Below are 72,089 nucleotides of genomic sequence, written 5' to 3' on the forward strand. Positions count from 1 at the left end.
CCAGAAGAATTAAGGATTATATATATATATTTTTAAGATTTTTTATTTATTTATTTGAGAGAGAGAGACAGTGAGAGAGAGCATGAGTGAGGAGAAGGTCAGAGAGCGAAGCAGACTCCCCATGGAGCTGGGAGCCTGATGTGGGACTCGATCCCGGGACTCCAGGATCACGCCCTGAGCCGAAGGCAGTCGTCCAACCAACTGAGCCACCCAGGCGTCCCTTAAGGATTATATTTGTAGCATACAGTGGATGGCATGTATGGTAAAATTCCAGAATGTATTCCTAGACCAAATACTTGAGCATAAACTGTGTTATATTCATTCATCTCACAGAAATCTTTCTTCCTGTGGGTGTGTATACTTGTTTATTGGCTGAGTATCCCTCTGAGGACCACGGGGGCAGAGGGCATGTCTCTTTTGTTCATTACCATATATCAGGCACCTGGCACAGTCCCTGGCATGTAAAAGGAACTCTGTAAATATTTGTTCAATGACTGAATGGATAAAGATGAATTATACATTGTCTGGGTGCCCTACTTCTTTCTATTTCTCCCTAAGAAGAAAAATTGTAGGCCAGTTTCAGCACATCTAACCCTTCAGCCATTTGATTTAAAATTTAGGCTGGCTTGTCCCTTGTGTAGGTCCCAGAAAAACTTAAAATCTACTGAGTGAGTTTTGTACATAAATTACTTGATGTAAGATATAAGAGCAATATCAGTAGAGCAATCAAGAAAAGGAAAAATGGAAGGAGAGGGTAACAGATTCTGATAAAGTCTGTAAAATTTCATTAGGACTATTTTAACATGGTCTTAATGAGTGGCTTGTTTTATAATCTGACTGAATGCATGCAATGCTACCATCACTCACTTACATTTACTGCCTTGTTATCTAGGAGTAAACAAAGATGCATCAGCATAAAAAGACACTAAATTCTTCTATCTAACATTGATTCATTTTCATTTTTAATTTTATACTTAACATATACTACAGTTTTCAAAATCAGTTTACCTCAACTTATCAGATGAATTATCTGATATAAACTTTATAAAATTAGAATTATCTGATTTAATACAAATTATAAAAGGAGAAAGACAATGTAGACCAAACCCAGAACTAGAATTTAGGCAACCTGTACTAAAAACCTTTTCAGTTTGTGTGGTCTGAGTCAATTTATCTTCCCTGGCTTTTTCCATTTTTAAAATGGGGCTATGAGAGTATTTAGTAAACTGAAAGATATATCTGAGTGCAATTATACTTATTAGTCACATGAACAGATTACAGTAGATTTTTTTTATTTAAACTGATTAATATATATCTCATTTATTGTAAAATATACATTTTCTACATGAAGAGGTGGGGTGGCAAAACAGAGAATAACATATTAAAAATCCATCTTACACATTTTATGCTCATAAAAAGCCGGATTTGAATAAGGCAGTGAAAAGGTATAATATTTGGTGGTGATGTTCTCTTCTTTACCTGGAATGCAAATAACGTAGCACTGCCAGTGTCATATGCTAGATTACAAAACACTGACCAGCACATACAGCAGTGCAGGGACGACGTAATGTAATGGATGGAATAAGTCACACTCCTTTCTGTACATTCTCACAGAGCACTGTATAGCTCTCTAATTGCTCTTAAAATATGAATCCCCCCCATTTTTATAGCAACTATTATATGAACTAATGTTTTACTATGTATCAGTAGTGGGAGTTAGGCAAGTGTCTGGGCATATGCAGAAAAGCATGTTATATCTTTGGAGATAACCAGAAAAGAGAAGCAGTTATCCTTATCCAAACTTCAATCAAGAAGCATTATGTCCCTAGCACATTATATCTCCCATGCACAAAATAACAACAGTTGTTCCTTAGTGCCCACACATAATTAGTTATTTCCCTTCCGATATGCCAAGCAAGGTGACTTAGCTTCAAGGGTCACCTTCCATTCAAAAACCATCTTGGCTACATGTTTGCTAAAGCTATTAACTCATAGCAAACAAAGCCTGTGCTTTGTATAAATGTACAAAGCTTTGAAAAAGCTTTCAGTTTTGGACAGTCACAATTGAGTTATTTGTATAGGTATAAACATCCATCAAAGACCACCCATCTCTCTCCATAGCACAATGCCAACCAGTTTAATGGTTGTTAAAGCTGAGTAACAAGAATGTTATTAGCAGCTCTTCTGATTGTACTTTTGTATTGTTTGCCAAAATGTGCTCAGAATTAAACAGGACGATAATTTAGATATGAGATTCTGATATACAGAATGTGAGGTGTTTCTAATAGTAAAAAGCATAGAGACATTTGGTAAAGGCTAAAGGACTTTTTTTTTTTGTCTGATCTCACACATTGCTACTCTATATATCCACTGACCTTTAATTCTGCCTTGAATATGAAAGCTATTGATATGGAATCATTTACCTTTCTACAATCAAAGCAACAAATCCACCTATATTTACTAGTTCTTTTTCTCATGATAGTTACATTAGAACAGTGTCCTTTCCTCTATGAAAGGCCAGAGTTTCCACCAGAGCTCAGGATCACATCTCCCTGAGCTGTCCCAAGATTAGTCATCCTAAACTATATTACCTAAAGCATACCTCTCATTATTATTAGTGTAACAGCACTTAGCAAATCTGGCAATACTTTACTTACAATATTATCTTTTTCTCCTTACCTAGTATTAAGCATCGTGAGGGCAGGGACTCAGTAGTATAACCTCTGGTACATAGTGGCTACTTGGTTCATTGTAGGTGCTCAATTTGTATTGAAAACATGAATGATTAAATAAAATGGTTACTGCACTTGAAAGTGGGCTTACCAACAGATTCTGGGGTTGTTGCCAGGATTAGAGAAGTTAACAGATGTAAAACATTTAAAACAATGCTCATCAATATTAGCTATTACTAGTTAATATTAATGCTATTTTCATGAAATAATGGGAACTGGATATGAAGCAGAGTTTGGGGAATTAGTTTAGAAACAATAAAACTTAAGACCAATTGTTATCTCATTATAGATTTTGCAATGTCTTAGCCATAAATGGGTTAGGCCCAAAGGGTATCTCCGTTTCTTTCCAGTTATAAAATTCATCAGCTTTGTAATCTGAGTCATTACAAAAGCAGTAAGATTACTGTCACTAGATTTAATGACAAAGCTTCCAAGAGAGTCCATGATATGAAACAGGTTTTTTAAAACAACAAAAATTAGATAGAACTTTCCAGATCTAAACCGTAGCATATAACGCACAGATGGGTGTGATTCCCCTTTCCACTTTCTTGGAGCTCAGAGACTGATGGACCTGGTATTTAAACAAATGATGGGGGAGGAGGGCGGCCTGGGTGGCTCAGAGGGTTAAAGCCACTGCCTTCGGCTCAGGTTATGATCCCAGGGTCCTGGGATGGAGCCCCGCAACGGGTTCTCTCCTTGGCGGGGAGCCTGCTTCCTCCTCTCTCTCTGCCTGCCTCTCTGCCTACTTGTGATCTCTCTCTGTCGAATAAATATATAAAATCTTTTAAATAAATAAATAAACAAACAAACAAATAATTAGAACTCCGAGCGATCAGTGCTAGCTTATGCGAGCTATATGCAGGAGCTGTCACTGATATCTAAGGGAAGGACTAACTGGTTTTGTCTGAAAGGTCTAGGAAGGCATTATCGATAAACCTGGAAAAGAGAGTCTAATTTTCCTATGCAAGTAAAGAGTGAATGTTATTCAGAAGGAATAGAATACATAGATACACGTAACTATTTGGATCGTTTGAGAAATGGCAGTTGTCTAGAGTTTATATTGTTTGAGAGAAAGAAAGGAGGAAGGGCAATTGTAGGTAATTGGGCAGGAAAGTGAGATTGGGAACAGTTTGTGAAAGTTCGTATTATGTGAATCAATCAGGGGCTTGTCGTGGGAAGGAAAACAAAACAAAAACAGCAACAAGTACCTTCGATCTTATAAGTAGATTTAAGAGTTTACAAAATTCAATGGAACAGATCATACGCGATTTCCAGAAATGAGTCCCAAATATGTATCAACACAGCTTCAATAAAGGGCTCAGAAAGCCACTGTTGAGCCACCATGATGGTCTCTCAGCACTCACAAAAATTGTGACACCACTAAAGAAAACCTGCTTGTGTTTATTTCCATGCATGACATAGAAAATACACCATGACAACAGAAATATGAGTAATCAGAAATGACTGTCTTCAATTCCTCAACTGCTGCTTGCTCTTTAGTCCAATTTATCTTCCAAGCACTACTGTGCCCTCATTCCAAAACTCATGCAAGTGTTTCTAACTGGAGAAACCTAATATGCATCCAGAGGCCTAGCCACAAGGAAACCAGAAGACAAAGTTTTTAATTCCAGCCTCTACAGGACAGGAGTTACAGTAGAAGGAGACTGAAATAAATGTGGGTTCAATCCAGCAGATTTACTGAAATGATAAATACTAAATGTGAACTTCATCTTGCAGAGTACGGGTGGCGACAAAGATTTAAACCCATGGGGTTTCTGGGACACACTTGAGAAAAGACTGGAGATACATTGGTGGTATAAGGAGAAAGAAGCATATGCAGGAAAATGAGAATACCGGAATGGATTAAACGAAGTTAAAGACTATGAAATAGAGAAAGGGACCCACCAAATTTGAGAAGGTCTTAAAATATAGGTAGAATACATGGGATCTGATATAAATGATAAATAAGAAAGCTCTTATCTATTCTTGATTGAAGAAGAAGATGGTAAGAATTTTTTTTTTTTTTTAAGAAAAAAATGCTGCTAAGTTAGTATATGCTTTGAAGAAAGAAACACTTGGAATTGGTTCGAATAAGCTATACCTGCCAAGTAAGGGAATGCCAGGGAAAGGTCAGCCTCGTGGTATATGCGCGTGTGTGTATGTGTGTGTATCTAGTATGTGGTGGTTAGTGCAATCTTTGGTTCATTCAATACAAATTTAGAATGCTAAGTTCTGCATTCAACAAATAAATACCCATTATTATTCCCAATTTACAAATGAAGAAACTGAGGCACTGAGAACTTAAGTAACTTGCCCAAGGCCACAGAAGAACTGAGTCAATAAAGATAAATAAGGTCATCTTCTACAGCAATGTGCCAGTGCTCCTTCAAATACATTTCACACATAGAAACACACGCAAACATATAATATTCATCATGATATATTTAAACAGGATTAATTCATTCCTGCTTTTGACCTGCAAAAATGGATGTTTTTATATTCAGGGAAAATGCTTGTTTCTCAGACCCTAGCAACAGTGAGGGGATGTTTTAGAATTAGATTTAAAAGCACTCAAGAGTGGCTATTCATGGTTTTTAATCATGATTTGAGGTTCCCCATAAATTCCCTCTATGCCTGTAAACATCATTTTGACAGGAGCCAATACATGGATCTTCCTGCTGCCTGAAGACACTCAAGCAGCTGGCTTCACTATCTCCTTCTTTCCTGCTAACTTATTGGAGGAATAATTTTATCACAATCTTCAAATGACGAATGAGTAAGGGGCTAAGGCCATTATGTCAGTTCTCTAAAATTATAAAACAGGTCCCCCAAAATACAGCTTTTATAAAAACAATAAAGCAGGCCAAAACAAACAGAAATAAGCAAAGTTGCCAGGACCAAAGATTACAGATCTGAATATCATTTCATCATCAAACCATCAGCTTTGAAGTTCCACCTCTTAGCTGCATTCCAAGGTCCAGGAACTGGTCCCTGACATTTAAAAGGCAACTAAGGAATCATTGAGCATTATATCAAAAACTAATGATGTACTATACATGGCTAATTGAATTTAAACAAAAAAAAAGGGGGGGGAACCATTAAATTTTTTTTTTAAAAAATACAAGACTGTGAATAAAAAGGTAGGCAACAAAGATTCTTAATAGTCAGCCAAAACCAACAAAATCAAGTGTATGAGCTCTGGAGTAATATACTGGCTATATTTGAATTTTAGCTCTGTCACCTAGCAAATGATCTTGGACAAATTACCTGAATACTCACTGCCTCAATTTTGTTTGTAAAATGGAAACAATAGCATATCTATTTAAGAGCGTTGAAGTAAGGATGAAATGAGTTAACACATGTAAACAAAATGAGAGCAACACCTAAACAGGGTCATGCTTTATAAATGTTGGCTGCTGCTGTCACTGTTATTCCCTCACGTCAATCCCTTTAAGAATCTTGAAAGATTGAATGAATGATCAGTAATGATTGTCTTTATTTCCTTTTCTCTGTTTTATCCCCAACCCAGCTTGTTTTGGTTTCTTTAATATCAAACCACTGGAACTGCATTTGTCAATCACGAATGACTACCATGTTGCTAAAGCCAAAAGCCATTTGTAATTATTATATTACTAATAGTTAACACTTTTATTTTCTTTCTTTTTAAAAAATTTTATTTATTTGAGAGAGGGAGATAGTGAGAGAGTGCATGAGCCGGGAAGGGGCAGAGGCAGAGGGAGAAGCAGACTTCCCACCAAAAACAGGGAGCCCAACGTGGGACTCGATTCCAGGGCCCCGGATCACGGCCTGAGCCAAAGGCAGTCGCTTAACCAACTGAGCCATCCAGGTGCCCCTAACAATTAACACTTCTAATTACTGACATCCCATCAAAACATTTGATTTTCTTTACTTCCAAGAGATCGTATTTCCAGGGTTCCACCTTGCTCACGGACCCTTCCCTCTCAGTCCCTTCTGACTCCTTCTTCCCAGCAAATAGATATTTGCTGCAGCACTCATTCCTAGACTTCCTTCTCTAAATACACACAGCTTCATACTAGGTCATCTCATACAACTTTATGACTTCAAATAGCATCTTCATGTGATGACTCTAAATTTCTAATCCCAGCTCTGATTTCAGCTCAAACTCCTCTGTTGGTCTCCAGACTCGCACTAGAATCACTTACATGCTTTGTTGATATCACCACTTGCAAATAAAATAGAAATCACAAAGTTAAAATGTTCAAAATTCACTCACTGTCATTTTCTGGTCCCTTATCCAAGAAAAAAACTATGTTCTTAGGAAATAATTATTATAGATTTTGTTTGCAGCTCCTTTGGGATAAAACATCACAGGAAGATGTGATATGTGTGTTTAGGTTGTTCTTATGGTCCAAGTTTCTGAGATAAGAACCCATACGTTACTCCCCCCTGCATCCACTGAGCACCCATGATGGTCCATAGCACTCAGTGACTATTTTGCAAACAATTAAGTGAATGAAAGAACCTAGGGAAGACATATACTGATGTCTCTTATCCTTGGCCTCCACAGATAAAAAAGGAAACCATGAAAATCATTGCTAACCCTTCTTTCAATTATCTTATTGTATTTTAGTATCTAATTTCCAGAGGACTGAAATTTTTGTCTTATTGTCCCTGAAATCTTTGTCACATTTCTGTGATAGTTCTTATTCTTTATATCCACTGAAAGACAGAGAGCTCCATGTTTATAACAGCAGTGCCCAACACTGAGTAAGTTTAATGATCAGGATACAAGTTAAGCTAGAAACCTAAAAACAGGACTCAACATTGTGGAAACAGTTGACAGTTCTTCAAAAATTAAGTACAGAATTATCATACAATTCAGCAACTCCACGGCTAGGTATATACCAAAAATATTTCAAAGTACATATTTGGAAAATACATTAAAAGATCATTGTAAAAGGATGTTCATAGCAGCATTGTTAATAGCCAAAAGTTGAAACCAACTGAAATGTTCAGCAACACACGAATGGGTAAACAAAAAATAGTACATATGCACGCCCACACCTACGCACATGCAAATATTGGGTCAAAAAGGAATCATACATACTAAAATGTGGACAAACCTCAATATATTATGCTTAGTGAAAGAAGTCAGACACAAAAGGTAATACAGTGTATGATTCCATTTGTATGAGAAATGCAGAATAGATAAATAACCAGAAAGCAGACTGGTGCTTGCCAGGAGATGGTGAGAGGTGGAAATAGGGAATGGCTGCTTATTGGGACTCACTTGTTGGGGTTATAAAAATGTTTTAAAACTAGATAGAGGTAGTGTGAATACGCTAAAAGCTACTGAATTTACACTTTAAAATAGTTCATTTCCTGTGACTTTCACCTAAAAAAATATGGCTCAAGATATTTCTGTCACTGAACACTCCTGAGTAGGCAAGTGGTTTGGGGCAGGTAAGTGAAGCTCTGTGAGGTGTTCCAGGAGTATTCCAGACCTGCCCTTCTCTGCGGTCTTCATGACATGGTTTAGCTTACATAGTTGAAGTTGGCTGATCAGCATTATTTCTCTGTCCGAGCTTCAGGAAGGTGAAAATGAGGAACTAAGTTCTTTAAAGAACATAACCAAGGCAGTTCATGGACACATCACTCTTGTTCACAACTCAATGCCTAGAACTTGGTCACATGGCCATAGTTTACTAAAGAGACCAGGAAAAATAATATAGGTCAGGCACCCATGTAGCCCTTTAAAATTCAGGAGATACTATTACCAACAGGAAGGAGAGAATGGACAAACCGAGACAATTAGCTGTTTCTCCTACAGAAGGTAACTGATCAATATTTTGCTAAAAAGTAGAACCTGATCTCTTCAGTTCAGAAATAATAATTAGATATAAAAAAATAAATCTAGATTTATAGTATAAGATTTCTTGCCAAGGCCATGACACACATCAAAAATATTTCATACCAATACAGTATTATAATGGAAAATTCCCTATTCCTTACATAAAGAGAAAGGCTAAAGTTACAGCTATTGGTTGAATAGAACAGGTATAATATGTTTTCTAGATACTTTTATCATAATAAAATATATCAGAATCTAATGGCCAGAAATAATGTTTCAATACTGAAATATGACTATAAGAAGAATGTGTTTGCTGTTTTTCCTCAGTGACTCTAGAGAGCTACCCAAATCACTTATCACCAGACTCAGCTCAAACAGGGAAAAAAAAAAAAACCTAAACAACATAAAAAACCAGAACAGAACAAAACACAATAAAATAGAAAGGAGCCACTAGAGCCCTTAAAGCCCAGACTTGATTTACGAGGCACAAAGTCTCCGTATTTAGAACTGACCTCCTTTTTCTTCCTTCAAATTAAATTACTGGTACACTTATACCCTGATATTTGTTCACTAAAAGCTTATGGTTTTTCATTTTTACATCTGAGGTAGAAAAATGTATATTTATAATAGAAGCAATAATATCCAAGGTATCTAGTCTTAGGAGTCAAACACAAGTTTGGATTTAGCCTTGACTTGAGGCCCTTTGATTGACATTTCCATTGCTAGAGTTAACCCGAGTCATTTCAAGATCCAACTAAATTTCATTTTGTCTTATCTACAGGTTATCATTCTTGCAAGAATCATCTCATCCTGGCAGGATCTTGATTTAAGGCTTTAAAACTCCGTGAGGCTAAAAGAGATTTTGCAAGGTCACACACACTGTACATTTGTTTGGTAATACAAAACCTGAAGATGGAATGCCAGCCCACGCAAGATCACAGCAGTGGTTAAACTTGTCACATGCTACATTATTATTCACCATCAGGATGATTTTGGAGGCTTGTTCACAGTTTTTCCTTACAGACTGAATTTAATATTTTTTTTTCCAGGTACACACTTCTGAAAATTCCATTTTTTCCCAATTTGCTCACCTCAGAAAGGCTTGTTAGAAAAGTCATTAGTATCAGTAAACATTCCCAAAGGTACATTTTCTTTATCACACTTTACCTCCATCAGATAGGTTTTTCTCCTGTAGAAAATGGTTTTTAGACTGATAAATTGTGTTATCATACGTAAGCATCTAGAGATAAACAACCTGGCCATTATCCATTCAGAAACACTGGTGGAATACAGAATTGAAAAATATTCATGTGGAAGTAATATGTGTGTGGGTATTTACAGACAACCTAATTTCTTGCATGCATGTGGCTATGTCACTTAACTATTTTGCTACAGTTTTTTATGATGCATCTGTGCATGATGATATCCTCTTTCAATTTCAAATAGGTGAGCTTCCATTCCTACCTATAATTCACACCCACATGAAGATTTAAGAATGTTTTGTGAAAATTATGTCACTATTTGATATAACACAAAGGACAGTTAATTATATACACATATATATGTATATTAAAGAATAACAATTCACCATACTTGTCTTGCTCTTTGGGACAGGCAACATAGCATGATGAATAAGTGTATATATTTGTAGTTAAACTGAGTTTGACTCCAAATCAGATGTACACTTACAGGCAATAAGATTTCAAAAAGACAAAGAGCACAGAGAAAAAGTATTCCCAAGGAGAATGCAAGAGAATATTCCAAAGAAGGTGAATCTAAATAGAACAGTGGTTCTCAACTAGTGCAATTTTGTTTCCTTCCTCTCTCCACCTCCCCTTGCTTCTAGGACCTATGACAGTAGAGACATGTTTGTCACAACTGGAGTTGGAATTACTACTGTCATCTATTAGGTAAAGGCCACTGTTGCTGCTACACATCCTACAATGCATAGAACAACCCTCCCATCAAAACCAATTACCCACCAAAAAATACCAACTGTGCCGAGATTGAGAAAATATGAAGTAGAATGTACACTAGGATGTAATAGGTTTTTTTTGGTTGATTTTGTTTTGTTTTGTTTACTTGTAGCCTCAGCTATTGAAAGCTCCCATCCTAGGCACCACTGTCTGGATCCAACCATAATTTGCATCTCTGTTGTGTGTGTGTTGGGGAGAAACAAGAGTGTAGAGATGGCATAAGGAGGAGAAAGAAGACTTTGAGCCATACCGCATTTGCTTGAAGAGCTGGAAGTCAGAGTATGACATTAAGAAATAAAAAAGGTATTATTATCATTAATGTTCATTCAATTGAGATCATTGTTTGATCCCAAGGGGTTTTTTGTTTTGTTTTGTTTTGCTATTATTAGTTTTCTGTGACCATAAACTACCTACTTTTTGACCCTGTAACGTATTAGATACCCTACAGTGTTTATTTGGCTATAAGGGCAATTATGTGAGAAAGCGTAGTTGAAGCCACATACACCAGCTCTACAGCCGGAAAAATGGCTCAGTGAAGCTCTTTGCTGTGTGAGTGAGCATATACAAGAGATGGTCTATGCAGGCTGGCAAGTGAAGATAAGCACTGAACACTAAATTGGAGAACTAGATCCTTGTGTGCAAATAGCACATCTTTAAATTTTTAATACTATTTTATATTTTGCTTACTGATAAACCCTACACAGAACACAATACTTGGCATTTTTCAGAATCTCAATGGACAGCTTTGACTCAACAAATGAGTTTAAGGCAATCTAAAAATAGTCTTTAATGAAAAAAAGAATTAAAGATTAATAATTATAGTTCACTGACTTGGAAGGAGACAACGTCTATAAAATTAAGAGTCACCCATCTATAAAATTAAGAGACCACGCGTATTTAAAAATTACCTTTTGAAGTACTCCTGTATAATTTACAAGGCCTCTTCTGCAGTAAATAAGTTTCTTTTGGCCAGCAAAAGAAACATCATGAGAACACATGGAATTATTTTCAAATTTGAAACTGCATTTGAAAATGGAGAAAATAGGGGCACCTAGGTGGCTCAGTGGGTTGGGCCGCTGCCTTCGGCTCGGGTCGTGATCTCAGAGTCCTGGGATCGAGCCCCGCATTGGGCTCTCTGCTCAGCAGGGAGCCTGCTTCCTCCTCTCTCTCTGCCTACCTCCCTGCCTGCTTGTGATCTCTCTCTGTCAAATAAATAAATAAAATCTTTAAAAAAAAAAAGAAAAGAAAATGGAGAAAATAGTCCCTCATTTTAGGGACCGAATTTCTCTATACGTAAGTCACTTTCTTTCTAATCCAGGCCACAGTCTTTACAAAGAAAAACTTTCTGGTCTCAATATGTCTTGATCTTTCCATATCTATTCCTTTTCTTACCTTCTCTTTGGCTCATAACACTTTCTCTTCTCACTCTGAACACTCTAAACTTTCTCACTCTCAACAAGTTGCTTCTCAACTTCTTTGATAGAGACCCTTTTCACATTTCTCTCCATCTGATCAAATGACGGTTTTCATCAGAATGTTTTGTCACCTAACACACATTTTATACGGCTGCTTTTGCCTAAACATTTCTCTCCCCATCCACAAAGTAAGCTCACACACCCAGAAAAACTTCATTTCTGGGGCGCCTGGGTGGCTCAGTGGGTTAAAGCCTCTGCCTTTGGCTCAGGTCATGATCCCAGAGTCCTGGGATCGAGCCCTGCATTGGGCTCTCTGCTCAGAGGGAGCCTGCTTCCTCCTCTCTCTGCCTGCTTCTCTGCCTACTTGTGATCTCTGTCAAATAAATAAAATCTTTAAAAAATAAAAAATAAAACCTTCATTTCTAAGATTCACATTGTTATATGTCAAATAGACATTTTCTACCACATGATTCTGTCCTGTTGCCTGAAATGTTTCAGGGGAAGGATAACTGAAACAAGGCCAATCAGAATCTTTCTAATTTTTAGAACTAGAATTGAGCAATGACACTACTTCAGAATCATCACGTAAACATGGGTCAGCAAGACAGAGGAGTCTGGTTGGAAGAGAGGGAAGAGAGACAGAGACAGAGAGAGAGAGAGAGAAAGGGAGGGGATATGCAAAGAATAGGTAGTAGGGATAGGGAATCTCAAGGGAGTGTTTTGTTTTGTAGGGATAGGGAGTGGTTTTAGTCACTGTCTCCAATTATCCCACTGGTTTAGGCTTATTCTCATCCCTGAAATTCTTGGGGAAATCCCACAAAACTTTTCTTTTCAGATAATCTAATTTGAATCAGATTCATGTATTATCTAACAGAAGCACTTTTAAGAGGCTCAAGGGTCCTTCTCCATATACAACTTTCACGTAAGTAATCCCTTAAGTTGTCTTGAGGAACCACATTTCAAGCCAGCTGCTATCTGAACAGCTTCACATCGTGTTCATACCATCATCATATTCTGTTTCCTCAAAGGTCTTCTTCCTTCTGTGTGTCTGTATTAGAGAAAACCAATTTGTCCATTTTCTTAAGCCAGAAACAGGAATAACCTTAACAGCTCCTTTCCTTTTTTTTTTTATTTTTTCTGAGATAAATAATACTCAATAAATTATTTTTTAAATCAAAAATAATGGGAACAATCCATGATGAACATAACATCAAATGTCTAAACAGGAGATAAGCAGTATACCATGTGGAGCCATCCTTTTCTTTTGAGCCCTGCATTATGTCCTATCTATTGTCATCTTCGCTTACTTTTTTAGACCATTGTTAGCATTCTCCTGGGCTGCTGAAATAGCCTCCTAACCGTCCTCCCTACCTACCCCAAGCCCTTGAATTTCTCCTTAACTTAGACAACAAAGTCATCTTTGTAATATGCAAATCAAATTATATCCTATCCCCCAATTAAAACCATTATAATGTTTTCCATTTCCATATGTCCCTGAATATGTTGTATAAAGCATTTAATGATCAGATCCCGTCTCATCGCCTACACAATTCAGCAATCTCCTACTATCAGCAATGCTGAACTTGACTCTTTCATAATACTGAACCTCCTTTGGTTCTTTTTTTTTTTTATTTAAGATTTTATTTATTTATTTGACAGATAGATCACAAGTAGGCAGAGAGGCAGGCAGAAAGAGGATGGGAAGCAGGCTCCCTGCTGAGCAGAGAACCCGATGCGGGCCTCGATCCCAGGACCCTGGGACCATGACCCGAGCCGAAAGCAGAGGCTTTAACCCACTGAGCCACCCAGGTGCCCCTCCTTTGGTTCTTTAAATGCATCATTACAATTCACTCATTTCTCTCCCTCTCCCTCTGAGTGTGTGTGTGTGTGTGTGTGTGTGTGTGTGTGTGTTTTAACATGCTGTGTCTTTGCCTGGATTGGTCTTTACAATTTATATCCCAATCTCCCTATTAAGCACTTTTATCCTTCAAACCTGGACCAGGTTGATTTAATCCAGGAAGATAGACATTAAATACTCTTGATCTTCAATTCTCTGTCCTAAGCCTTTTCCTCTTTTTTAGCTTTAGACACTTTCTCCCTGGATTATCTCAGTCACTTCTTAAATCTTCAATTATGACTCCCAAAGTGGGGATATAGTCCCTCATTCTGAAATTACAAAGACATTCAATTGCAACTATATACAGAATGGACAGACAGCTCAAGATCAATGTGTACAAGAGTAGAAATTTCCCCCACTTTGCTTCTTAGACAATATCTTCTCTGTTTTAGAAAATTACACAATCATTTAAGAAAGAAGACTTCCTTGGCCATTCCTTCTCCCTCGTGTCCAGGATCATTCTCCAGCTTGCAGGACCTAAAGACACCCTGGCCAACACACTGGCATTGCCAGTGTTTGTATCTTTCCCAACTGCATGGTCACCGACGCTGCTGCCAACACTGTTGCTGGCATTTACAGAGAATCACTGCCAATGTCATGCCCCAGCAGTGCTGCTGCCACCATCCGCACCAAAGCTGCCAATGCCTCACGCTCTTCATGTCCCACAGCAATTATAAAGCAATAACTCTTATAACTGCCACTTTTTAGTTTATATTTCAGCCTTCTAGCCCAAGGATTTGTGTGCGAGATAATGAGATCTGTGCTATGCGATAATCTTAGGGACACAAGCGATGCTCAGAATCATCCTTCCCTTCTGTGTTCAATATTTGCAAACAATCCTTCAACCAATCTTACCCATCTTGACCCTCTTTTCCCCTAGGATGAATTTTTATTTTTCTAAGAGCTTTTTTTTGATCCTCCATGTAAACATACCCTCGGCTGCTCTTCACAAGTCCTCTAAATTATGCCTGAACATGTGTGAATCTGACAGTAAATATAGCTTTGGCTCGTGCAGTGACCACTGCCACTTAAATATTAGGTAGTCAATGAATAGTTGTTGAATACAAAAGTGAATGCATGCCCTTTATTCTTCTAGTGTTTCCTTTTTCCAAAATACTTCTGATGGTGTTACTAACAGGTTAAGTTTTCTTTTTTCACTGACCACTTAAAAATCATTCTTAAAGAGCAAGGAACATGTAAATTACAATTTCCGTTTCAAATGCACACGGATTGAAAATATAGGTAAGTATTGTTATCCTACTAATATTAAATATGGTTTAATTCATCAGTTGTATTAAATCAGATCAGTTGTGACTAATCTGTTAAAGGAGAGAAGAAGCAAAAGACAAGATATCCAGTCCTGTCCAGGGCCAGCCTTTGTACACCCAGTGCATAGCACATTATCTAGCATATTTTATTTTATTTTAGGTCCTCAATACTTGCTTGTGAAGGGAAAGGTTATCCTGCTGACATTCAACTTCTCACAGAATCCTTTGGATAAGAAAGTCATGTCTCAATACTTTTAATGATGGTGTTCAATTTATCACTGAAGGGAAAAACTCCTGTGTCTCCCTGCTCACAGATACTATTCTTCTGGCCACCAAATGTGTGAGGCTTTTCCTAATACCAAGCAATTCTCCAATTCTCAGCTAACAATGACTGGGCATCCTACAAATTAACTCAATTCTGACACTATCTATTTGAAGACAGCATCAGATCCTACAGGTAGGGCTCAATCACACAAGACTGCCCCCTACTTCAGATGCCAGTTGCAAGCCCAAGGTTGTAACCTGTACATCTGGTCAACTGGCTGTATATTGGGGGTGCCTACAACCCTCTACTCGGGTAAGGTAATTTGCTATAAGGGCTCACAGAACTCAGAAAAACACTATACTTGTATTATACAGCAATGCAACTCAGAAACAGCCAGTAGGAAGACCAGCCTAGGGCAAGGTATGGAATGCGGGTGCACGGAGCTTCCATGTTCTCGCTGGGTACACCACTCTCGCAGAACCTCAATGTGTTCCCTAACCCAGAACCTCATCAAATCTGGTTGTTCAAGAATGTTTTTAAGGTGCAGTTTCCACCTCCAATTTCTCCATCTTAGAAGTCAGTGAGTGGAGCTGGAAAACCTTCTAATCACTTGGTCCTTCTGGTGATGAACCCTATCTAGAGCTCACCCTAGGAGCCTCACCCTAAGTTACCACATTAGCATAAACTCAGATTGGATCAAAATGTGTTCCTATGAATAATATAAGATATTCTTATCCCTGAAGAAATTCCAAGGTTTTAGTAGCTCCGTCAGGATTCAGGAACAAAGAACAAATATATTTCTTAATATATCACAACTCAAGCTTTTTTAGATGGGCATGTTAGAAAATAACTTGATATTGGGGCGCCTGGGTGGCTCAGTGGGTTAAGCCGCTGCCTTCAGCTCAGGTCATGATCTCAGGGTCCTGGGATCGAGTTCCGCATCGGGCTCTCTGCTCAGCAGGGAGTCTGCTTCCTCCTCTCTCTCTGCCTGCCTCTCTGCCTACGTGTGATCTCTCTCTGTCAAATAAAGAAATAAAAAAATCTTAAAAAAAAAAGAAAATAACTTGATATTAAATCAAATTTGTATTACATATGATGTATCATATTGTACACAGTATGATATATGATAATTAAAGCACATGTGATATGTAAAAATCATCTATAAAATAACCCTAACATCAGGTAAAATCTAACTGAAGTGAAAAGATAGTCATTTGAGACATAAATCCTATAGACATTTAAAACCATTCTTCCTCTCATTTATTCTTTTCAAAAAAGATATGTAGTTGCAAAATATATCTTCCAGATCTCCCAGGGAAGCACAGATAGATTAAATTCACAGATTTTCCAGTGAAGCACAGATAGAATGATCAGATATAACACCATTTAATTAATGCTATTTATTTGAGGTAATGTGGTCCTAATTGTATCATGATTACCTAGAGTCCTGGTTAACCATGAACATTCCCAGGGGCATTGTGTCCCAAAAGTCTTGGTTTTACTAGTGTCCCAGGTAATCAATCTGACGCACACAAAGTCTAAAAGCTATGGATAGAAGGAACTGATAATAATAACATAGACTGTATGCCAGATAAACTGGTACAGATCCAGTTGAATTATATTAGAATGACTATCTTATACTTCCCATTGAATAAAATGTAAGTGAGAATCAAGAAAAAATTTACTTGGTGATATTATTGCCTTGGTATCTGCTTCTGCCCGATGTCATACCTGCATACCCGCTTCTTTTCCTAGTACATGAATAACAGCTAAAACTTTTAAAGATGTTCCAAAGATAATGCTATTGGAAATGTCTAAATTAACTCTTCCTTAAAACTGTGTGATGCAATCCCAGTAGGATAGCCACTACTTACACTTAAGTGTGTAATAGATACAACATAGTGAAAAGAAGTGTTTTTTTAATAACAATCACTGTTTTGTTTAGTTTTGGTTGGGTTTAGAAAAGCCTCCGGTATACAATGTAGAAGATTAGTTTCCTTTTTTGTGAAAAGAAAACTCAAGTTCTTCACCCAACTTTACCTCTTTAGCTTTTCCCCTCACCCTTAGAAAATACGAGAACAGCACATCCAAGAAAGGAACAGGTCCAGCTAAGCAACTCTTTCCTTCTTTGTTGGCTATCAGTGTAGGTTTTCATGAGCTCAGTCTCCTGGGGAGCATTTTAATGGCTTTTTCCGCCTCCCCTGATGACCATGTTTATGCTAAGTTTTGATACAGTATACAGGACTTGTGTAGTAATTAGCATTCAAATGGACCACTGATTTCCCTTTCACTGAGTGGGTTGTCTATTCCCAGGCTTGGAAATGGAATCGAATGAGTTAGAGCTTGTAATAATCAAGACATATTAACAATTCAAATCCTAAATTAAACATCCAAGATAGAGGGTGTGAAAGGGAGGAATCATCCATGTCACAGACTGGCTAAACAACCAAAAGGGAATAAAACAAGGAGGAACACAAACTTTCATGGCGAATGGTCTATCAGCAAATGTGAGCATGAAAAAAATATGCTACAGATAATGTCAAAGTGCTAGTGAATGACGGAATATGTTGATTTTTAAGGTTAAAAATTTTAATTTGTTTAAACACTGTTCATATTCTTTTCAATATAGTTATTGATAAAAGTTAAAAAGGAAATGAAGTAAAACTTCAACATACTTGCCTGATAGATATTTTAGGGTATGTCAGGGAATCACCTTAAGGAAGAACTGATAATTACTCCAGACCAACCTTTAGAATCACAATTATTTAAAAATCTCCTGAAATCCTGGTATAGTATCTGAAAACATTTAACATTTTATATGATAATATTTTGAGACATAGTTCCCTTGTATAATCTAATGAAATCCTTATACTTCTCAGTGCACTCCTTAGAGAAATACACATCTATTCATGCAAACAACTAAATAATTGTCTTTTTAATCATTAAATTTAAAAAGTGGAGTAAAAGTGTAATAACTTTTACGCTTCAACTCCTTAATAAATAATGGCCATAATTTGTTTACATATTATTGGTCTATTGATTTTCCTTTTTTTCTGAATCTATGCCTATACCGAATGGTTAGAAATTAATAAAACAATAGCAACAAAGTGCCTGAATAAATTTGATTACATTAAATAATTTTTTCTCAAACATTTACAAAGTAATACAAGGTTAATAGCTTGGTGAGCAGTAACCTACCAGATTTGCAAAATATCAAAGTAGTCATTATTATTCACGTCTACAGATAGACAGGAAAACAGAAGAAATCAAACTCATAGCATTTTATTAAAAAAATGCTTTTGCTACATTTATGCTCTACACAGATAGCATGAATATATTTTTAGCACAATTAACCAAATACCCTTGAGCCTACTTTCTTCTTCATGGCTTTAGGCTGGTTAATGTGGAATTTAATTTGTGCTAATTTCTCAAGGTTAATAAAGTGTGAAATATACTGTACAATGGATTTACACAACTTACAGTACCACTCAATTGGTGTAAAATTTTAGAAAATGATGTCTTATAATTTTCTAACCAAAAAAGAAGAAGAAGCATTGAGCCTCCATTATCAAGGTTGAAACTGCTAAAATTATAAAGGAGAAGGGTGCGTCCAATATAGACGAATAGAGACTGCAAATAAGAATGAGCTCTAAATGAATTTAGGAATTATGGAAAGACACCATTAAAATCATGGTTTCAAATTATTTCTGTTTAAGCTGGAACCAAAGCAATGTGAAGTAGTAACCTGAATGTTGCCCTTACCTAAAAGCCTGTTCTGTTCCCAGAACTATCTCTTCTAATAATCTTTCATCATTCAATTCGCTAGAAGAATCAGGGGTCAAAATTTGGGGTTTCTTCTTTGTATAGGAAAGAAGTGTCCTGATTCTCTCCAAGCTAGAAAAATATGGACCTTATATCTAGAGAACCTCTGTGAAACCATTTAGGTGGTCAATCTAGTTATATACCTGATTCATCTAAACAGCATTATTGGCACATAAAAACAACTTTTAAATACACAGTAGGTGGTAAGGAAAATGGGTGTGGTATACAATTTGTATTCTAAATGCACAAGGCTATTACACTGAAAGAAAATTCTACAAAACACTTAATGGATTAAACTTGAAAAGGAGTAATGATGTGAAAAAATATATAGGAGAAGAAGCAAATTGCATGCAATAAGGCAGAAAATAAAATTCAGTGAGATTTAGGTTTGTACAGAGTTATCTCAAACAAGCCACTCAGTTGTGTTCTTTTACGAGAACTCATAATAGAGCTATGGAAATGCAATAAGGGTTGAATAACTTGATCACAGAAAATTAGAATACATGCGTGCACACATTTGTGTGTATTTATACCATTTAGCTACATATTAAAAGCTGTATTTTAACTATATGCCAGCATTTAAAAGATGCAAAGCAAAGAAAGTTTAGAAATTTTAAAAAGTCATGGAAATCCTATTATCCCATGATGGGCTCAATACGGTCAGGTAAAACATACAATATGCCTCGAAATCTAAAGTGTTATGCAAAATTAAGGTGCTAAAAAGTGTAATATTTTCATGGCAAAAGCGGGAAAAAAAATAATGCATTGTGGAAGTAATTTTGTTCTTCTATGTGACTGTGAATACACATTTGTGGAACAAATAAATCTGTTATTCTTCTTGTATGAAGATGATGGTGTGAAACCACTTTTAATATAGTTAGTGCTTTGAGTTACTCATTATGGAAGCTAGTCAACCTAGACATAAAAAGATTGATGGAAAAAAAATTCTTAGATAGCCATACTTAGAATGTGTTTTCTTACAGCGGAAGGGCTGGGGGCATGTGTGGGGATATTCATAAGTTAATTTCATTTTCAGCAAATTTTATTTCCTGATTTCAAAAGAGCTTCAGATTTCATATTTATTTTGTGATAGATGATTTGTAGTAATGTAGTCTAACTCATAAAGAAAAGATGCTGAAAAACATATCACCAGTATCTTCTAAACCAGACTACAAAACACTGCAAGAATGCAAGAATTTTCTAGATCAATCAGGTAGTTGGAATCATTTTCTCCAATGATCATAATTAGAAAAATAATGTACTATACCAAGATATTCAGCATGTTGCTGACTACACTTTTATTGTCATAATTATTCATATATATTATAAAACAGTTGACACCTTATTTATATGTAACTTGCAGTAATCATGTAATTGTCTGGCTTAATGAGTGATTCAAATTGTGATATCAAGAACTCCCCAAGATTTTAGCGATCCATCTCTACAAGACAAAGAAATATATATGCATTGCATTTTCACAGGCATGACTTCAAATTAAAATAGTTATGTTTCCTTTACCCATTCAAATTTTATTTATCCTTCAAATACTACCATTGAGTTTTACCTCCTTCATGATACATTTTCAATATTTTTCAGCCAACACTGGTTATTCTATTTCTGATCATCTAGATTTCTTTTATTTAAAAATTCTAATACTTGTTAATTCATTAGAAATAATTGGAAAAATTCTAGGATCTAGTTTTGGAACCTAATGGTAGAAAAAAAATCTGCTCATATAAGACAGACATACCAGAAGTTTTAAAAGAAAAAGATACTGGATTTGTCAGAGAAGACCTTAAGTCAAGAGACAGAAACATTTAGAGAAATGTATTATAATGAAATGACATAAGATTAATACCTACAAAATATAAAGAGCTTAGTAGTTTATTGACATAATGTCCTAATGTCCATAAATGTATGAGAAGTTACTCAAGCTCATTAGAAGTTGAGAATATATAAATTAAGTAATAAGAAATAAAAAAGGATGGCTGGGACTGAATCACTTTTTTTTTTTTTTGTTATAGCACATAACATCATCTGAGTATATTTGCTTGTTTACCTGTTAATTTTTTGTATCTCCTTCCTAGACTGTAAGCTCCATGAGAACATGTCTTCTGTCTTGCTCAATGCTTTCAGTGATCACATGTAATATACAGGAGGAACAGTAGAAAACTCAACATAAAGGTAATATAATCCCCACTAACTCATAAAATTAAAATGTCCAGGGTGCCTGGGTGGCTCAGTTGGTTGAGCGACTGCCTTCGGCTCAGGTCATGATCCCGGACTTCCAGGATCGAGTCCCGCATCAGGCTCTCAGCTCCTTGGGGAGTCTGCTTCTCCCTCTGACCTTCTCCCCTCTCATGCTCTCTCTCACTCATTCTTTCTCAAATAAATAAATAAATAAAATCTTTTTTAAAAATTAAAATATACATTATATATATAATAAATAAAATATATATATACACTATATATATCTAAATTGACTAGAATGTGGAAGAAAGTATATTCTTCACACTGCTAAAAAATGTGAATTATTGTAGTCATTTTAGAAAACAGTATCATAATTGCTATTAAAACCAGGCACTGCTCTCTGGAAAACAGTATGGAGGTTCCTCGAAAAGTTGAAAATAGAGCTACCCTACAACCCAGCAATCACATTACTGGGTATTTACCCTAAAGATACAAATGTAGTGATCCAAAGGGGCACGTGCACCCAAATGTTTTTAGTACCAATGTCCACAAGAGCCAAACTATGGAAAGAACCTAAATGTCTATCAACAGATGAATGGATAAAGAAGAGGTGGTATATATTACACAATGGAATACTATGCAGCCATCAAAAGAAATGAAATCTTGCCATTTGCAATGACATGGGTGGTACTAGAGGGTATTATGCTGAAATAAATAAGTCAATCAGAGAAGGACAATTATCATATGATATGAGGATTTGAGAGGCAGAGTGGAGAGTTTGGGGAGTAAGGAAGGAAAAAATGAAACAAGATGGGATTGGGAGGGAGATGATTCATAAAAGACTCTTTAATCTCACAAAACAAACTGAGGGTTGTTGGGAAGAAGGGGGAGTTGGGTTAAGGACATTGGGGAGGGTATGTGCTACGGTGAGTGCTGTGAAGTGCGTAAGCCTGACGATTCACAGACCTGTACCCCTGGGGCGAATAATATATGTTAATAAAAATAATTAATAAATTTTTTTAAAAAATCAGGCACTGCAACCTTGCTTGTGAATCTCTATCCTAGAGATATGAGCATAAGTGTGTAAGAATGCATACACTAGGGCTGTGTTTAAGACAGCACTACTGATAAGTACAAAAAGGAGAAAGAAAAGACAGGAATGTGCATCAACTGGAAAAATATAGGATAAATTTTTGTTCATTGTTATGGAACTTTATGCAGATAAAGAAAAGAGAGAGAGAGTCAAAGCTTGACTCACCAACTTGGAAGGATTTCCACTAGAGATGAAGGAGGGGAAAGGAGCAGAGAAGCATGACTATATCATTTCTTTTACAAATATTAGTGGCCAAAAAAACCTCCTATTTGTACCTATACATGTGTGTTTATGATCACATGAACATGAAAGAAACACAACCCCAATGACACTCTGTTAACATGGATTGCGTGTGAGGATCATGATGTGGGGGAAGAAGCAGAAGCAAGAAAATGAGTGACAGGCAAAATAGGCAAAGATTTTTTTTTTTTTTAAAGATTTTATTTATTTACTTGACAGAGAGAGATCACAAGTAGGCAGAGAGGCAGAGAGAGAGGAGGAAGCAGGCTCCCTGCTGAGCAGAGAGCCCAATGTGGGGCTCCATCCCAGGACCCTGGGATCATGACCTGAGCCGAAAGCAGAGGCTTTAACACACTGAGCCACCCAGGCGCCCCATAATAGGCAAAGATTTTTAAGAGAATATCTATACTGACAAAATCGGCAGTGATACATTATTGATATCCTTATATTAAATTATATATGTAAATACACAGAAATATAAAATATCTGAAAGAAAAAGAATCTCATAGAAGACAAAAGAATACTGAACAAGTTTTAAAAGAAAGAAAAAGAATTGTGTCAGAGGAGAAGTTGAAGGAAGCAAACGCACTGGCAACATTGCTATTGTCTATTAGCCTTTTTTTTTTCCTTAAAATTTTATTTGTTTATTTATTTGAGAGGGAGAGAGGGAGAGTGAGAGCAAGTGGGGGGTGGGGATACAAGCAGATCTGCCCTGAGCACAGAGCCCAATGCAGGGCTTGATTTCAGGACCCTGAGATCATGACCTGAGCTGAAATCAAGAGTTGGACACTTAACCAACTGAGCCCCTGAGGAGCCCCTATTATCTATTAATTTTCATCAACAATCCAGTTTTACATTTGCATGGCAATGCCATCTTTAGTTTTCTTTACTAAGGTATTTTCCAAGTGGTATTCTAAACATGGTGTATCCACCTCCTCTCATTCAGCTCCCTGCAAACTCCTATCCAATCTGAGAACTGCACTGAATCTGCAGCCTGGAAGGTACTTAGCCTAGGAGATTACCTGCATCCTCCCTACTGGGAAATTTCCCCTTTGTGTGATTTCTGATGTGTCCCTTTGTGTTGCCTCTTGTCTCAGTCAACTTATTCTGAGGCACATTTGTTAGTTTTTCTTCCTCTGTCCACCTTACCTAGAATTATATATGAACAAAAGAGAAAGTCTATTAAAAAAAAAAAAAGAAAAAGGTTAACTATGTGAGGTGATGGATATGTTAATTAGCTTGATAGCAGAGACTATTTCACAATGCATACGGACATCAAAACATCTAGTTGTATGCCTTACATGTATATGATTTTTGATTACCTCCATAAAGCTGGGGGAAAATATCTGGAAGTAAAAGCTCCAAACTCTAAAAAAAGAGATCTGGTAAAAGGAATTTGGAAACCAAACCAAACAACAACAAAAAACACACACTTCAGATTATGAAATGAGAAAAATAATTTTTAAGGAAGTTAATCCCATCTCTTAGGAAAAAGAACATTAGAGATTTTTTTCACTAGGAGGATCAACAGGAAGCTAAAAACCAACTTGGAAAATTACATAAGGAGTTTTGCTGGCATCTTTCTTTAGAAAAAGCACTCTGTGGGGCACCTAGCTGGCTTGGTAGGTGGAACATGGAATTCTTGATCTCAGGGTTCTGAGTTCGAGCCCCACACTGCGTATACAGATTATTTAAAATGATAAAAAGAAAAAAGCACCCTGAAAAAGAATATTCTTGCATGGATCAGTAGAGGTAACAGTGATAGTTCTAACTGATTTTGGAATAGAAGTTAAATAAAAACTAAAGAAGAATATTAAATGGACGCCTGGGTGGCTCAGTTGGTTAAGCTGCTGCCTTGGGCTCGGGTCATGATCCCAGCGTCCCGGGATCGAGTCCCACATCGGGCTCCTTGCTCGGCAGGGAGCCTGCTTCTCCCTCTGCTTCTGTCTGCCATTCTATCTGCCTGTGCTTGCGTTCTCTCCCTCTCTCTCTCTGATAAATAAATAAAATCTTTAAAAAAAAAATAAAAAAAATAAAAAATTTTAAAGAAGAATATTAAAGAAAACTTTATGGAGACAACAGTAAGTCATAGCGAGACTGAAGCAGGAAGAACTCAAACTCTCCAATTTCATTATATATCTAGAATGTTATTACCTTTGTATTATTTGTACTATATAGCTCTATTATAATTTAGCATCTGAATTACATAAACAAACAAAATAAACAGGGAAGTAGTCCTCTTTGATAAACTGATGAAAATTTTAATACAGGGGCGCCTGGGTGGCTCAGTGGGTTAAGCCACTGCCTTCGGCTCAGGTCATGATCTCAGGGTCCTGGGATCGAGTCCCGCATCGGGCTCTCTGCTCAGCAGGGAGCCTGCTTCCTCCCCTCTCTCTCTGCCTGCCTCTCTGCCTACTTGTGATCTCTCTCTGTCCAATAAATAAATAAAATCTTTAAAAAACATTTTAATACAGTTTGCCTCTAATACAGTATTTTCATATCCAATCAATCATTCTCAAAATGGGAATCTGACTTCATTTTATTCTTAGCCCCAAACATTCCATTCATCACCTCCTCTTTCTCACTCCTCAACTTAACATATATTTTATTATTCATCTATTTATCTACAGCTTCAGATAATGCAGAATGAAAGCAGATGCCTTCAAGGGATTTGTTCTGAACTCATCCCTTAGTAGCACATAAGTAAATATTTGGAATTAAAAGTGAAACAAAATATGGAGTATTTTTCCTTTCAACACCACAACCTGAAACTATTTGCTTTACTTTACTGACCAATATATTTGCATATTTCTCTGGAAACAGAAAAAGCTTTTCCTTTAAGACTTTATTTATTTATTTATTTGAGCAAAAGAGAGAGAGAGAGAGAGAGAACATGATGAGAGGGGAGATGGTCAGAGGGAGAAGCAGACTCCCTAGGGAGCTCTGAGCCTGATGTGGAACTCGATCCCAGAAGTTGGGGACCTGAGCCAAAAGCAGTTGCTTAAATAACTGAGCCACCCAGGCACCTGCATTTTTTGTCGTTCTTGCTTTTTAAATAATAGGAATTCTAGAGGAGAACTGGATTTGGACAGATAAGACCGATTCATGGTCAACTATGGAAGCAGATGGCTGAGGAACAGTGCCCACACCAGGTATTTGATGACTTCATGACGTTCCCCCAGATGTTTAAATTCCCACTGTTATACAACTTCTCCGTCTGAGAGGCAGGCAGAGAGAGAGAGAGGGAAGCAGGCTCCCTGCTGAGCAGAGAGCCCGATGCGGGACTCGATCCCAGGACCCTGAGACCATGACCTGAGCCGAAGGCAGCGGCTTAACCCATTGAGCCACCCAGGCGCCCCACAACTTCTCAAGAAGACATCCTGATCTTCTAACCTCTCTTAAATCCTACAGTGCTATCAAATCACTCCATGTTTTGTTATCTACTCCTCACTTTCTATAGGTAACAACCACTAATCTGAACAAGTTATTTAATAAAGACCAAAAGCCACTAATTTCTTTTTTGTTTGTTCTTTGAAAAAGGCAGAGTACAATCCTTTAACATGAGTAAATACAAGCAAGGCAGAGGCCAGATCTGACCCTTCCCTTCTCTCAGATAGCACACATGCCCTGTGGCCAAGTGCTTTAACTGCACGTGTAATGTGGATTGAGCCTCCTGCATCCAGTTTCACAAGAGTTGGAAATTCTTCGTTTTCAACCCCTCTCCCTTGGTAGAGGGGCCAAGAGGATTGAAGATGCTGAGGTTATTGAAAACAATACAGCTGGAACAAACACTGCTTCCAAACCACAACCAAATTTTCAAGAAGCCTACATATATAAGTACAGTCTTTCATATGAAAGAAATTTTCTTAATGTATCAAAAGTCTACACCAAAATCTGGTAAGAAAAAAAAGGGGGGACTGTCAGTGAGGATCGTGTGTGTGTGTGTGTGTGTGACTTTTTTCAATCTTCAACAGAAAGCATATGTTGAATACATAGTTTGTCTTTTCAGTTTATGAAATTCCAGTCAATATCTTGTCACAAATTCAGTTTTTCAAGTTAAGATGACATAAATTAGTTTGCACTATTTTTGATTGTCTAAAAGTGGCACTAAGGTAGCCACAGTTGTACAAATATATGAGCACTATATATTTTTTTAAATACTCTACTATTTCTGTGAAGATGAATGTATTAGGTGCAATTATGAACTTGATCTACATCTACCTTCATTATTCATTCTCAGGAGAATATGAGATCATCATTTCTTTTTTACCCCCTCTTGAATTTTCTTGGGAATAGGAACCTGATTAATTCATTTTAATTTTTGAGATTTCCTTTTCAAAGCATTCAATGACAAGGAATGGGCATATTTCTTTTTCTATGTCAACTTTGAGAATTTTTGGTCATTAAGATTACTTTTAGTTGAAGTTTACAGGTATTGCACATATAGATTTACTTTTGAAACATGGCTCTGAATGAAGTAAGGGTCATATAACCCATCGGTAGTATCACTTTATGCTCTCTCTTCTGTTTCATTACTTCCAAAGAATTAATTAAAAGTTGATAGGATTGCCCCTAAAATCAATTATCCCTTTGGCCTGAAATGCTGAGTACACATTATTGAGTTTTCAAATAAATTGAAAAAAATCTCAGTGAGGCAACAGCATTATCTTAATTTATAAACATTAATACAAGAAAATATCTGATTTGTTTTAAATGATTACTCCACTCTGTATTTCCAGTATTATCCCTTTCTGCCTGTTTAGAAATCTACCAGACTACATTCCCAATCTATAATAACAGTGCACAATCACGCATAATTTCTCTGATATTGAATAGAGTGTTCTAGCTGAGTGTTTCTGGAATTCAGAGATAGCATTTCACCAGATTTATACTGTGTTTCAGTTTCTCTGTTGATGATGCCCCTAACCTATTTGTCTTTTCAATCTTGCAGTATGGAGGACTGATGGCTTCAGGGTCTTTTGGCCTTTAACCTTTAAATCTATTTTCTTGTCATTGTAACATGACTGTCCCATTTTCCATATACACATTTAATTTTTCCTCTACCACATATATGCAGACACACACACATACACACACAATATGAGATTAATAAAGTTATAGACAATGATTGAAAATTACTTGAATTACAGCAATTTTTTCAGGGTCTCCTAAAAAAGAAAAGAGCTCTAAAAACTCCATAGCCAGTATTTTACTGTCTTTATCATGTCAGTAGTGTTCTCCTTTCATTTAAAGATGAAGCGTTGAAGCTCAGATGTTGAGGAACTTACTCTATCATGGAGAGTAAATTTCCAGGCTAGCCTTTGAATTTATGATTCCAAAATCTTTTGGTATGCAACCATACCTTATTTAACAAACATACTATGTCTAATGAAAAACTGGAGAAAAGATATAAAAAGAATGGAAAGATAAATTCTTTTAAGACCTTCAGGACCAAAGAGTAATGCTAGGTCACCAAATTTCATTTCTATAATAACTTGAAAATAATTTCACTCAATAAAAATGGGTAAATTAATAATTGAAGGAAGAAGTGGGATCTGTACAGGCACTTCTCATTCTCAAAACAGATTCAGTTCTTAATGTTCAGTAATAACTCTGCTATTTGAACTTCAAATCCATTTTCGTACAGAGGCTTTATCTGCCGGGGCTGAAGTATGGCTTCAATGTCACAGAGAGATGGTTCTCCACTTCTCACCTAAACATTAACTTCAACAACTTAGATCGTTTTCCAACAATATTAAAGCCTCCGTTAATATTAAGTATTACTAACACCTTAATAATTGATACTTTAGGAAATGCTCCATATTCACTCTATGGCCTCCTATTACAAATAACTGAATATTGTCACATAACCCTGGTGATGTGCTCATTTTCCTTTGTGAATCACAATGATAGACAATATGGGCAACCAAAGTAGCAAGGATATAACCTGATGAAGACTCAATGAAAAAAGTCCTTTCTACTTACAGTCTTAATGTAGTAATATATATTAGCGTATATAATTGCTTGGACAGGATTTACCTGGTGAATTCTTGTTTTCCATCTCAGTTTGTTTCTTTGTAGTTGATGGCAAGGTATTGAAAGACTTCTTACCATAGCCATAAATCTTTTTGACTATAAGTCGAGAAAACAGAATGCAATTGTTCCAATATGTCACTAAATTTTCACAGTTCGTTTTCTATAATACACAGCCATAATGCCAACAAATATCCACAATTCTGGCAACAGAATGGTTGATTTCCAGAATTACTATATTCTCTCCTAAATAATGGGATGGGGAGAAAGATATATTGCCTAGCTTTCTATTTTTATCATATCCTAAAATTTCTACGTATATATCCCCATTTTTAAACATAGTAGAATCCTCTGAATTATTTAATGATTTTTGGTATGTTTAGCATTTTCCCCCATAAGCCACCCGAGAATTGCATCAATGTGCTATTCTTGCTCACTAATGAAAATGTCAAAGATCAGACTTAAAAATGTTAAATAAAACTGAGCCAATCAGTCTCCTACTGTTGTTCATTTTGAAGCCAACTTTATTCAAAGACCGCTTTACTCCCTGTTGTTACTTCTTAGCTAAGCCTGTAATTGTCAGTAAACATTATCAAACAGGTTTTGGGATTGTAACTGTGAAATAGATGCTCTTGACTATGATCAAAAGTAACCATTCAAAAGCAGGATTAAGTCAGATATCATTAATTCAGACTGCTAACCAGAGGAGTGCTGAAAATCACCCAACACCAAAACCCCCAGGTCGCTTTCTCAAACTTGATAAAATGATCTCAAGGATTTATTCTATTCTATATTTCTGTGAAAACCATTAGGAAAATAACATTTTTTAAAAATTTTCCTTGTTAAAGAGCAAGATATATTCCTTTTAAAAACTCTGTAAATTCAGGAGATCATACTAGTAGAGATAACCACTCTTAACATATGTTTTTTTCCAAATATATTAATAAATTGATAGTTTAACATATCAAATTGTGTGTCTAGATCCTGATCTTTTTTCACTATATTTATACTATGAACTTTCTCATATCCTTAAAATTGTGTGTTCTATAACATCTATATAATTCAGGGAGTCCACAAGTTGAGAAACAGAGTAAACTTAATTTTAAACAATATGTAAATTACATATTCAGATAACACAACATTTTTCAGGTGAAGAGCCTCTAAATTTAGAGCAATGAGTTCAACTGTTAATCTGAAAACAGTATAATAAATATAATAAAGTGTCAAAAGTGTCTAGAAATACAGAGAAAAAAGGTATATTTATTGTACTTTTATCAGGTTAACAATTATACCCACTGCTTTGAATTTAATAATGCTTTACCTGACAGTGTCTGGAGACTACAGAAAAAAAAAACCCGAGTGTGTTACTTAAAAATGTAGCCAAGAGGGGATCCTGGGTGGCTCAGTGGGTTAAGCCGCTGCCTTCGGCTCAGGTCATGATCTCAGAGTCCTGGGATCGAGTCCCGCATCAGGCTCTCTGCTCAGCAGGGAGCCTGCTTCCCTCTCTCTCTCTCTGCCTGCCTCTCTGTCTACTTGTGATTTCTCTCTGTCAAATAAATAAATAAAATCTTTAAAAAAAAAATGTAGCCAAGACATGATTTAAAAACAAGTTTATCTTATATTTCCTTGAAACAGCTTCTCTTGTTAAAATTATATATCCACTTTTGAATATCAGTTTTTCTGCATCTCTTCTTTTTAGTAGTAAAACACATGATCTGCCATTTTATTTTTACAGCAAAAACCAAAAAGACCAACCTACAGCATCCTGCCCTCTTTTCTGTGAAAACCTGTCTCAAGTCAGATCTACCAAAACATGAAGTCACCGTTGAACTACGTTCTCAGAGCTCTCGTGTTCCCACCATGTGGAGTCTTTTTGTCATCATTTTCCTCTTAACTGTGGAAAGGACAGGCAGACGCATTTATCAGAAAGAAAGTCTTACCGTTAGATGGTCAAACACAAACACTGAACCAAGAGGGAATGCAAAAGATGTTTGCTTTGGCCTTTGATTCCCTAACCGGATCATAACAAAGCATGTGCTTTCTAAAAGCACAAACTTCATGGGGTTTTTTTGTTGTTGTTCTTTTTGGGGTTTTTTTTGTTGTTGTTGTTTTGTTTTGTTTTTGCAAGGCCCTCTCTGTTAGCCTGGCTCAATGTGAGCCAGGACCCCAGAATGGGGTTAATCACTTCACTCCAGGAATGAGAAATGCTAGGGGAAAGCCCCACTGTGCCAAGTTTTATTCAAAAGATGATACCTGTCATCCACTCTGCCCAGTCATGAGGACGTGAAGTTAATTAAGATACAGTCTCTGCCGTCAAGAAACTCCCAATCTGATGTGGATTGGTTGTCCCTGATTATAGGACATCATGATAACAAATGAACAAGTAACACAGTAGACAAGCCTAAATCAGATGGTGAGGTTAGGAACTGATTCTTCGGAGGTGTCATTTTGAAAACAATTAGGAATTTGTAAGATAAACTATAGGCACGTGTGTGTGTGTGTATGCGTGTGCGTGCGCATGTGTGCGTGTGCGTGCACGCGTGTCTGTGTGTGTGGTCTGTATTGCATAGGAACAAATGCCACAGAACATTCCAGGAGGAAGAGAGGTGAGCTTAGGGAAACCTAAGGGCTCATTATTCCAAATAAATGAAGTACTAGAAGAGAGGCAGAAAGTAAAAGTTGACAGATATTAGGAGAAAAACGGACTTAAAATCCTTGGTTAAGATATTTTCCTTTACCCTGAGAGCTCAGAGGAGAAATGTAGCCATTTTATGAAGGCACATTATATATGACTAAATATTTCCATTTTGGCTGCAATATGGAAGGTAGTTGGATAAACAGCATCACACTGGAGGCCCGAGACCATTCAGGAGATTGAATACTATGAAGACTACAGTGTGGCCACTGAAAACAAGGAAGGTTTAGAGAGGGATTTAAGATGTTGAATCCTCAGTCCTTGGTGAATACATAGTTTGGTGGGGACCACGAAAGCAAGCTGGTGTCCAGAACGACTGCCATGTTTCTAGCTTGGGCTTCCCGGACGCTAAGACTGCAGATACAGGAGGAAGCTCAGGTTTGAAGGAGAATATGATGAATTCAGTCTTGGATATACGAGTTTGAAGGGTTCACAGAACCTCCATGTAGAGATGTTCTTCAGACAAATCTAGAGATTTGCAGTCTAAATCTGAGATCCATGAGAGTATAAACATGGCCAAAGGCATGAGAGGGAGTGGAAGACTTAGGAGGGACGACAAATAACAGGACCATGATAAAGGAATACTAGTTGACAAGGTGTGAAGAAAAAAATCTTGTGGAAGACATTGTGGTGAAAGTTGAATGAAAAAAAAATAGAAAATAAGGAAGAGAATTAGAAAAGTAGATTTGCAGTTTAAAATATTCTAGATTTAACATTAAGAAGGTCATTGGTCACTTAGAACTGTTTTTGTACTTATTGACAAAAAAAGAAGAAAGTAAAGATCCAGAAAAGAGAGAGGGTATTTGATGGGGAAAAACACCAAAGCAAGCAGGAGGGGACCAGAACCAAAGCCAATGGTTTGGGTTTGGAGACATGCTTCTCCTGATATGGGTGGAAGGAGACAGAGATGTGCTTTCCTATTTATGGCTAATCTGCAAATCTCACTAGACAATGGTGTGGAGAGAGTGAAGAGCTGCACAGAGGAAAAGTATGAGCTGCTTAGTTATTGGCACTTACACCAGATGGATTTATGCAACCTTTCTCAAACCCACTTTCTACATCCTGACTAGCAGAGGGTGGGAGACAATGACCACCACTTCCTTTTTCCTTAGGATGCCCATTTATTTCACAGTGAGGCTGAACTGAAACCACCCTGAAACAGGACAGGCTAGTTTAGAACATTTAATAACACAGTGTTATCTTCACACTCAGTCACTGCTTGCACTCCTTATCCAAATTATTTTCAGGGCCATTTTTGAAGGAGAGAAATCCCAAGGCACAGTGAGAAGGAAGCCACAAAGAGGAGTTGAACGATGTGTGTATTGGTGATGGGCGTGGGAGGGGGTAATTCCATCATTTTACCCTGGTGTTGGTGGGTGGGGGGTTCCGAGTACACTGAGCTACTCTCCCTTCCAGGGTCATTACCCCTCCACCAACAACCTGAAGCTACGACTATTACCCTTGTTCCTTCTGCTATTAGGAAAGCTCCCTCTAAGGGGCAGGTACAGTTCCTGCACAGAAAGAAACATCCTTTTCAAGTCCCACAGCCTCCCCAAACAGCTCTGTCTGTAGAATATCAAATAGCTCTTCCCAGAGAAGCAAGGCCCTTCAGCCCCTGTTTGGACTGAGACACTGAAGCTGCAATCAGATACTCAGTAGAGGTTATTAATGAACCAACGGCTACAGTGTAAAAAGGACAAGGAGCAGTGCAAGAAGTAGAACCTTGAGATGCAACCCGAGAAGCCAGGACAATCACCTGTGAGGGAATAATCTCAAGAGGCTAGAGACAAAGAATCCTGGTGGAAGACAACATGACACAAAGCGGGGAAGCCAGAGAACGCACTGAAATTCAAAGCCGGAGAGTTTGGGTCCTCCTACTAAACAACAGAGTGTTTCTTCTTAGGGAGCATGAAGCTAATAAAACCACCAGGTTCCAAGGAAACACCCAGGATGAAGTTGAAAAGATACTTATTGTTCAATTTCTCTCTGTTCAGCTGGGTGTTTGGCAGCATATATGTAGGCAATCCACAGATAAACGACTGACTTTTCCCATTTTCAACTCAGTGTGATTTATGATGCAGACAGGACTCAAATTTGTGGGGGAAAAAAAACCCTAACATATAATTTCCTCTTCGTACAAAGGAAAAGTTACTAGCGAAATTATTTGTGTGCTTTCATTCAGGTGCAAGAATTGTCATTAGAATCTATCAGGCTTTCGCCTTCTCCCGATGGGTAGTGGGTAGAAATAAACTGCCTGGATCACGGCTACCTTATATGCTCCTTCTGGGTGGCTGTGGGAATAACCTTCAAAAATCAAACCATGAGCCTTTACTCAATATAGGACTCACCATGGTTAGTTCTGAATGAAAAGTGGAAGCAAGTATTAAGCAAAATCTACACAAAACAATAAAATTTAAGAGTACATACTTTTAAAAAATTCCTGATTTGGAATACTCAGATGGACTCCATCAAATTCAATTTCTCAACATACCTTACCCTTGCAGACATAGACGGAGAAAAAACAACAACAAAACATTTTTTTTTTTTTCTTTTAATGGAGGATCCTGGCTCCTAAGCAGTCCCCTGATCCAGACCCATGAGGTAGGGTCATGAATTCCCAGGGGAAATAACAGTACACAAGGCTTTTTTTTTTTTTTTTCTCAAAAATTCACAGTAGTCTACTGCTATTGTCGTGTCTTGTCATACCATGCCTTAGATCATCTTTTAGAAGAGAGTCCAGAAAGCAACCTACAGAAACTCTTTGTTCATCATATTTGCTCAGACCTTTGTGTGGGTATATAAACACCCCCCCAGACACACACAGGCGCTTTGAACCCCTAAAGAGTTAGCTCTGCTGTTGCTATTCATTTCTATTAAGACTACAATAAAAATTTATTCAAGCATTTCAGACATTCCTCCAATTAAGATTTTGTATACTTCTCTCTGTAACATGCTTGTTTCTTTTCTGACCTCTCTGGAGTATTTTAAAATGAAGGTTATCGTGATTACAGTGTGAGATAGCAACTTTCTTCTATTTCAGCCTTATTTATCCTACTCAGAGTCATTTCTAGGCTATCGTCCAAAATAGCCTCTAACCACCTAAGCTGTTCAATGAAGTGTATCAGAAAGCAATCCTTGAAATAGCTCTCGAAATATGTTCTCTTCCTTCATTTGAACATAGTTGCATGCCAATCAACAGCAAAGCAATTAAAATCCTGCCAGGATCAAAGAACGTGCCTTGCTACAGCCTTTGCCAATCTATAAAAACATTTCCTCGTCTTCTTTTGTTAAGGCCCCCGTGACCTACAGCAATATCCAAGAATCTATTTACACCCTCTATAGTTCTTCATTTGTTTCCAAGTATATGTCAACAAATTTCTTGTTGCAAAGTTATCTGCTGTCACTTTCCAGGTTTCCCCACCTCACATTTCTCTGTTTTATATTCCCCCACCTTTTTGTAAAGCACCTGTCTTAACAACTTCAATATTCCACCTTTCGTCTTGGATGTATATACATTTGACTTTAATATTTTGTTGAAGCTACACTGCTTAAGGATTTGTCATGTACTCCTGGCTCTTGTGTATATCAATTTTCTTTATGTGTCCTCCCTCTGCTAATAAGATAATCCTTTTGCAGATTTTTCTGGTGCAATCCATTGAACCCAAGTTCACTCTGATATCAGCTTCTTTGAGTTAATCAGAAAATACATTGCTGTGGGAGGTAGATGGTCCCTTTCTGGATTATTCTGCCTTTTCATCAATAATCGAAAGGACCAGCTAAGCAATTTTCCATACTCTCTCCTAATCCTTCTGCTCCCGTCTGAATGCAATTGAGATGCAACTCACATCACTTCACTCAAAAATTTCACAGTTTTGGGGATGCTTAGAGCACTGCTGTGTGACAGAATGTCAAGAAGCAGACCACAACTTTTTGCGAATCCAAAATTGTCTATGAATGTGAAGAAACATGTAGAATTGCTGCAGTTAATATGAATAATTCAAGTTAAAACTATGTCAGCTGAAAAACCTACTGAGGCAACCTATATTTTGGTTTAAATTATATGAATAACTGCCTACAAGCCTGACGATTCACAGACCTGTACCCCTGGGGCAAACAATACCTAACATATTAATAAAAATAATTAATAAAAAAACCTGCTTACATTTACCACTTTACTTTGGGTATAAACACTGTATCACTAGAAATGTTTGATTCTCACAGTTTTTAGAGCCTGGAAAATTCTATTTTAAAGCCCTTTGCTAGTCTGACCTAGCACACAAGCATTTGGTTAGACTTTTGAAGTATTTCTAATTGTTGCTTCTCAAGTTGATTCTCAGCCTATTTGTTTAAAATACAGTTCTTACCCAGGAATACCTGGGTGGCTCAGTTGGTTAAGCATCTGACTTCAGCTCAGGTCATGATCTCAGAGTCCTGGGATCGAGCCCCATCTCAGGCTCCCTGCTCGGACGGGAGTCTTCTTCTCCCTCTCTCTCTGCCCCTCCCCACCACTTGTGCTCTCACTCTCTCTCGCAAATAAATAACTAAAATCTTTCAAAAAATAAATAAAATACAGTCTTGCTCAGCGAGAGTTAATAAAATGACATTGCAAAGTACAGAATCCTTCAACTCTTTCATCAAATGGAACACAATACTATTTACCTTTAAGAAAAAATGAACTTCTTTCAGTTTTTGAATATGAAATACTTTTCTCTTATCAATTTAATTTTAATTCTGCAAGTCTGATGATACACTATGCCTTTTGGCATAATAATATTTGCTTATATACATAGCTAAAATTCAACCTTATTAATTCTTCACCCTCAAGGTCATTACCTACCTGAGCCTGATTCTCTCTTTTTTTTTTTAAGATTTTATTTATTTGTCAGAAAGAGAGGGATAGAGAGCGAGCACAGGTAGACAGAATGGCAGGCAGAGGCAGAGGGAGAAGCAGGCTCCCTGCCGAGCAAGGAGCCCGATGTGGGACTCGATCCCAGGACGCTGGGATCATGACCTGAGCCGAAGGCAGCTGCTTAACCAACTGAGCCACCCAGGCGTCCCCCTGAGCCTGATTCTCATCTTGCTCCTTTTCCCCTGGAATCACAGAGGGGGAGCAGATTTGGTCTATTTGGTCCAAAAGTTCTCAACTAAAGGTAGCACTGGTCCACAAGAGGCATTTGTGTGTGTGTGTGTGTGTGTGTGTGTGTGTGTGTAGGGTAAGAGGAACTCAACCTTTCAGTGGTCAAATTGACTGTGGAAATGCCTTTATTGGAAAGAATCAGGCATACTATAAAACGTTTATGTCTATTATGGTATTTTTCTTTGAAGTGTAAAAACGTGTTTAAGAACACTTGAACAACTACAGGTTGAAGTACGAGAAAATCTGGGTCTTATATTTAATCTCTTCATCTTTTTTTATAGACATGGTATCACTTATGGAAGTACCAAACCCTAATATTTTATTCTTCACTTGTCCCTCAAATATTTTCTACTGAGAAGGTCAATACTTTAAAAATTATGTTTCTCCAGAGAAGTTCCTTTTTCAAATCCATCCTCAACTTGTGACATTAGAAGTTCTCCAAAGCTGCTGTCATTTCTTTAGAAGCTAAAAGTTGTTATATGTCATGTCATCAATGACCCTTTCATGTCCACTGGTTTTTCTGAAAACATCAAACTGCTTCAAAAAATAAGTGTCATACCTGACAGTACTCACATAATTTTTTAGAAAAATTCAGACTCCCTTTCTGATATCCAGCATACTACATGTTTCTTGCTAAAAATTTCATGGTCATAGTATCTTATTCTACTATGTACTATCAATCATTTAAAATTCTATTGAAGGGACGCCTGGGTGGCTCAGTTGGTTAAGCAGCTGCCTTCGGCTCAGGTCATGATCCCAGCGTTCTGGGATCGAGTCCCACATTGGGCTCCTTGCTCGGCAGGGAGCCTGCTTCTCCCTCTTGCCTCTGCCTGCCATTCTGTCTGCCTGTGCTCACTCTCTCTCCCTCTGTCTCTGATACATAAATAAAATCTTTAAAAAATAAAAAATAAAAATAAAATAAAATTCTATATTGAAGTAAAATTTTTCATTTTTTTCTGAGGTTTGAAAGTAAACATGATAATCAACTTTTTGTGTGTGCTTTGTAAAACTTTTTTAAGACTTGTTTTTATTTGTTAATGAGTTAATTAAAGTAGCAGTAACATTATAAATACACTAAGGTATTAACAAGTGAATATCTTAAGAACAAGTTCTCAGACTCTCCTAATAGAATAAATATATCTTATGGAAGATTTACATACCTACAACACATAAATACATCTTATGAAAGATTTACATACATACAACACACTAATAGAACCAAGAGAATATTGAGAGCCTATATATTTTCTCTATCTAATGATATTAGAAATCCAACAAAAAACCTTGGTGATAATCAAGAAGATAATTTTTTTTATACTAAATAACTACATGTTTGACATACACAATCCCTGATGCCATGAGAGTCTGTTATTCCTTCCTTTAAAGATAGAGATCTTTAAAGATCAAGATCTTCAGAATCATTTCATAGTGTCACTCCCATGTTCAAAATTGTCATGGATATTTCTTGTCCACTAGATGAACTTCAAGTTACATGATGTTATCAGTGTTGTCCATAACCTCTTCATTGTCCTCATGCTTGGCAAGTTATGTTCTAGTCCACTGAACTTCAGGATGGACTTTATGACTCTATGAGGGGAGTTAGTAGGAGAAACAACCCTTACGGCAATATCAATCAAAATCACATTTATATATTCTTTGATCTAGCAATATCTACCTCCAAGATGTACTAGCAAATATGTGAATGAAGTTTGAGTAAGGTTTTTATCCCAGCATATTAGCAAACGACTAAAACAACCCAAATGTCCATCAGCAGGGGTCTGGTCAAATAAGTTAAAGTACATTAATACAGTAGAGAAATAAGCAGCTGTAAAAATGAATTCAAAACTCTTTATTACTATTATTTAAAGAATCCCAAGATACGGGCGCCTGGGTGGTTCATGGGTTAAGCCACTGCCTTTGGCTCAGGTCATGGTCCCAGGGTCCTGGGATCGAGCCCCGCGTCGGGCTCCCTGCTCAGTGGGGAGCCTGCTTCCCCCTCTCTCTCTCTGCCTGCCTCTCTGCCTGCTTGTGATCTCTGTCTGTCAAATAAATAAAATATTTAAAAAAAAAGAGTCCCAAGATATAATGTTAAGTGAAAAAAAAACCAGAAAACAAAATGTATGTATGATAAAATGCTGTATGATAAAATTCAACTTTTATATAATACAGAGAAAAGTAAAATATCATATCCATTTTCTACCGCTGCCATGTAAATTATCACTAACTCAGCAGGTTAAAACAACACTAATTTATTACTTATTGGTTTCTGTAAGTCAGAAATCTGTGTTGTCTTAGCTTATTACTCTTGTTCAAGTCCCATAAAGATAAAATCAATGCATTGGCTGTTCTGGCCTCTTTGGTGGAGATCTTGGGGGCAAAAATACTCCAAGCTCATTCAGGTTATTGGCAAAATTCAGTTTTATGTGATTGTAGGACTGAAGTCTCTGTTTGGCCAAAAATTCTTTTCAACTCCAAAGGGCACACATTCTTAGGCTTATTAGCAGTGTCTTATCCTCAAACCAGCAATGTCTGGTCCAATCCTTCTCACTTATCAAATCTCTCTGATTTCCCTGCTGCCTCATTTTCCTGACTCCTTTTCTTTGTTCAAAAAATGATAATCAAAATAAGCAGAATAATAAAAACAAAGTTCCCCATTTTAAGGTGAGTTGATTAGTAACTGCAATTACATTTGCAAAGTCCCCATACTAATACCTAGATTAGCATTTAGTTAAACAACATAGAAACAAGAATCTTAGTGTAACATCTTTAGATTTCTGCCTATCCACAAATATATCTCTATTTGGTTTTACATGAAAAAGAAAACTCTGGGGGCGCCTGGGTGGTTCAGTGGGTTAAGCCTCTGCTTTCAGCTCGGGTCATGATCCCAGGGTCCTGGGATCGAGCCCCGCATCGGGCTTTCTGCTTGGCGGGGAGCCTGCTTCCTCCTCTCTCTCTGCCTCTCTGCCTACTTGTGATCTCTGTCTGTCAAGTAAATAAATAAAATCTTTAAAAAAAAAAAAAGAAAACTCTGGAAAAATATGTAAGAGTGTATGTGTATAGTGGGATGGGGATGGTGGGCAAATGGGAGGCAAGAATGTATTTTTAATATTTTATCATATTTGAACCAGGTAATAACAGAAGTAATTTAACATGATAGATTTTATTTATTTATTTATTTTTTAAGTAGGCTCCATGCCCGGTTTGGAACTTGGACTCACAATCCTAAAACCAAGACCCAAGCTGAGATCAAGAGCAGGACGTTCAACTGATTAAGCCACCTAGGTGCCCCTAACATGTTAGGTTTTTAAAGCAGAGCAGAATCAGTCAAATCATATTTAAAACATTTTGTTTTGGTGCAGCTAAATTTACACTGGCAAAGTATACATGAAACTGAGAGATGTGTTAGTTTTTTTCAAGTTCACTGTCCTTTTATTAAAAATTGTTATACATATTATTGTGTTATGACATAGATCTGCCACAACTCCATGTTTAAACTCCTGCAAAACATTCTTTCTTAAAACATTCTATATTATTATTTACTTTAATTTTAGGTAAGCAAATCTTTTACATATTAACACTGGCTTGATTCTCTTTTCTTCAATCTAAGGCAATAGAATTTGAGATATTCATGATGATCAAATGTGCAATACAGAGACTGAGATAAGATGAGTATATGTGATGGTCATATGGCTAATTCTTCTAGAATATGTCAGAATTGAATTAGGAAATTAAAAATTTACAGCGAGAACTCTCACATCCCAAGGATCTCCCCCTAACCCTGAGAAGTCAGTTACTGTAATCTGTGAAACATTTATTTAAATGACACCAATGAGGAAGCACATTCACTTTGAAAGATTACCAAGAAGTGGCGGGGGGGTGGAGGGTTGGGGTACCAGGTGGTGGGTATTATAGAGGGCACAGCTTGCATGGAGCACTGGGTGTGGTGAAAAAATAATGAATACTGTTTTTCTGAAAATAAATAAATTGGGAGAAAAAAAAAAAAAAAGAAAGATTACCAAGAACCTCTAATACCCAAATCTATGAGCTTTTTCCTGAAGTCATTCTACCTTCTTGCATGTGTTGCAAGACCATACCCTTCTTGAAACTCTCTTTTGGGAGATAGCCTTCCATGGGTCTTTTATACATTTTGCGGAGTTTTCAGGGAATGGAAGTACCTGACTACTTTTTGTAAGACCATTCCTTGGGTTTCTACTTGCAGCCAGCATCTTTAAGGGATGAGGAAATGGCTCCCCCTCAGACAAAAAATACAGCCTGGCTTCAAGATTACTATTATGTGGCAAGCTCCCCATTCCTCTACTGTAATGCAGCTCACTGAGTGTGCAGACATCCATCTAGATCCCCCTGCATCACCCCTGTGAGACCTGAAGATCTAAGACCTGACTTGAGATCATACAATCTGGCCACAGCTTTTGATATGAAAAAATAAAATCTTTTGTCTCTGATCCAGGAGCCTTGTATCTTCTGTCAACATCCAGAAAATAGTGGAACGCTACCTTTATTAGCTTGCAAGTAAGGTAAAAATGTCAAATCCTTCATAGTTGTTGGCACGCTCTCAGTATATTTCTATGAAAATGCTCTCGTATTTTTATTTATCTTTCTGCTCCTCCCCTCCCTCTTTCATCCGCTCTACATAGACAGTTTCTGAAATGGTAATAGAACACGGGACTCTGTCCATGGTCCTGATTTACTTTTATTTCATACCCTCACCTTTATTATTTCTAACGCTCTGTTTGTGCTTGGGTGGTTTTCAAGTATATATTCCTCAAAATGCATCTCCTTCTTTAGCTTCAGACTTCCTTGTTCAACTCCTCAATATGCTATGGACCCATAAAAATTTAAAATCATTTAAAGTAATCACCATTAACTCATGTGCTAAAGTGAAAAATATTGGAGTTATCTTCCACCTTCCTGACAATTTTATCTATTACAGAGCTAAGTCTCTTAACTTCATCTTTTCTTTCAGGGTCATTTCCCTCTCCTGGATGTATTATTTTAATTCTCGACAAGTTTTCCTCACATTATTTATTCCCCTGTATATTTCACACTCTAAAAATGCTCCCAAAGTTGTTTTCCTTAAATGCGGGCTGCAGTATATTACCATCAGTCGCCCTATGGCCTATAAATTAAAAAAGAATGGCCTTTAATGGTGTCACAGATGCTTCACAACAACCCTCATTATAATTTTCCAATTTCACTTTTTACCACAATCCTATTGATTGGTGCCCACACACCCAGAAGTGTGCATATACACGTGAACTCACCATGTAGCATACGTGACACCACACAAGTCACAACAACCATCTCACTATTCTCACTACAGTCCCTTCTGTCTTCTGCCTTTTCCCATACTGTTCTGTCAGAATTATAGCAGCCTCTTGAACAACGGCTCCTTCTCCTTTAATTAATAATAAATGAAAATGCATTTCCTTGCACTTTAGTCTCACTACTTGCTTCCTCATGTATTATCTCACAATTCTGTATTCTCATTTCCATTATTTTCTGTGCTTTCTTTCCTTTCGCCAAATCTCTTACTGTGGCCCCTCCAATATTTCTACTTCAGTCCATGGAATATTAAACAAAATAATATGTATCTATAATCTATTTTCAAATAGGTCCATACACCAAATTTTAAGTAAACTTTAGCTCTTTCTCACATCACATAGCTTCTATCAATACTTTTGAAGGTAGTCTGCTCATCATTCTACACACTGTGGACGTCTGGGTGGGGAGATGTGTGAACATTACTCTAGCTCTCCAGGACAGCTTCCTCACATCTATGTAAAAAAATCTTATTCTGTGCTCTATCCATACTTAACTCTGTCACATCCTAAAGACCTATTCATACCTGACTTTGTTTGATACCTAAATCATGGGTTTTTTCCACCCTAAGTCCAGCTGTCATCCAGGTGTCATCAAGGTGAATTCCAAAATTCACATGGGTAATTTTATTCAAAATGTTAGCCCCCAAAGTTTGATGATCTCTTCACCTATATTAGGGTCATACAGTCTCATGACTGTAATATTCTTCACTTATAATAATTACTTCTGAAATGCTGAACTCACTGCACAGTGACCAAAACTTTCTACATTTTCTAACCCTTATTTCATGAATCACATTGCTCCTACTCTTTAATTTTATAAATTTATAATCCTTAATTTTCCAATACTCTTTCTTTAAAGCATATTCTTTTCTGATTTATTCTAAATCTTATGAATATAAAATTATTTTTTCACCACATCCTGATAGTTTTCTTTTTATCCTGAAATGTATTCACCCAACAAAATTCTCTCATTGGCTAACATTACTACCCACTTTCCACAGCACAGAATGCCTAAGACTCTGAGAAAAAATTCACAAAAAGTTTTCATTCCGTATGCTCTTCAACCGGAGTTGAGTTTCATAGTACTCTCAATCCTTTCATTTCTCCTCACTTATCTCTCTTTCAGATGTTCTCCGATAACAAACAGTTCACAATGCCCCCCAAACTCTTTACTCAGTCTCTAATTACAGAATTCTCAGAAGCCAAATTTGCCCTTTTCCTGAGGATTCCACACTCAATCTCCACTCCACTCTCCAAACATTTATTGATATCTTCAGTCATCCTCGTCTTCCTGCTAGTCTTGGAGCACAAAATCCGCACCCGCCCCAACATTTTAATACAAGTATGTTTCATCTCAGCTTTCCACCATGCCTTCATATTTTAATCTTTTTGTGTATTTTCTTTCTCTATTTCTATTTCCCTCTTTTCTTAATCTTTTTACGTGCAACTTTTTCCCATCTAATTTGCAGCAAGACTATCACTTTAAAAAGAAAAATCACTCCCCATTTTGGTACAAATTTACCATCTAGTTCACCTTCAAGCTCTTTTCTATCCTAAAGAGTAATGTAAACTTTCTGATTTTATTTTCTGACCTCCTGTTTATGATTGAGCATTTATTTATTTATTTATTTATTTTTAAAAGATTTTATTTGTTTATTTGACAGAAATCACAAGTAGACAGAGAGGCAGGCAGAGAGAGAGAGAGAGGGAAGCAGGCTCCCTTCTGAGCAGAGAGCCCAATGCGGGACTCGATCCCAGGACCCTGAGATCATGACCTGAGCCGAAGGCAGCGGCTTAACCCACTGAGCCACCCAGGCGCCCTGACTGAGCATTTATTATTTGATCTGGCTTTCTCTTCAATTCCACAACTTGATTTGGAATTAGGAATATGATTCCTAATCATCATATCAAAAACAAATTTTAAAATATGTTCTAGACTTTCTCATATTGTATTTGATATTATCAAAGTCCCCTGAAACACTTATTCCTTCATATTTAGGACACCAGACTACCCTGGGTCTCCTTATAACTTCCTAACTTCTCTCCCTAGCCCCTTCTTCTCCCTACTAGGTACTTTTGCCTACCCCTTAAATATTGGGATTCTCCCTCCTTCAGCCCATTAAAATTATCAGAATTCACTTTCTCTTTTACCATCCATTCTCTTGTTTTCAGTTACCACCTATATGATAGTGGCTCCCAGTACAAGTCCAGTCTAGACTTCTAAGTTTCACATTTGTATATCAAACTGCTTCTAAGTTTCATATTCATGTGTGAATATGATGGTAAATATTTTAAATGAGTATTTCAAATGCATTTTTATATTCATTCCTTGTTTTTTATATATATACACACACACATTAATATATACATTAAATATTCATAATGTATCACAAATTATGCTAGACAACAGGTAAATGGTTGCTAAAGAAATATACTTAATCCTGTCTTACCCTCCTGGAAGTTACAACCTATGTCTAATATCAAACCTATCATTCTTTTCCAAAAATCATTTCTTTTCTTTTCTTTTTTAAGATTTTATTTGTTTATTTGACAGAGAGAGAGAGCACAAGCAGGGGGAGTGAGAGAGGGAGAAGCAGGTTCTCCTCTGAGCAGAAAGTCCCATGCCGGCCTCGATCCCAGAACACTGGGATCATGGCCTGAGCCAAGTCAGATGCTTAACCGACTGAGACACCCAGGTGCCCCAATCTGTTTCTTTTTTCAATTTGAACCTTTTCCCTAGAGAGTGAAGCATGAAAGTGGTTTTTCTCTCTTATTCCCCTCATCCAATACAATCATTCACAAACTCTTGCAATATCAACATGATTGCTTTATGATTTCTCAATCTTTTATTTATGCCTACTACCACTCTCCTTATTCAGTCATCACTGGCTGGCTCTAATGTATCAATCTTATAGTTCAGCTCTCTGACCTTCATTTTCTACCAAAAAAAAAAACCAAAAGAAAGAAAAATCCAATGGCTAATAAACTGGCAAAATGGTGTATGAAAATGCAACTATAGGGACGCCTGGGTGGCTCAGTTGGTTGGACGACTGCCTTCGGCTCAGGTAATGATTCCGGAGTCTTGGGATTGAGTCCCGCATCAGGCTCCCAGCTCCACGGGGAGTCTGCTTCTCCCTCTGACCTTCTCCTCGCTCATGCTCTCTCTCACTGTCTCTCTCTCAAATAAATAAATAAAATCTTTTAAAAAAAAAAAAGAAAGAAAATGCAACTATAATTTTGCCACCCATCTGTTCAAAACTATTTTATGATTCTTTTTTTGATCAAAAGACAAATGTCAATGTCTCTGATATGACATTCAATGTCCTTCAAAACCTGGCCCTACTTAATTTCTGTGCTGAATTTTATACTATGTCAACCACGGTTGACATGAGATCCCCATGAGCACCATATTGTTTCTCACTTTGATATCTTCATAGCTTGTGTTCTACAACATAGGTAAAAATTTGTCCAGAAAGCTTTTCCTGCCCCTCCAAGTTTGAAATAGCTGCTCCTTCTCTGTGTATTCATAACACTGTTTGTCTATATTTATATTTACACATAATCATAATACATTAAACTGATCTCTGTATAAGTCTATTATCCTAGTAGATGGTGAGGAGATTTAGGACAAAGGCTCTATTTTATTCACCTTTGCATCTCTAGAAGCTAGAAGTGCTTAGCGTGCACTGTTTAATAGGTTATGAATGAAGTAATGAGTACATGAATGTAATCAATCTTTCATAATATTATCTTCTCTATTATCTTAGTTCCTTGAGTACATGAGCCATGCCCCATTTATCTTTATTTTTTAGTTCTTAGCACAGTGATTGGTACCTAGCAGATACTCCGTAAATTTGTGTTCCATGAAAAGTTGTGGATAAGAATCAAAAGTGTTACATGACAGCAGACATGATACTGAATAGAAAAGAAAACTTACCTCTACAAAAAGGAAAAGTAAAACACTGACAAAATGTAAGTAATTTTAGTTGAGATATTAATTATTTGAAGTCAGTATTCAATTATATTCTAAAAATAACTCCATTGTTCTGATTATAATGAAGAGAGCTAAATAAATCATGAAGATGTTTTCACTCAAATCAAAAAACTGAATTATAAAGTTGTTCTCTTGTTGTTGGGGGGGAGGTCAGTTTTAGATAGATAGGTAACTGTAACTATTAGGAACTTGGTTTTCTATAAGAAAACACTGGCAGATTCTATTGCCTCCAACCAGACATGTTCAATATTGTCAACACATATGCATTTGCCATGACAAACAACAATAAAGTTAAAGACAAAATTTGCACCAAAATATAACAACTCTTTGCAGCAACAGTATACTCTTACAAGTTGAAGGCTACACATGGCTGAGATGATTCTGAAACTTAGAGGTGTGTTACTAGCTGCACAGCACTGACAAACCTAATAGCAATGTACTATTCTCATCCCTGACTTTTCCAAACAGTAGGCGATTGTCAGGATTGTATTTTTTTTTAAGGTTATTTATTTATTTATTTGACACAGAGAGAGAGCGCACAAGCAGAGGGAGCAGAAGAGGGAAAGGGGGAAGCAGGCTCCACACTGAGCAGCAAGCCCATATGGGGCTCAATCCCAAGACCCTGAGACCATGACCTGAGCCGAAGGTAGACACTTAACCGTCTGAGCCACTCAGGCACCCCCAGGATTGTATTTCTGGTGACCAATTTATTTTAATCTAGGATATATTTAATAAAAGTAACAAGGAAGAAATATTTTATTATATTCCTTTAAGCAGAACAAAGTAATTCAAATAAACCTCAAATGTTGAAAAGGAACCACATTAATTGTTCTAAATAGTATCAAATACAAGAAATATGCTGTAAAGGGGACCCCTGGGTGGCTCAGTCAGTTAAGCATCTGACTCTTGATTTTGGCTCAGGTCATGATCTCAGAGTCATGAAATTGAGGTCATGCTGGGCTAGTGCTGGGTATAGAGTCTGCTCAAGATTGTCTCTCTCCCTCTCCCTCTGCCTCTCTTCCCTCACTCTCTCTCTATGAAGAAAACTAATATAATTATTGGAAAACTGACTCAGGAGTTGGAGGAACTAGGTTCGAAAACAGAATCTACCACTTTCTATGTCCGCTGACACAAATCAAATCCATGTGTATTTCTGAGCCTAATTTTTTTTCTTCAACATAGAGTTGGACCAAGAGCTTTATCAAATATATTTTGAAATTCAAATTTCATAATTTTATGAGAATCCTGGAAAGTATAATACTATCTTTTCACTACACTCCACGGCATGTGAATAGAGATGATGTGAGGAGAAATAGATGAAGAGAAAAAGAAAAGGTGAAATGTCATTATAAACCTGCTCAATAAAGCATTAGAGTGATCATGTGTATTTTTCTTCCCCTCATCAGGTCAAGGGAAGAGCTGATCTGCACTACTTTCATCTCCGTGTGAGTAAGTATGTAACCTAGTCAAGAACTAGAGCTATGAATGTTAGTGGTAGGCTTAAAAGTGAAAAGGTAGTATTAGCTACCATCAGCACCATGGGAAGTCTCAGGAAAAGAATTCTGAATCTCCTGCCATTCTGTTTTTTCTCAGCCCTATGACTTGCACCCGCCAAGAAGTAAGAAAGTTGTGCTTATCCCAAGTGTGATACAGAACTATTAAAAGAGCATTAAGCAGGAGAACTTTTTCATTTCATTGACTCAAAGATTGTCTGATATTGAGAGATAGGCATACATAATCATGGAATGAGTGGGCTGGGTGAGAGCTGACTAGTGGCATAGAGTAATTTCAGCAAGATGAAGAGAACTAATCCTGCACATATTTTTAAGGTATAATATGCCCTTTATTCCCAATTTGTCCCATCAACCCTTAAGCCTTTTCCATCCTTCTCTGCTCTATCCCATAGTTGGGAGGCTAGTCATCCCTATTGTATCATCCATGCTTCCTTCCCAGTGTCTTACAGCTGGGTTCAGCCAAAAGGAGATGCTGGTAGGAAACTGGAAGGTGTGAGGTTTTTTTCTTCCCCCCACGCCCCAACAACTTCTTATTTCAGGCTTAAATTTATGAGGGTATCTCCATTTCTCCATTACTATGGTTCCTTCCACATGGGCTCTACTCCACCTTCTCAGGTCTTCCCAACTCTGATAACTTTCATATCTCTCTTTATCCCTAATTATCTCTTTAGTAGGGATAGTAATGGCTCCCTACTGTTGTTAGTCTCTGGTTGTCTTACCATCCCTTGTTTGTTCTACTTACATCACAGCAAGTTAGTGCCTTCACTGAAATATTTTTATTTGAACCTTTTGGGATGAATTCTATTTCCTCTGGCAACTTTGAATAAATCAGCAGCCAGAGATTATTAATGCGCTAGATGTGGGCAAGTGAGGAAAAGTAGAATCAAGGTTGACTCACATTTCAGGCTTAACCAACTGGGTGCATGGTGATTGCATTTAATGCAGTGAAGGGGGCTGGGAATAAATGATTCATTTGTGAAACCAAAATACCATCATACAACAGTATATATGTCACTAGCATGTACCAAATGCATGCTAATATAAGCCCAGGAGGCTGACAGCTGAAGCCCATGGCATCCAGGTTCATACTAAATTTCAGAGGAATCCTGATATAAGCTTATTATAGTACCATATATTTGTAAGTGTAATTTTTTATTTTAATGTTTCATTGTTTTCACAGGATCTGAACAATATTAGAAAGCATACAAATTACACATTTGATGAGAAATGTAAAAAGAAAACACTAAACAAAATTTAATTTCAATCACATAAACTTTAGAAAGACATATTTCTATCACATTAAGTAGAATAAGGGAAAGTGTAAAATTATTGCCAGACATAAAGTTTGAGAAGGTCAGACACATCTTTACTGGGAAAGGATTTAGTTCAATAAGAATCTGAAGTCCTTATATCTCTGAAATAATAATGAGCAAAATAGGGTCTTATTATTTCTAGCTAAAATACTTACTTAACTACAGTCAGCAGTTAGGTCTAAGAATTCTTGGAAATATGTATCCTAATTCCCAAGGGAGAGGAACATAATTATCAAGGATTTCTCATCACAATGTTACATGATTTAAAGAAACACCATAGAGAACAGTGTTTGTGTGTATTATGTTGCATAGTCTAACTACTCCTACTTATTTGCCTGCTTCAATCTTTGTTGAAAGATTTGTTTGTCAGCCCTAATTTTCTTGGACATTGTTTAAAATTATCTATATTTCCTAGCATTTGAAATAAACTTGACTTATTAATAAACATGATTCTTGGTATCTTTTTGTGTCAATATTTACATAAATAGGGTTAAGAAAAATTATAGGATGGTAGTGAAAAAATTTTGTACTAAAGAGACTTTAAAGGATTAATCACCTTCTAGTTACTAAAAACTGAATTCTTGTATCTTAACCAATTTTTAAGCTTTCAACATAAAGTTTGCCATCAAATTAATATTCAATGAAAATTCCAGTCTAGCTTTGAAAGCTGGGCATTGACTGAGAGCCCTGTGTTATCTTGGGAAATGGTCTTAAAGATTTGGAGAATGTATGAAAATCAATTACTAGCCATAACACAGCTACTGATCCTTTAGCCCTTATCCTTCCACAAAAGCAGAGAATCTCTATCAAGCACCACTCACCTTGATAGTTACTGATAAGTTTATTACCAGCATGTTTCTGAATTTAGTAGGTTGTTCTGTCAGTTGGGGTTATAGGTACCTGGGGTGTAAGTTACCATAAATATTTGCTTAATGGCCTGAGATTAAAATGTTTGAGTTTATTGTCTTATAAATATATCTCAAATTGTTATACTCACCAAAAGTGGCCAATGGCTAGAGAATAAAGTGCTTTTTGAGATTTTTTAAGTTTTATTTATGAGAGAGAGAACATGGGCAGGGGGAGCAGCTGAGGAAGAGGGAGAGAAAGGATCCCAAGCATAGTCCCCACTGAGCATGGAGCACTACATGGGCTTCGGGATCCTAGAACCATGACATCATGACCTGAACTGAAATCAAGAGTCGGATACTGAACCAACTCAGCCACCCAGGCACCCAGTAATTTGACATATTTTAAAACTTTAACCAGCAAGAAGTATCTGAGAGAGTAAATTTAAGGATCTTTTAAATTTTTTTCTCCTGCTTTATTCAAAATTTAAAAAAAAAATTGATACCAAAATGTAAGAATAAATCTGCACAGAAAATAGAATTCTTCTACACTTCAGACTACTGCTTTATTGTCTGAAGGCCCAGCTTGGTCAGTAATGGTCCTTTGGTGGAAAGCTTAGTATTTTCCCAGTTAAAGGCAGTGCCATCAGAAGCTTTACTTCATTTTTTTTACCCTTCAAATTTTATGACTGTGCATGGGCTTCTCTGAGATGCTTAATGACAGGTGTGACTGGGAGAAGTAATTACAGACAGTGACTAGAAGTTTAAGACTTTGGGGATAAAAGTGAATGAAATTAACATGAAAGTTCTAGTGATGAAGTTAACTTCTGACAAGCACAACATGCTCATTATGGAAATCTGAAATAGAATAGAGATCTGAAAAGTAAGTTTGAAATGAAAGACCATAAGTTGATCATTGACCTCTTTACTATGGAGACTAAAGGCACAACCTGTGTTGAAAGCATTTGTGATTCAGAAGGCTAATTATTCATACCCCTACAATTTCATTCTATTTGATGTCTAAGCTCCTTGTACAATTCTGATGGACGGTGCAGTTTTCTCTGGCATCGAGGTTGTGTAGTTGATTGCTCACACAATCTGGAAATTCTAAGTGGAACACTCAAATTATTTAATTTTATCCTAGACCTTCAGAGGTGAAGAAGGCCTAAATAAAGAGCAACAAAGAGCACTTCCAAATATCTATGGACTTTCCTCTTGGTTGGTCCTTTGACAGCACTGAAAATCTAATTAAATTGTAAACATCTGAAGGGCAAAGATCATATTTTATATATTGTATCTAGAATAGCTTCTAGTTTTGTGCCTCACAAATAATGGCTTTAAAATACACATACAGAATGAGTAACTAGCAAGGTCACAGATTCCTTGGAAGAAAATTTAAGAAGGAATTGAGTGAGCATATCTGAACATAAACTTTACAAAAAATGAGCTTTAATTATTTTAAAACAAAACTGTTTTATCTATCTTGAATTTGCCAAGGACAGGGTTACCTATCACTTCTTGTTTTGCTTAAGTCCATAAAATTATGAGTATTTCCATACTAATCATTTCTCGTTGATGCAAACTAATAAGAACAGAGAAAATCAAATTTAATTTTTCCATAGAAATTATATATATATATCCAAAAACAACAAAATAGATGGGAGAGTAAGAACACTTCAACAATGGACTTTTTTGGCCAGGAACAGTTGGATAATTCCCAGGCAGCAAATCTACTGACCTTAAACTTTAGTTTTTTATGGCACATCCCATTTCATAGCTCATCTGAAATCACTCTCATTTTTCAGTCTGAGTATTCTGTTTCTTTCTGGAAAGCAGTTGTTTTGCCACTAGCACCCACCCATCCTTCTCTTTGCATTGATAACTAAAATTTTCTCTAGCAACTGACATGCTTCCCACTTTTAATCCATGTGATTAGATGAGGTTTCGCCTCTAGTTCCAAAGCTATAGAATGTAAATCAAGCCTGGTTAGTCAGTCCATCACATTTCAAGTCTTCATTTCTTGGTCCAAGTACGTGATCATATCCAAGCCACTGGAACGTGGTTTTGAAAATAGTTTGGGAAAATATAGCCTGAGCCCACAATAAACCAATACTGCAGACACTACAAAACTCATACCCAAGAATGACCAAGTTCTGATCACATTATTTGACCTATGATTCCAGTTGTCACTGAAATTAGAGCTTCCCTAACCTTTTCCAATTTTATAAACCATAAATTTCCTTTCATGTTTTAATTCAAGCTAAGTTATATTTTTGGTCAATTATACCTCAAAGTGCCCTGACACTGCCTTACTCAAAGGTATCATGGCATGTAGCTGTTGCTTCTAACCAGTGTCAACAACCAATGCTAGCTTCAGGCATGGTTGGATAGCTCTAATTTTCTGAGTGAAGAATCTCTCAGAATGATGCTCTATTTGTTATGCCCCTTGTGAACAGGATCCGGACAGGAGATGGCATGTAATTTTGGCTGCCTGCCAAATTACAACTAGATGAGAAATAGCCCCTTTATTTTAGTGTTAATAATACTTTTTCATTGGTGACAAATTTATTATCTTCAGCATAAGAGGTAGTAAGGAGTGAGTGAATTGTTGGTGGTCCCCCAAAATATCTATTTTAGAAGACCTAAGTTGGCTGGAAGTTGCAGGCTTTCCAGAAATAGTCAGCACATGAGAATTCAGCTGGAGGAGCCTATACCCACAGAAGAGGAAGTAGAGCAAGTGACATTCAGCATCCCCTCTCAACACAATGTCCATGAATATGATTATGGGTAAATGCAAGAGGGGACACTTATTAATATCCATTTTGCACCAAGCATGCCAAATTAACACTTACTCTTTAGAGCTTCCAAAAATCCACAAGGTTATATATTCCTCTACTTAAAATCAAGATTCTACCTGCCAGAAAGTTCTACTCAGAAATACTTCTAAGGCCTGGAAAAACTGAGGATAGAACCAGTGTGCAGTCCACTTATGTAGCAGTAAAATGCAGCCAGGCTCAGAGACTGCCAAGCATGAAGCAGATTTTCAGAGAACTGCAAGTTTTTGGCTCTGATGTGTATGTCTGAGAACTGAGATTAGACATGGAAGTGGAGGTGGAACTAGCCCATGGGTTTTAAAACTTGGAGCTAGGTGTTATGAAAGACAATTTGGTAAAAAGTTTAAGAACAACACCATTCAAAAGAAAAATCAATCCAAAGACTAGATAGTTAAGACCAAGCTAGATTTGAAGTTATAGAAATGCAAGAGGAACCATCACGATGTAGAATAGAAAGCTGGTAAGGCAGAGGTAGTGGAAGCAGATCCGTAAGTCTCTTAAATATGGATGCAGACAATATAGAGAATTTGAGACTGCATCTATGCTCTTGGAGCAGTAGAAAGTTTGCACAATTATTCTTCCTTTTGGATTAGAATTAGAGTCACAGTAATAGTTTATCTCACAGCCCTCCTGTAGTTTGTGAAAAATAAGTGTACCCACAGTAAAAGCAGAAGCATATGAGGAGATATGCTTCCCACAAAATGAGCCATTTAGCCTCTCTCTGAAGGGTTAATAGTTGAATAATAGCATACCCACTGCTATTATATATTACTAATTTGCAAGTGCTGTGATTGCTATCAGAAATATTTCATTCACATCTTCCATTCAGCAGTCCATGGTGAAATGGAAAAAAATAACAGCAATATAATGAGTTGTCAGAGAGCTGAATATTGAATTTAAAGGATAATGAAGGATTCTGGGATGATGTTCTGCCTATATTTTAGTCTTACCGTGTCTTTTTTTTCTTTTTTTTTTTTTTGTAGAAATACTAGTTGTTGCCAAAATAGTCCTTGCTGTGCAAAATAAAACTGATAACCTTGTAGTGGTTATCAACGTTTATGTACACATACACATAAGCTCATACCACAAACACATATGCTGTAAACTTCAAATATATCCTAGAGAACTCAATGGCATCACAGGAAAAAAAAAAAAAAGTACAGAACTAGAGGATTGAATTATTCTATGTGAAGTCAGTAAAAATGTTTTGAAGTAAAATTACCAGTCATCTGGGAAGTAGGAAACAAAACAATTGTTTGAAACAGATTCCTCCAAATCAAGTGAAATAAATCTCTGCCGACCCCCCAAGGATGACATAATATATATTGAAACCAGTGTTGCATAAACAATATATTCAATTGGCAGGCTGTGAATACATTTACAAAGTTATTGATGACCTTTCATCATGATTTTCTAACTTTGTTTTGCTCTACCACTCCTGAGTTATAAGCTCATCAATAACTCATTGAAAAAAAAATGATATATAGAGAGTCTGTAAACAAATGATGTATTTCTAGTCAGTCTAGTTGGTAAGCAGCAATATCTCTCTCTATATACTACTTTTTACATAAATGTACAGTACAGGCCATGTCAGGCACCCTCAATTTATAAATATATTATTTTAATACCACATCTACTGGCCTTTGATTTATAAATATTTTTAAGGTATAATGATTTGAGAATTGACAAAATGAACATAAAACATTAAATAATATTTTCCAATACCATAGAATTTTATTTTCAATTATCAACTACTAAGTGACATTAATCTAAAAGATTCTACTGACTCTGTCTTAAACATGAGGAAGAAATGAGAAAATCAATTTTTTCCTTAGCCAGATGTTTTTGATTCATGTACACAAGCTCATATATATTTTTTGTAACATTCAGTTACTTTATTATAAAAATTGAAATTTTAAAATTTAATTTTTGATACTCTGTAATACTAGAAAATAAGGTGTTCAGAAAATGATGAGAATATGTAGACATAGGAGCCAGACTGAAGGAGTTCCCAATAGCCAAATTAGGGCAATCTGAACAGGATAAATACTGAAAGTAAATAGTGATTGTAAAGGATTATAACGCTTATAATAATATAACTATCCTTGGATCCAATTAAAGTAAATATGATAGATTATAGACAGATGATAGACAGACAGGAACTGTGCTTCCTTATTTAATTCTGATTTACAAATGCAGAAAAATCACTATTTGGTAATTTGAATTTATGATTCAGAATTGTAACAAGTCTAAAATTAGTGGTTAAAGCAAAATGAGAGAAAATATTTGCATAATCCCAAAATACTTCTTGACAAAATGCTTTTAAATTACAATGGGAAAAAATAACTTTACAGAAGAGAAACCAGGTATACCATAAACAACTGGCCAAAATTAACATTACCAGTAACAGGACATACTGCTATTATGAACCACTCAGATATGAAATAGTGAGAACAGCAAACATCACTTCTTGTGGTATTATTGCGAAAAATATATTTTCAACATGAGGAAAACTCACACTGGTAAAAACTGAGGGACATTCAACAAAATGTATTTCCAGTACTCTTCAGAAGTAAAAAATGTGATAAAGACAAAGACTGATAAAATGTCACAGATGGGGGAAAACTAAGGTGACAACAACTAAATGCAATTTGTGACTCAGATTAGGCCTTGAATCAGAAATAGGATCATTTTTGGGACGCCTGGGTGGCTCAGTTGGTTGGACGACTGCCTTCGGCTCAGGTCATGATCCCGGAGTCCCGGGATCGAGTCCCACATCGGGCTCCCAGCTCCACGGGGAGTCTGCTTCTCCCTCTGACCTTCTCCTCGCTCATGCTCTCTCTCACTGTCTCTCTCTCAAATAAATAAATAAAATCTTTAAAAAAAAAAAAAAAAGAAATAGGATCATTTTGTAACAGCTGGATAAATATGAATGAGATCTGTAGAGGATTCTTTGTACTCGTTCTGTAACTTTGGGTTAGCTGGTTTCAAATTGGAAAGAAAACAATAGAAGTGATTTGCTTTTCTGTAAGTAAGTTTTTAAGAAAATTAATAGAGAAGTCCCTAGTGAGGACAGGGATAAGAATTTTAGGCGGGGGCGGGGGGGCGGGGGACAGAGCAGCTGTATCAGTTGGGGCACGGCAGGCCCTGCCTATTCCCCAGCCTCTGCTGCCTCCCATCTCTCCCCAGCTGAGGCCAATTAATCCTAATCTACAAATCCCCCCAGGCCACATCTGTAGAACCAAACCCACTTTTAGACAAGAAGGTGGTACAGAACTCCAAGTCAGTACAACCAATTTTAGCAACGCACCAATTGTGCTGCTAGTCCAGTCCTGATCCTGTAAGAAGACTCTTGGCTTGGCCCACTATACTCCAGGTGACCATTTGGTTCTTTGGTGCCTTCAGGGGTATAGTTCTACCTCCTTCTTGCACTGTCACCCACTTCTTAATGACAGACTTCCCAGATGCCGAATATTTGCCAGCATGTGCGGGCAGACCTGATAGCGCTGCTCTCCCCGTTGCTTTTGCCACTGCCATTCCTTTGCATTCACCTGCACCACAAACCAGCCCCCTGTCTGTTACTCCTCATCTATTGTTCAAAACGCACGGAGGCTTGCCATCATAAACTTCCTGTAGCTACATTCGCTTTTCCCGTGTTTTTCCCAGCAACTGGGACCACGGTGACTACGTACAGCGCCCAGTCAAGTTTTAAAGCTTCACCTGCTGCCTTCAGATAGGGGCTGCGGTTCTTCCTCCCTGTAAAAAACGCCCAAGCCATGCAACACCCAAGAAAGGACAACAATTCATGACTACAACAACTCATGACTACTCCTGATGAGTAGTGTGTCCTGACAGGCAGAGTGGCCATTCTGATAGTCAGAGAGGAGGGACTGACTCTGTTGACGGGAACTTTCAGCATTATGTTTCATAACCACAAAATGAAGCAAATGGCTGCTGTTAGCAGAGCGGGAACTACAATTAGGTACCTCGGGACACAGAATCAGGAGCACAAAGTGACAATTCTTCTCTCCATCCTCAAAGAAAGATCTATGCTTTTCCAGATAGAAATTGTATCCAGTGATGAATTCAACCTTCTCTGTTGGAACTAATAGTGAGCCACTTGAACATAACACACAGTAATTTGTACTTTTTCTGAACTGCAGACCCTACGATGTACATAAACTGAACTGACTGCCCATCCTCTGTATCTCAGCATGATTTCATTGTCCTCTGATACACAGTGTGTGTGTAGCAACTCTTGTTAGGGATGTAAGGGGCAGCATGTTGTGCAGAAATACTTTCCTGCAATTCTGAGACTCAGCTACTTGCTCTGGAGGTATTTGGAAATTAGAAAATTGAGATTTTTCTCATCATACATATCTTATGAATAGCAAGAACCTTGTATTTGGTTGTTTTTTTTTCTTATTTTTATAAATCAATATTTTGAAAAATTGACTTAATTTATCCAGGGGTAAAAGGTCAATAATATTTTTTTAAATTTCTTTTCAGTGTTCCAGAATTCATTGTTTTATGCACCACACCCAGTGTTCCATGCAATCCGTGCCCCCCATAATACCCACCACCAGGCTCACCCAACCTCCCACCCCCATGCCCCTCCAAAACCCTCAGATTGTTTTTCAGAGTCCATAGTCTCTCATGGTTCGTCTTCCCCTCCAATTTCCCCCAACTTCCTTCTCTTCTCCATCTCCCCATGTCTTCTGTGTTATTTCTTATGCTCCACAAATAAGCGAAACCAAAGTCAATAATCTTGAGAGAAGCTTTAGCCTATGCTGATGCACTGTTTAATACAGTAGCCACCAGTCATACATGGTTATTTAAATTAAAAATTAAAAGACTTAAAATGATATAAAATTATAAGTTTAATTTCTCTGTTACACCGGCCGCATTTTAAATACTCAATAGCGACATGCAGCTAGTGGTTACCATACAGTCAGTGCATTTCCATCATTGCTGCAAGTTCTATTGGACAACACTATAAATCCAGAGAAGAAAGAAATCCAGTGATTTTTTTGATGGTGATATGTATGAAATATTTAAATGATGTCAAAAAGAAATGGTTAACTCTCAAAAGCCTTTGGTAGCATCAGAGTTAGAAGCAAGCAATGCTACAGAAAACTAAAGACCATTTTTCCCTAATAAAAATATTCATGTCCTTATATATTGAATTAAGCTAAATTTCTATGCAATGTCATATATTACTATGAAATGGTTTCCTCCGCAATGACTCTGCATGAGTCAAAGCATATCTTTTGCTGTAAGATTTAAACATCTAATCACAATTTTTTCCTGATTCATTAGCAGCCTACAGTAGCTTGAAAATATAAGGTGCCTATCTTACAAAATCATGCTATAACATGTAATGTCCCATTTAGAAAAATACATCTAGAGTCTGTTTCATGCGAATGTACATAAGCCAATTTTCAAATCTTTTCAAGTACTGAATCCCATATAGCATTGAATTAAACCATATCTAATGATGTAATAGCTATAATATCTATTCAGATGATTTTAATCTGTGGAAAAAATTTGTTTTGTACATATAGCTTAAAATGTTCAACACACTGAAGATGTCAAGTAAAGCAATTAAAATAAATGTAAGGCTACAAATTTAAAAATATATATGTATAATTATGTCATGATTATGTACTAAAAAAAATAATTTTGATTCTTTCCTAACACTTCTCACCTAATTTTAGTTTTGGGGGGAAAAAATTATGCCAGATAATCTCCTGGGTTGAGAATCACAGAGGTGAATAACACAAAAATGTCTTTTGAGAAATTTACCATCTGTTGAGAGAGGCAAGCAAATGGGATGTTTAGTTTTGTATGTTCAGTGATGCTGGTAGTCCATCTACAAGTCTGGCTAACTACTCAGGCGAAGAGTTTGCATATTTTGACTAGCTGCAGTTGTCAAGTTATGCTAAGAGTTGACCAGTAATGCCTAGTATGTCACATCTCAACTGAACATACTTGCTAAAAGAGGAAAATAACAGAATTTTCATGGGCCTTAGCCTTACCGTATGCTCTAGCTTCAAAACTTTCCATTTATATTTCTTTGTCATTACAACAGTAACCTTTTTCTTTTTTTTTAAATTTTATTTATTTATTTGTCAGAGAGAGTGAGCACAGGCAGACAGAGTGGCAGGCAGAGGCAGAGGGAGAAGCAGGCTCCCCACTGAACAAGTAGCCCTATGTGGGACTCCATCCCAGGACGCTGGGATCATGACCTGAGCCGAAGGCAGCCGCTTAACCAACTGAGCCACCCAGGTGTCCCACAACAGTAACCTTTTTATAAGCTGAGTATTTTAAAGGAGATTTAAAAAAATATTCCAATAACCGTTTTTCTTTACATTTTAATTATTTCATGTATCTCATAGATAGTTCATTTATGCTTTCACTGATGTTTAGCCTGACTGAATACCTTTCAAGTAGAATTAGTATCTTCCTCCTTAATATTTTGTTACAACTTACACATATCACAGTTGTAGTATTTTGTATTGTGTTTATGTGTTTAGATGCTTATTTCCCACACTAGATAATAATGTCTCATGGTAAAGAATTATGTCTCAGTGCTTTTGTCCCTTCAAGTTTGTCTGTCAGTCCTACATCTTTGGTGAATGAATAAATAAATGAGTGAATGAACTGCTATAAATAACTGTTAGTTATTTCTTTTATATAACTCCTTAGAAAATCTTCACTCCCTCACCTGACTACACTAGACATCCCTGTCTTCTTTGCTGTTTTTCTTATAATTAACACTCATACACAGTTAGGAATTTACTAATATTTGTTTCCTACCTTGAAAATAGGACCTTGAAAGCACAGATAACACCTGTTGGAGGGACCAGAAAACTAAAGTTATTATGTACAAAGTAAAAGTAAATAATAAGAAAAGAGCAAAAAGACCACAACTGGGAGGTGGGTTGGAAACTCACCAGTCAGAGTAATATTTATAGTTTTGAATATATAAGACTACATTCAAGGTGTGAAAAGAGAGGATCAAAGGACAAGTGCCAGAGGCTTGAGTAACAGCTGCATTTAAGGATTGGGAAAAGGAAAAAAAATGAAGGAAAGTAATAATAGTAGTGGCTAGAGGTAAGAGAATCAGAAAATGCAGTCACGGAAAGCATGGAAAAGAAAATAGTTCACGGAATAAAGATTTAATGATACCACATGCCACAGACGGGTCAAGTAGCACTGAAGAAAGGTAATTAAATTTGAAGGTTGTGGATGACATCTGAGAAATTAATTTAAATACAGAAGTAGAAGTTTAACCACATACAGTGAGATTTATAAGAGGATAGGACTTAAGTAGTTTTAGAGTACCTATCATAGGATTTGGGCAAAGAATGGAAACTAAACATTACAGTACACATTAGGTAGCACTTTACTATTTAGTAAGAAATTAGATCAAAGTTTCCAAAAAAAAGGCACTGGACTGAATACGCCCAGTCTGGTTGTGGATAGCAACGGGGGTGCTGGTAATGTTTACAGTATTTCTAACGTCCCAGGCATGATACTTATTTCCCTAATTCCGTGATCCCTCTATGAGACAGAAGAGAACTTTACTATTGAACTTAATGAGTTATTTTTGCATCAAGAAAGAGCATATTACATATGTTCCAGGAGAGAATAAAAATTCTAATTTTTTGCAAATTTGTACTTAATTAAAAGCAATATAGGATATATGATACAAAGAAATTAAAAGTCTGAAATTTATTTGTAAATAGTCTTTTTATTACCCCCGAATAAAGATTATATTTAAAAAAAAAACTAATATATTATCTTGGAAATATAAGATAAAAATAAACAATTTCAAATACGTATATTTTAAAAGTACATACATGCCCAGTTTTTTTTAATTATTTTTAATTTTATTTATTTGACAGACAGAGATCACAAGTAGGCAGAGAGGCAGGCAAAGAGAGAGAGAGAATGGGGGTGGGGGAGGAAGCAAGCTCCCCATTGAGCAGAGAGCCCGATGTGGGGCTCGATCCCAGGACCCTGGGATCATGACCTGAGCAGAAGGCAGAGGCTTTAACCCACTGAGCCACCCAGGTGCCCCCATGCCCAGTTTTTAAAGTGAAAATAAAAATGTATTTTGTATATTCAATAGACATTATTCATTCATTTAAGGATTTATTACAAGCTTGCTTTGTGCTGGGCATTGTTCTAGGTGCTTAGACTGTATCAATGAACAAAAAAACAAGATACCGGGGTGCCTGGGTGGCTCAGTGGGTTAAAGCCTCTGCCTTTGGCTCAGGTCATGGTCTCAGGGTCCTGGGATTAAGCCCCGCATCAGGATCTCTGCTCGGCAGGGAACCTGCTTCCTCCCTCTCTCTCTGCCTGCCTCTCTGCCTACTTGTGATGTCTGTATGTCAAATGAATAAATAAAATCTTTAAAAAAAAATCCCTATTCGTATAGAGTTTATTTCCCAGGGAAACAAAGTCAAGAAGTTAGCACAACAAACAAGCAATTATATATTATAGAAGAAGGTGGTAAAGCTATGGATGAAAGAAAAATTAGACCAGAGTATGGAAAATAGGGTAGGAAGGCAGAGTGTCATCTTAACTCAGGGTAGGTATCATGGGGAGGTGAACATGGGCCAAGACTTAACGGATACAAGGAAGGTAAGCCAACAGGATAGCTGGAGAAGAACATCCCAGGTAAAGGAGACAAAAGTCTTGTGAAGTTCAAAAAATGGCAGGAAGACCTGTGTAGTAGAAGCAGGGGGCAAGGAGAGACTGGCGGGAAGGGATAGGAGGTCAGAGAGGTCCTGGAAATTTGGGGAGTGTGATCAAGTCCATGAAGACCTTTATAAGGACGTTGGTTTTATCAGAAAGATAATCAAACCTCCCTCTCTTTCACTGGCTCCTATCAAGACCCCCCAAATTGAGTTGGGGACACAGTAAGTTTGGGTTTAATGGAAATATTTACATACGTTCCAGTCTCTTCTGCATATAAGAATGGTATTCAGGAATACTTTTGCCCCACAACTGCGGATAGCTGGCCCATCATGCTTTGAAATAGCAAGCTATATCATAACATCAAAGTGTGCTTAGGTTCCAGGAGGTGAGATAACATTTGAAATATATGAAGCTAGAGGCTAATCTATAAGGTTAGTCTTATAGCTCAGATATGAAAGAAAGCAGTTTTCTCAAACCTGAAAACAATCTTAGAAAATTATATGCAGGGGTGCCTGGGTGGCTCAGTGGGTTAAAGCCTCTGCCTTCTGCTCAGGTCATGATCCCAGGGTCCTGGGATCGAGCCCCCCATCGGGCTCTCTGCTCAGCAGGGAGCCTGCTTCCTCCTCTCTCTCTCTCTCTGCCTACTTGTGATGTCTGTCAAATAAATAAATAAATAAATCTTAAAAAAAAAGAAAGAAAATTATATGCAATTATCAGTAAATAATTGTGAAACTGAAAGAAAAATAATTAAAATAATAATAAAAACCAAAATTCTGCCATACAAAAGACTAAATTAACTTTTTACTTGTTCTATAAAACACGGTAGTATAAGATTACTCTCATATGAAGAGATAAAAGAATATGCAGCCAAAATACAGGGGGAAATATATTCAGTAGTTAATAAAATCACATAGGATTTTTTCTTTCAGATGTCATTATATTTATTTTTTAATTTAAATTCAATTAATTTACACATAAGGGTATTATTAGTTTCAGAGGTAGAGGTCAGGGATTCATTAGTCTCATATAAAAGCCATTACATTGTGCCCTCCTTAATGTCCATTACCCAGTTACCCTGTCCCTACCCTTCAGGCAACCCTCAGTTTGTTTCCTATGATTAAGAGTCTCTTATGGTTTGTCTCTCTCTCTCCGATTTCATCTTGTTTTAGTTTTTCTAATTTGGTGATATATTACAGTATTGTCGGATTTTTTGCACTTTATAATTTGGTTATGATTTTTTTCCATTTATATTAACTTCTGAAGACAAATCTTTTCTTGTTACTGTTTTGCTTTTTGTTGTTGCTGTTTGTTCTAAGAGAGCTGTTTTATAAGCTTCAATCCTCAAATCCCTGAATCTATCCTTGCTTTGAGTAAAATGGAGAGGCATTTCAGGATTTTAGCCCTTGAAGAGTAGGTATCAACAGAAAACCCATGAGTGAGCAAGGAAGAACTCAGGACAGCTCTAACTTTAAAGAACAGGGGAGGAAGAGAACAGGAGGAAGCAGCAAAAATCTGGGAGCCACCAAAAAGAGAAGAGGAAAAACAGGAGAGGGCTTTGTGCTGGAATTCAAGTGCAAAAAAATGCATAAAGTAGGCAGTGAGAAACTGTGTTCCTTAATGGACTTAATTTCAAGTGAATCAACAACATGGTGTGGGGAGAGTTTTTTTTTTTTTTTTTAATATTTCTGATAGACAAAATGTCTAATGTTTAAATTGATTTTACATTTTCCCTTTTTTTTTTTTAATATATTTTCACCATGGTGTTTTCAAAATTATCTTATGGGTTCACATATATGCTTTCCTTATTTGGCTACGAGCTCCTTGAAGAAAGAGACATAGCATCTTCATTTTGTATCCTTGGCATGTAGTTGGATGCTTGGAACAATAGCTCTTCATTCATGTTCAGTGAGTGAGTAAAGGGGTAAAACAAAGCAAAAATATTGGGTTTCCCATTGCAACTAAGGGTCCATCCTAAAAAGAAACAGTTTCTAGAAATAATGATTCACACTTTACCTATTTCCTAAGTCAGGAGACAGGAAAACTGAACAGTAAAGCATTCACACTGAAAATGCCAATAAATGCATTTTATTAAAATGCCCCTTTGGTCTTGTTGAGTGTTAATTTTGTGAGTGTACTGGATCAGGAGTGAGCAAAAAGGAGCTGGTCAGGTAGACAGCAAGTAGCCTTTAGAGGATTAAAGAAACTTACTTTTTCAGGAAGTTCCTTTGTGTCTCAGATGCAGATCTCCTGTTCCTTTTTTTTGAAAAGGGGGAGTGGCTGTTACATGAAGAAGCTTGGAGGCCTCCACTAAAGCTACATTTTACCCCATGAGCTTTCTCATCTCCTCCAGTTCCATTGGTTACTTTTTCCTGATGATACCCTTTCTGCTACATATTCGATTTCAAGGTCACCTTTCTTACATTTCTCTTTAAAGTCAAAGGTCCTTTCTACTTCAGTTTCAAACACTCTTCTCAATTGCTTACATCTAAGATTTACTGAAAGTCTGTCCTCAGAGGACTAAGAGAATTGTAATCTTCACATACAGATGCTAATGCATTAAACACGGACTTTTAAATGTATTTTAAAGATTACTTAGTCTCATTTCTGGGTATCTGGCTTCCTCATTATGTCTACAATTGCATTTGTCATAACCATGTGTAGATATAGTGTGACTTGCAGGAGGTCAGATAGTCTTGTTCCTTATTTTCAGAGTCCTCAATGCAGGTTATGAATATGTAACTATTTAATCATAAATTCACAACTTTTCAATTACTACCTGGGTGACCTCAGCCAATTTTTTTAACCTCTATGCAGTTTAGATTCAATACTGAAATACAGATATCAGCTAGACTAACCATGTAATTTATTTTCCAAACAGAGACACTATTGTGAATGGTAGAGAATGTTAATAATAATTTTACTTCGGGAAAATAGGTGTAAATCTGGACCATTCAAATGAATCCAGGACATATGGTTATTCTACTAATAATAGTACCTAACATTATTAAATGAGAAATACACAAAAAAGGATGTAGACTTAGAACATAAAACTGTAAATCTTCAATAAATGTTAGATTATTGTTAATACTAGGAAAACCCTTGAGCCACTTTTGGTCTGCAGTAGGTGTCTCCCTACCAAAAAATTAAACCAGCCAGAAGAGTGTAGTTGTTACCCACTCTTGCTTCTTTTATATTTTCTTTTGAGTACATTCTAAAGTTAAACCATTCTCACCATCATGCATTTTTGTAATCTGGCTGCAATAAATGAAATATTTCGCTGACTTGAGCATTTGTTTCGTAGAATCCCATCCTCAGTAGCGATTCAGAATAGCTGATCAATTTTTTGAATGAGCCCTGAAGGTTTATTTTGAAACTGGTCCCAGTCTCATTTGTAAGACAGAATCACTTGAATACCTTTAATTTCTCCTCCTAAGTATAATTTTCCAGCTCTTCCATTTATGTGGCTCTCCCATGAATCCTATACAAAGTTCATTTAACTCCTTCAGGAGCCTCAAATTGGACACTGTCCTCTAATAAAGATAAAATGTTGAGTATAGTAAGAAGATAACATTGAAATTATTGCGTGCTAATCTGGCATTCTAGTAAAACATTTTTGCACGTATATTTAGTGTCACCCTTGATTTGTTACTTTCTGAAAAAACAAACATAGCCTCTGTCTCCTAGGAGCTTACAATTAAAAAAAAAAAAAAAAGAAAAAAAGAAACACTTCTTCAGGCCATAAGATTTTTATGGTGGTGTAGATATTAGACTTAGCGTTCCACAAGGTCCAAAACCAGTGTACAACCAGCTCCTAGCAGAGGGCTTGTCACACCATAGACTGCTAGCAAATTATTAGCTGAATAGATGAATGATTAGATGAATGAATGAATACATGAAGACAGACATCAATGAGGGACCACTCAGTAAATGAAGTGAATCACATATTAAAAGTATGTACGAATAAAAATATCAAACACTAACATCTGTTTACCCATTTACTTGGGGAATAGTTACTGAAATCTCTTCTGCTAAATACTAAGAATATAAAAGAAAATTAAGATACAGTCATTACTCATGAACATGGAGAAAAATATTGTAGATTACATGGAATCATAGCAAATAATCTCATTATACATGAAAATAATAATATGACATGAACAATAAGGTTTATCTCATAAATACAAGATAGTATAACAATAAGAAAAATGTTTTGTTAATTATATTGTTAATTAAAAGGGAAAAAAAACACAGTCATAGGAATAGACGACAAAAAGTCTTTTGACAATATCCAAAATATTTCTGGCATTTGTGTTGGCAAACAGAGGATAGAAAATATTCTTGACACAAAAAGTATAAATTAGAAATAATTACAGAGATTCTGCAAAAAGGGTGAATCACTAAAGAGAATCTCATTCAAGTTAGAAACAAGTACCATATATTGCCATTATTATTCAACAGCCTAGAAGTCGTAAATTTTAAAAAGGAAGCAACAAACAAACAAGGGTACAGACCCTGGAAAGAAAAAAATAAACTGATAATTATTAACACATCTTTGTGTGTGTTTGTGAATGAAAAAAACATGCAAAGGTGTTCATCAAACTGTCAATAATGACTATCTTGAAAAGAAGTGAAATTGCAACAATGATGACTGCAGCTTTTTTTATTCTTCTGTTTATCATTCTGTGTTTGACATAATGCTAGTGGTCACAGCTTTGTATATATATACATTAAAAAACACATTCCCTGCCCTCGTAGAGGTGCATTAAGGAAGAGAGACATAGCTGTGATCAAATAACTGCCTTGTAATACATAAGCAACTATAACAGGTCTCACACTGACTTAGAAGGAACAGAGGAGAAAGTAACCAATATGGTATCAGGTTAGGCCTTTGGAAAGGGATGGGAGTGGAAAAAAATAAATACTTTCAAGGAATGAAAATAGGGTGCAATACTGAAGGGTATTAAAAGCATAATTTATTCTGTAAGAGAAAATCAATCCATTAGGCTAAGAGCATAGGGTGTAGAAAAAAAAAAAGGCAGGGTAGAGTCACATGTTGAAAAGAAGGAATTTGATAAAACCATACAACTTGCTTACCATGCCAAGGAGATGAGGCTTTACTTCATTCCAGTGGCAACCATACATTTTTATTTCTATTTGTATACAGCTAAAAAGGTTAAAAACTATTTATCCCTTGTAATATGTATATGTATACTATACACTATACATGCTGTAAGGTATATACTACCTGTTGAAAAACTAGATACCTGTTTTATATCTCCAAATTGAATCTGAACAATTTTATAGTAATTTTAAATAGTTTCAAAGTATAAATTTCAGGGATACAGATACATATACGTAATAGGTATATGTATATGTATATATATTATAAATATGTAATTTATATATATACATATATATAGATAGATAGATATAAACTTTTAGTTAAATTTGCAAATTTCTGAGCTTTAGAGTAACTCATTTAAGGCAACTATCCTGCATGTGAGCTAAATGAAGTCCTCTCATTAAAACCCATCATCCATATCAGAATGTCACTTCTAAATAAGTAAGTAGGTATTTAGACAAATAGGTAGGTATTTAGGTAGACCAACAAATATTCACACAGATAAAATGGTTATAAAATTAAGCCCTGGTGAAAATAAATCACCTAGCTGATATGAGATACAGCTCCCTTCAATTTTTTTTTTTAATGTTTATTTATTTGAGAAAGAAAAAGAGCACATAAGAGAGAGAGATCAGGAGGCGGGGGTGGTATAGAGGGAGAACCAGACTCTCCACTGAGCTGGGAGCCCAATGTGGGACTCAATCCCAGGACCCTGGTATCATGACCTGAGCCAAATTACAGACACTTAACCCACTGAGCCATCCAGGTACCCCACCTTTAAAATTTCTTAGTGAAGCCCTTTATTTTGGCTTTGTTTTCAGGGAAGTCACTCTCAAAAACTATGCATTCTTGAAATTTTTTTTTGTTTATAACCCTGGAGATTTTTTTTTTTTTTTTTTTTTTAAGTAGGCTCTATACCCAGCACTAGTAGAGCACAACACTGGGCTTGGACTCACAACCCTGAAATCAAGACTTGGTCTGAGATCAAGAGTCAGATGCTTAACCAACTAAGCCACTCAGGCACCGCACCCTGGAGGTTTTGGTAGTTGGGGAATGTGCAAAACACCATCTAGGATGGAGGAGAAAAAAGGACAAGGGTGTTTATGAAAGGAGTGTTGGGAAGTGAGGACCTGTGAACAGCAAGATCATTCTCAGGAAGATCCATTTTAGGAGAAAATATACATGGAAATTGAAGATGTGAAACTGAATTTCATTAAAAGTATGACTTCAAAAAAAAAAAAGTGTGACTTCAAATGAGACAGGAATCCATCAAAATCCTGGAGTATAACATAGGCAGTAAGCTCTTCAACATCAGCCACAACAACTTCTTTCAAAACACATCTCCAAAGTCAAAGGAAATAAAAGTGAAAATGAACTTTTGGGACTTCATCAAGATAAAAAGATTCTGCACAACAAAGGAAACAGTTAACAAAACAAAGAGGCAACCCGCAGAATGGGAGAAGATATTCGCAAATGACACTACAGACGAAGGGCTAATATCCAAGATCTATAAAGAACTCCTCAAACCCAACACACACAAAACAGACAATCATGTGAGAAGAGGAGCAGAAGACATGAACAGACAGTACACCAAAGAAGACATACAAATGGCTATCAGACACATGAAAAAATGTTCATCATCATTAGCAATCAGGGAAATTCAAATCAAAACCCCATTGAGGTAACACCTTACACCAGTTAGAATGGCAAAAATTAACAAGGAAGGAAACAATAACTGTTGGAGAGAATCTTATGAAAGGGGAACCCTCTTACACTGTTGGTGAAATTCAAGTTGGTGCAACCACTTTGGAAAACAGTGTGGAGATGCCTCAAAAAATTAAAAAGAGAGCTACCCTATGACCCGGCAATTGCACCACTGGGTATTTACCCCATCTGGACCAGATGTAGAGAAAAGAAGGGCCATATGTACCCCAATGTTCATAGCAGCAAGGTCCACAATAGCCAAACTGTGGAAAGAGCCAAGATGCTCTTCAACAGATGAATGGATAAAGAAGGTATGGTCCATATATACAATGGAGCATTATGCCTCCATCAGAAAGGATGAATACACAACTTTTGTATCAAAATGGACAGGAATGGAAGAGATTATGCTGAGTGAAATAAGCAGAGAAAGTCAATTATCATATGGTTTCACTTACTTGTGGAACATAAGCAATAACATGGAGGACATCAGGAGAAGGAAAGGAAAAGTAAATTAAGGGAAATCGGAAGGGGAGACAAACCATGAGAGACTCTGAGGAACAAAGTCAGGGTTTTAGAGGGGAGGCGGGTGGAGGGATGGGTAAGCCTGGTGGTGGGTATTAAGGAGGGCACCTACTGCATGGAGCACTGGGTGCTGTACATAAACAATGAATCTTGGAACACTGCATCAAAACCCAATGAGGTATTTTAAGGTCACTAACATAACACAATAAAAATAAATAAATAAATAAATAGAAAATATACAGATAGGAAAAAAAAAAAGTATCACTTCACATCTCTACAAAGTCTTCCTGTGGCCAAGGGGTACAAGTATCTCAGTTTACAAATCACTTCCATTGACAAGAAAGACCCATGAGAGATTTTTAAATATCGAAGTGACCTCATAATATTAGTGTTTCAGAAAGATATGTATCTCATCATTATTGCATTCCAAGTGCCAGATGGTGCCGGAACCCAGAAAATAAGTAATAAATATCTATGCATATCAATGAAGTAATCAACAAATGAACTAATAAGCAAGTAAATTAGGAACCCGAGAGAATAGAAAGGAGGTGTTTTCTATTCTTGGCACTCTCTAGCCACTGTCTTATATGACTAGATAACTTCTATCTTCTAATAAAAGTTTTACTTTTTAAGAAAAAGTTTTACTCAAATTTTGCTGCTTCTCCTAGGCTTCTCTTTAAACCTGTGGTGCTTCATGAATATCTCTGCTATATTAATAATTACATCACACAGATTTACAAGTCTGCTTTTTCCTTTTCTTTTTTTTTTTTTTTTTAAAGATTTTATTTATGTCTTTGAGAGACAGAGAGGCCCCAAGTGAGGGAGAGAGTACAAGTTGAAGTAGGGGAAAAGGGAGAAGGAGAAGCAGGCTCCCTGCTGAGCAGGGAGCCTGATACAGGTCTTGATCCCAGAACTCTGGCAAACACCAAAGGCAGATACTTAACCGACCAAGCCACCCAGGTGCCCCACAAGTCTTTTTCCTTTAGCCTATGAAACAGAAATCACTCTGGTTTACATATCTGCAGTGCCTGGGGCATAGTAGGTGTTCAATAAAAATCAATAAATGGAGGATATAAAAATATGAGGATTGTATATTCAGATCCTAGTGTTGGCACTGACAGTTTTCTGGGTTAGAACTTATGGGGAGATATGAGTACATTTAATAACTGCATTTTTCAAAGTCTGGAGGATCTGTAGGAGACATTTCTTCTCACAGCACAATTAAACTATTCTTCAGGGCTATCCATGTTCCTGTGTGTTTGAAAGCTGTGAATCATAAAAATTTTTGTGTTTTCCTCCTTGTAATGAAAAATAAAAGACTTTGAACCAAAATGTTCATCATTAGAACAAAACAACAAATGCATAATTTATGTAGCTTTATCACTGGTTTTATCTTCTTATCCTCATTTTGCTTTAGTTTTCATTTTCCTGTCCATGAATTTTTAACCCTGAAAAATATTTGGTATGAAAAAACAATTTTTAGTGATAGAGAAAAAGAAAATTATAACACATATAAATATGAAACTTTCTCTCCTACTCCATGGGCCTCCTCCCCCAAATCAGCCACTCTCAGCACTGTTTTGGGTATCTTGTACATTGCTTTTGAAGGTACCTTACATATATACATTGCATATGCACACTTTATTAGTTTATATAAATTATCGTGTAACAACTATGGTACCTCTTTTTTTCCACTTTTGCAAGAGATATTGTACACTTGTAGAGTATATTTCTGTTCTTTCTGTAACATCTTTTTGACACATTTGAAACTTTTTTTTAACTTAAATTTAATTAGCCAAGGTTCAGTACATCATTAATTTTTTTTCCCAATTTATTTATTTTCAGAAAAACAGTATTCATTATTTTTTCACCATTAATTTTTGATATAATGTTCAATGATTCATTAGTTGAATATAACACCCAGTGCTCATCATATCACATGCCCTCTAATTCCCATCACTCAGTTATGCCATTCCCCCACCCACCTCCCTTTCCACAGCCCTCAGTTTGTTTCCCAGAGTCAAGAGTCTCCTATGGTTTATCTCCCTTAATGATCTTCTAATTCTATTTTCTACATTTCTTAACCTTAACTTCTCTGCCACATTAACCATCTACTTACCATTTTTCATTGCCTTCTGCACAATTTTCTCAGCTCTATCTTTCAGTTCATCTCTTCACTTGTATCTAATCTAAGTAGACCTTGGTGTTTAATTTTATCAATTATATTTTTCATTTTTAGAAATGATATTGGGCTTTTGAAAATCTGGCCATTTTCCCCAGATAATGTGTAAAAGAATATCTTGATTATCATATACTCTTATTTAACTTAAAGTGAACTGAACTAAAATGGGTATTAAGGAGGGTATGTGTGATGATGAGCACTGGGTATTATAAACAACTAACGAATCATTGAACATGACATCGAAAACTAATTATGTACTATATGTTGGCTAATTGAACATAATAAAATAATAATAAAAAAGTATAAAATTATGGTTTTTAAACATATAATATTTTGACTACATTATAAATTATCTAAACTCCAATAAGCCTGAAAACCTAACCATAATTTTAAACATTTTAACATTTTCTCCTACCAAAGGAAAAATATTCTGTGAATGATAGAGAAAAAAAAAAAAAAGAAGAAGAAACTGGAAAACCCATTGCTATGGTATCTACTATTTGGTCCATGATATGGGAAACTGCTTTTTTATTCAGACACTTATTCTTTCTTCTACCTCTTTATTTAAATAGGAGATGAAGTCAAAATAATGTATGCATATTATAACTTATATAATGGCTATAAAAACATGTCTGGTTTTTTAAAAATATTGATTTGTGTTTTATTGTGTTTTAATCCTTAAGCTTTACATATATATGTGTGTGTGTGTGTGTGTGTGTGTGTGTGTGTGTGTGTATTTTTTAAGATTTTATTTATTTATTGGAGACAGATAAAGAGAGAAAGAAAGGGAGAGAGAAAGGGAGTGCCCTGGTGGGGAGAAGGGCAGAGGGAGAGGAACACGCAGACTCCCTGTTTCTGAGGAGGGAGCATGATGAGGGGCTCTATCCCAGGACCCTGACATCATGACCTGAACTGAAGTCAAATGCTTTTAATTTAAAGACCATTACCCCCTTTATTTAAATAGGGGTTTTTTTCCTTAAATAAAATGTACTGATTTTATTTTTTTTTATTTTTTTTAAATGTACTGATTTTATAGTTGTTTTTATGAGCTATTCAGCACTGTAATCCTCCTACTGATTTTGTCAAGTGACAGTCACAGTAGACTGGTTTCCCATAGACTCTGATTCTGGACTATGACCTCATCCTCAGTGGGGATTTAACTGAGGTGGGTTTTTTGTTGTTGTTGTTGTTGTTGTGTGTGTGTGTGTGTGTGTGTGTGTGTGTTTAATTAACCTGGGGAGAGACCATGTCTTTCAATGCACTTTTACATTTTTTTTTCCAGTCGTCCACATATATAAACTACTTGGGACCACTGGTTTTTTTTTTTTTCTTTTCTTTCTTTATTTTTTTATTATCTTCTTAGCCAGAATATAGTACATCATTGGTTTTTGCTATAGTGCTCAACCATTCAT

This window comes from Neovison vison, chromosome 6 (assembly GCF_020171115.1).
Source record: "Neovison vison isolate M4711 chromosome 6, ASM_NN_V1, whole genome shotgun sequence".
Taxonomy (NCBI): Eukaryota; Metazoa; Chordata; class Mammalia; order Carnivora; family Mustelidae; genus Neogale; species Neogale vison.